The following is a 72089-nucleotide window of genomic DNA, read 5'->3' as shown; positions in this document are numbered from 1 at the left end:
TAGAGGATGAGGAAGTGGTAGAAAAGTATAGGGAGCAGTTCAGCCAATGGCAGACCCTCCAGGATTTGTTTGACTCACGGGCACAGTGGTGGGAGATGGTGAAACAAAGGACAGGACGGTTTTTTAAACAAATTGGAAAAGAAAAAAAGAAAAAAGAAAAAAGACGCATGATGGGGCTGCAAAAAAGACTGCAGAGATATTTTAACCTTTTAAACAGTGGATTGGATTTTACAGAAGAAATTAAAGAAGTAAAGAAAGAAATGTCAGACTTGTCCGAAACTAAGAGCAAAGGTGTCATTCTAAGATGTAAGGAGAGAGAAATTGAAGAAGGGGAAAAGTGTACGAGATATTTTTTTAAAAAGACAATAACACGAGGAGGGTCTATTAATACTTTAAAAACTTTTACAGGGGAGGAGGTAAATACTACAGATCTGATTTTAGGGGAAATTGAATGTTTTTACAATAATTTATACAGCAATAAAGAGGTACACAATGGCATCTTAGAGGAAGTTTTAGGTTTTTTAGACAAAAAGGTAAAGAGTCCAGATGTGCTTTTATCCCAAGATTTTACTCTTTTAGAAATGCACAAAGCATTAAAAGGTTTTAAAAAGGGGAAGTCCCCAGGTATGGATGGACTCCCCTTTGAGTTTTATCTGACTTTCTGGGACATTTTAGCACATGACTTATTGACAGTTTTTAAAGAATTTGAGACTCTTGACAGACTTCCGGACAGCTTTAGAGTAGGGATAGTCACTTTACTACACAAAAAAGGAGACAAGACTGACTTGAGAAACTGGCGACCAATCACCCTTTTAAATTATGATTGCAAACTTTTTAGTAAAATTTTAGCTACACGAATGTCGACTGTTTTAGAGGACGTAATCCACCCGGATCAAGCATGCGCTGTGCCCGGCAGGAAGATCACGGACAGCCTGGTACTGATCAGAGACGCCATCTGTTATGCGAGAGACAGAAACATTCGGCTAGTAGTCCTAAATTTAGATTTCGAAAAAGCCTTTGACCGCGTCTCGCACCAGTACCTGCTTCAGGTACTGGGAAAAATGGGTTTTCCTGGGAGGTTTATAGCCTGGGTGGGATTGCTGTACAACGATCTGTCTAGCAGAATTTTGGTTAATGGGCATTTATCCAAAGCTGTTAAACTCTACAGCGGCGTCCGTCAGGGGTGTCCCTTATCTGCCCTCTTGTATGTGGCTTGTATTGAGCCACTGGCACAAATCTTGAGAAGGGACAAATGGATTAGAGGACTAGACATCCCCGGAACTGGTGGACTGACGGCGACCTGTGTTTTATATATGGATGACGTGACCCTTTTAGCGACTGACCTTGTATCAGTACGAAGAGCAATGGACTTGACTGACTGGTACGGTCGGGCCTCGGGCGCCAAGCTCAATAGGAGTAAGTCCGAGGCCCAGCTCTTCGGGCCGTGGGGTGACGTGGACACAGGGGGACTAGATTTGGATTTTAAAGACAATGATTTGAAAGTTTTAGGTGTAAAATTTGACAGAGAGGGTGGAGGACGGGGAAACTGGACTGACATGTTAGGGAAAGTTAGACAAAGACTGGGCTTTTGGGGACTAAGACAACTGACTTTTGAAGGCAAGATTTTAATTTTTAAAGCTGTGATTTTACCGCTGATTTTACTTGTCTGTTCTGTTTTTAGTCCCCCAAGACGATTCCTGGCCAACCTGGAGAGGGCGGTATTTTATTTCCTGTGGGGGTCCAAATGGGAACGACTAAAGAGGGAGGTCGTCAAAAAGAAAAAAGAGAATGGCGGGAAAGGCCTCCCAGACCCCCACTTGTTTTTAGGCAGCCGCTTTGCCGCCCTCCACATTCAATACGCCCTGACCCCATCCAGAGAACACAAGACTGCAGCCATGACCCGATTCTGGATGGGGTCATACCTAAGAACCCTGAAAATTTTACCCATTGATCTTAAAAGTCCAGTGTCTTTTAATTTGTCAAAAGAGCATGGTTTTATTAAGAAATTTTTAAAGAAAAACCTTTTAGAGACAAATGATGCCACCATTTTAACTAACCACAAGTCTCTTATCTCTCTTGTGCAGGACCGCGAACCGGTGAGTCCGATTCCAGGCCTCACACTAGGTGAGGCCAAAGACGTTTGGAGGAACGCAGCCCACCCAGCTCTCCAGAACAGGCTTAAGGACTTGTCGTGGATGGTGGCTCATGAGATCCTCCCGGTCAGGGCGGTCATGCACTCCAGAGGCATGGCCAAAAACTCCATCTGTCCACGGTCCGGATGTGGTTCCCCGGAGACCGTTTACCATCTGCTCTGGGAGTGCGGCGCTGCGCGGGACCTGTGGGCCAAGACCGGCCCCCTGTTTTTCCCGTGCCTGCCAGCGGGTAGAGCCCAGGTGGACTACAAGCTCGCTATCCTAGGGGTGGGTCAGGGCTTGAAGGAACTGACACCAAAGAAATTTGCCTCGCTCTGGCTCACCCTAAACATCATAAAGGATACCATCTGGGCCACCAGAAACCTGCTGGTGGGGAAACGCGTGACGGTCCCCCTCCACGCGTGCGAGCACAGAATAACATCAACGCTGCAGGGTGGGCCGCACGTCGTTATTCGGATGGGGGGGCCAGGCCGCACAGAAAAGGTCCCGGCCGCCACCGACCCTGGCCGCCCGTAGATGCACCCTCACCACACCGGCTACGGGAACAGCGGGCCAGCGGGCCGGCGGAGAGGGGATCTCCGCTGGGCTCCGGAAGCAGGGAGTTCGGAGCCTGTTCTGGAGACCTGGAGTGAATGGACAATCTTGATAGGGACTCACCCGCGATCCTGTACAAGAGATGCTGTTTTTAGTTGGCATGTTTTTATTGTATTATATCTTTTATTTCTATTTTCATTCTTTTTACTTTTCTTTTAAATCAACATTTTACACGCATGGACTTTTACACGACACACCATCCAATACTGATTTTTAACCCATAATTGTGTCATTTTTTGTTTTAAAGACATGTGTATTGTTTAAAAGAAAAAATGTGGAGATGTAAAGAATGAAAATGTGTCAATAAACTTTTTTCGAAAGAAAAAATCTGTTCTTATCAGTTTAATATCTGATACGTGCCCTACCCGGGCACCATATATTAAATTGATTTTTGGAACTGGGAGTTGGAATAGGGGCTTGCTCCGTCCACTCCACGCATCGACCCGGTATTGCAGTACTTCTGGGAACGGTGCACCCGCCCTTAAAGTGTTCAATGAAAGAAATGTTTTATAGTCTTGAGTGACAGCAGACGTTCATGGAAGTAGCGTGTATGGGTGTCGTAGGTGATCATATACAACACTGGTAAAAGGTAGAAGGGTGGTGTGAAAAAAAAAGAAAAAAAAAGAATAAACTCTGTTCTTTGTCAGTTTAATATCTGATTCGTCCACTCTCCGGGGACTGCGTATTAAATAGATTTCCGGCTCATGGAGCCGGATCCGGAGCATGAAAAAAAAAAAAAAAGGAGGGGGAAAAAAAGAAGACCGTCACTGCACATTTTTGATGTCTCTCTTATCTCTTGGAGTCTTTTACTCGCCGTCGGTGAGGATTGCGAAGAGGGACAGGGTGCCTCTGACTGGAGGCCTGGGAATTCATACTTACCTGGCAGGGGAGACACCATGATCAGGAAGGTGGTTCACCCAGGGCGAGGCTCGGCCATTGCACTCCGGTTGTGCTGACCCCTGCGAATTCCCCAAATGTGGGAATCTCGACTGCATAATTTATGGTAGTGGGGGACTGCGTTCGCGCTCTCCCCTGGACGCACACTGGTTAAAAGAGCAGATTGTTGAAGCTCCACTTATTTATTTTTTTTCTCTCTTCTTCTGATGGTTAATGAAACCTAGAAGGTCCGGAGAATTGAACTGCAGAGGTTGATCGAGAGATAGAAAGCAATCTGCGAAAGTAGGCTTGTTGTTTTGTTTGTTGAACGCTTTGATTGACAGCGGTGGTCCAAAGTTGTTCAGAATGAGGAGTTCTGTCATGTGGTATGAATACCTTGTGCACGTGTCAAAAATCACGTGATACACAGTCGTCTATGGCCGTATTCAAGTTTTTTTCTGCTTACAGCGCCACCAAGTGGCCACATCCCTTTTCACGTGACCACGGGCTGAGCCCGTACACAGGTGTACCGACTTGGGTGTAATTGTCTCTCTGCCGTCGGAGAGTTATAGCCATTTAAGTAAAGCCCGCCTCGCCCACTGCCAACGTTTTGGCGTCCCGTCGCCAACGGGAATCGAAATTCCCACTTTTTTTCCGGTCACTGTTGGCAGTCAGACTCCAGAGAATCTTCCTGCACCGGTTTGGGTCAGATTGGGCAAACGACCCAGGACTACTGTGCAAAAGTAGGTTTTTCAGAAAATCCCAAATACCCGAAAATCTCGCCAGCGCGACCCCCCAATCCGAGGCGTGCGTCTCGTTCGACCCGAGCCAAGGATTCCGGTGATGTAAGACACTTGGGTCTGCGACCGGCGGTTCAGGAGTTACGAGCCATTTGGTGCTTTTGAACGATGTTGATCCAAAATCCCAGGTTGCACTCCAAAGTGTCGTGTTGTGCACTCTGTTGTGACCCATTTTCGGTGAGCTTGTTTGTTGGCGACCTTAGGCCCTCTCGCCGCGGCCCAGGTGGGCGTGGCCTTTGCCGGCTCCCCCGCCTCGGCGTCATTGTGGCATCGCTTCTCGGCCTTTTGGCTAAGATCAAGTGGTCTGGTCAGGTGGCTGAGACAGTGATCGCCTCTTGTAGGAACTTTGGGCTCGTGTGTTGCTTGTTGCACAGAGCCCGCAACCTTCAGGAGGTACATTGACAAGCGGCTTTTAAGTGACGACTCGTTCTCCGAGGAATCTTCTTTTAAGGTAAGCAGGTTTTAATTTATTTATTTATTGTATATTTATTGTTTGGTTTTAGCCGCAGCAGGCTGGTGGTGCCTCCAACATGTCGGCTGCTCGTGCCGGCATGAGGAGGCACCACAGCGTGCGTTTTAAATTTAAAGTAAAAGAGGATGGCACTTTCCCGGCCATGTCCAGACTGGACTTTTCTAGGAAGTGCATCCAACAGATCCTTGGTTTTAAAGTTGTAGACATAAACTGCCTGTTGACTCTGCCCCTGAATCACGGTTTTGATGTAAGCTTTGCTTCGGCTTCCTTGCTAAGCACTTTTTGGACTCGGTTAGAAATGTGTAAAGCCAATTTCTCCATGTTCACTGTGGAAAAACTGACTGATAATTCACTGAAAGTCGTGATTGTCAGGATGTTTAATGAAACAGTAAGTGGAGAGGACATTGCTGTATGGTTGGCAAGATATTGCTCTATTCGTGGACAACCAGTCAAGGTTTTAGATGAAGACGGTATCTGGAGCTGTGCGTGGAGAGTGCCCATTAAACAATGGGCAGATCCCAACAGTTACCATGGCCTGAGTCAAATACCTTCAATGATTGTGTTGGGAGAGAATAGAGGTTACATCCATTACCAAGGGATGCCCAAGCTATGCCGCAAGTGTGGCAAACTTGGACATCTCGCCGAGGCATGCCAAGAAGTAGTGTGTAGGAAGTGCAGAGAAATTGGGCACATTTTTGAGGAGTGCCAAAATGGCAGAAAGTGCAACCTCTGTGGAGAATCATCCCATCTCTACAGAGACTGCCCTAAAAGCTTTGCCAACAAGTTAAAAAGTAACAAAATGGCCGCCCCACATGTCGAACAAACAATTGAGGAGGCTGTCCCTGAGGTTTTGGCGGGAAATTCAAACCCCCAGCCAGCCTCAGGGATTGGACAGGAAGGAGGAAGTGGGGCGGCCACAGGGGCGGAGTCAATCTTGGCAGTTGGTGAGGGGGAGGAAGCCAATCCTCCAATTGAAAAGGAAAAAGAAGAAAATATGGAGGATAAAGAGGAGGATACGGCTTCCTCCCTAGTAACCGTGTCTGAGGATAGTGTGTCGACTAGTGGGAGTGAAACAGTTGGTTCTCTCCCCAATGCTCAAGTGCAGAAAAGAGCTGCGAGATCTCCTCTGGTACATTCAGAGGAGAAAAAGCTGCGGGCAGCGCATCGGCTAGATAGTTCCCCCCTGGAAGATCTAGCCCGTATGTGGCCCGCAGAATCTCCCAATGAAGTGTCTTTTCTGCATTTCAAGCTAAGAACATCGTCGCCAAAGGATTCGCAAGAGGCTCTCTCTGCGAGTCCTGAGGCGTCAAGCACTTTCCCCCCTGATCCCAGTCCTTCTGGGGAAAGGGGAAGGCAAGTGCAACAAGAAATAACATGATTTTAATTATATCTCTGTAGTCACTTGGTTGCTTTTAAATGTCTCACACCTTTTAACCATACTGCTCATGGCTCTCACTATCTCTACAATTAATGTGAGAAGTGTGAAGAGCAATATACGAGCACAGAGTGTGTTATCCCTTTTAAAATCTTTTAAGTCAGATGTGTTTTTATTGCAAGAATGTGGCCTGCCTTTTTTTTAAAATTACAGGAAGTGGGAGGAGATTTGGACCCCAGGACTTTCCATCTGGAGTGGGTCCAATTTTAACAAAAATGACGGTGTTGCTATTTTAATCAAAAATCCCAATGTTTTGGTGAAGGGCAGCACTGTGGTGAGGGATGGGCGGGCAATTTTAGCTAATCTGACTTTTTTAGGTAAGGATTTTAACATTTTAAATGTGTATGGTTTTACGGACAAAAATTATAGGTATGAGCTTTTAGAAGACCTGCAGCCCCACATGCTAGGTAGGGCTCCCCTAGTGGTAGCAGGGGATTTTAATTGTGTTTTATCAAGAAAGGACAGAAAGAGGGTAGGAGAGGATTTTAAGGTCGACAAGACATCGGTTTTATTGCAGGATTTAGTTAGAGATTTTAAATTAGTGGACTGTTTTAAAGCAATGCATCAAAGAGAGGAGGGCTTCACCTGGTTCAGTGGTGACGGCGCCAGAGCCTCTCGAATTGACTATGTTTTTACAAGGGACTGCCCGCCGACCGATGCTACATTGACCCCCCTCTACTTTTCTGATCACATGATGCTCTCCTGCACCCTTTCACTACCCACGGGTGTGACTGTAGGGGGAGGGCTGTGGAAGCTGAACTGCTCCCTTTTAGAGGATGAGGAAGTGGTAGAAAAGTATAGGGAGCAGTTCAGCCAATGGCAGACCCTCCAGGATTTGTTTGACTCACGGGCACAGTGGTGGGAGATGGTGAAACAAAGGACAGGACGGTTTTTTAAACAAATTGGAAAAGAAAAAAAGAAAAAAGAAAAAAGACGCATGATGGGGCTGCAAAAAAGACTGCAGAGATATTTTAACCTTTTAAACAGTGGATTGGATTTTACAGAAGAAATTAAAGAAGTAAAGAAAGAAATGTCAGACTTGTCCGAAACTAAGAGCAAAGGTGTCATTCTAAGATGTAAGGAGAGAGAAATTGAAGAAGGGGAAAAGTGTACGAGATATTTTTTTAAAAAGACAATAACACGAGGAGGGTCTATTAATACTTTAAAAACTTTTACAGGGGAGGAGGTAAATACTACAGATCTGATTTTAGGGGAAATTGAATGTTTTTACAATAATTTATACAGCAATAAAGAGGTACACAATGGCATCTTAGAGGAAGTTTTAGGTTTTTTAGACAAAAAGGTAAAGAGTCCAGATGTGCTTTTATCCCAAGATTTTACTCTTTTAGAAATGCACAAAGCATTAAAAGGTTTTAAAAAGGGGAAGTCCCCAGGTATGGATGGACTCCCCTTTGAGTTTTATCTGACTTTCTGGGACATTTTAGCACATGACTTATTGACAGTTTTTAAAGAATTTGAGACTCTTGACAGACTTCCGGACAGCTTTAGAGTAGGGATAGTCACTTTACTACACAAAAAAGGAGACAAGACTGACTTGAGAAACTGGCGACCAATCACCCTTTTAAATTATGATTGCAAACTTTTTAGTAAAATTTTAGCTACACGAATGTCGACTGTTTTAGAGGACGTAATCCACCCGGATCAAGCATGCGCTGTGCCCGGCAGGAAGATCACGGACAGCCTGGTACTGATCAGAGACGCCATCTGTTATGCGAGAGACAGAAACATTCGGCTAGTAGTCCTAAATTTAGATTTCGAAAAAGCCTTTGACCGCGTCTCGCACCAGTACCTGCTTCAGGTACTGGGAAAAATGGGTTTTCCTGGGAGGTTTATAGCCTGGGTGGGATTGCTGTACAACGATCTGTCTAGCAGAATTTTGGTTAATGGGCATTTATCCAAAGCTGTTAAACTCTACAGCGGCGTCCGTCAGGGGTGTCCCTTATCTGCCCTCTTGTATGTGGCTTGTATTGAGCCACTGGCACAAATCTTGAGAAGGGACAAATGGATTAGAGGACTAGACATCCCCGGAACTGGTGGACTGACGGCGACCTGTGTTTTATATATGGATGACGTGACCCTTTTAGCGACTGACCTTGTATCAGTACGAAGAGCAATGGACTTGACTGACTGGTACGGTCGGGCCTCGGGCGCCAAGCTCAATAGGAGTAAGTCCGAGGCCCAGCTCTTCGGGCCGTGGGGTGACGTGGACACAGGGGGACTAGATTTGGATTTTAAAGACAATGATTTGAAAGTTTTAGGTGTAAAATTTGACAGAGAGGGTGGAGGACGGGGAAACTGGACTGACATGTTAGGGAAAGTTAGACAAAGACTGGGCTTTTGGGGACTAAGACAACTGACTTTTGAAGGCAAGATTTTAATTTTTAAAGCTGTGATTTTACCGCTGATTTTACTTGTCTGTTCTGTTTTTAGTCCCCCAAGACGATTCCTGGCCAACCTGGAGAGGGCGGTATTTTATTTCCTGTGGGGGTCCAAATGGGAACGACTAAAGAGGGAGGTCGTCAAAAAGAAAAAAGAGAATGGCGGGAAAGGCCTCCCAGACCCCCACTTGTTTTTAGGCAGCCGCTTTGCCGCCCTCCACATTCAATACGCCCTGACCCCATCCAGAGAACACAAGACTGCAGCCATGACCCGATTCTGGATGGGGTCATACCTAAGAACCCTGAAAATTTTACCCATTGATCTTAAAAGTCCAGTGTCTTTTAATTTGTCAAAAGAGCATGGTTTTATTAAGAAATTTTTAAAGAAAAACCTTTTAGAGACAAATGATGCCACCATTTTAACTAACCACAAGTCTCTTATCTCTCTTGTGCAGGACCGCGAACCGGTGAGTCCGATTCCAGGCCTCACACTAGGTGAGGCCAAAGACGTTTGGAGGAACGCAGCCCACCCAGCTCTCCAGAACAGGCTTAAGGACTTGTCGTGGATGGTGGCTCATGAGATCCTCCCGGTCAGGGCGGTCATGCACTCCAGAGGCATGGCCAAAAACTCCATCTGTCCACGGTCCGGATGTGGTTCCCCGGAGACCGTTTACCATCTGCTCTGGGAGTGCGGCGCTGCGCGGGACCTGTGGGCCAAGACCGGCCCCCTGTTTTTCCCGTGCCTGCCAGCGGGTAGAGCCCAGGTGGACTACAAGCTCGCTATCCTAGGGGTGGGTCAGGGCTTGAAGGAACTGACACCAAAGAAATTTGCCTCGCTCTGGCTCACCCTAAACATCATAAAGGATACCATCTGGGCCACCAGAAACCTGCTGGTGGGGAAACGCGTGACGGTCCCCCTCCACGCGTGCGAGCACAGAATAACATCAACGCTGCAGGGTGGGCCGCACGTCGTTATTCGGATGGGGGGGCCAGGCCGCACAGAAAAGGTCCCGGCCGCCACCGACCCTGGCCGCCCGTAGATGCACCCTCACCACACCGGCTACGGGAACAGCGGGCCAGCGGGCCGGCGGAGAGGGGATCTCCGCTGGGCTCCGGAAGCAGGGAGTTCGGAGCCTGTTCTGGAGACCTGGAGTGAATGGACAATCTTGATAGGGACTCACCCGCGATCCTGTACAAGAGATGCTGTTTTTAGTTGGCATGTTTTTATTGTATTATATCTTTTATTTCTATTTTCATTCTTTTTACTTTTCTTTTAAATCAACATTTTACACGCATGGACTTTTACACGACACACCATCCAATACTGATTTTTAACCCATAATTGTGTCATTTTTTGTTTTAAAGACATGTGTATTGTTTAAAAGAAAAAATGTGGAGATGTAAAGAATGAAAATGTGTCAATAAACTTTTTTCGAAAGAAAAAATCTGTTCTTATCAGTTTAATATCTGATACGTGCCCTACCCGGGCACCATATATTAAATTGATTTTTGGAACTGGGAGTTGGAATAGGGGCTTGCTCCGTCCACTCCACGCATCGACCCGGTATTGCAGTACTTCTGGGAACGGTGCACCCGCCCTTAAAGTGTTCAATGAAAGAAATGTTTTATAGTCTTGAGTGACAGCAGACGTTCATGGAAGTAGCGTGTATGGGTGTCGTAGGTGATCATATACAACACTGGTAAAAGGTAGAAGGGTGGTGTGAAAAAAAAAGAAAAAAAAAGAATAAACTCTGTTCTTTGTCAGTTTAATATCTGATTCGTCCACTCTCCGGGGACTGCGTATTAAATAGATTTCCGGCTCATGGAGCCGGATCCGGAGCATGAAAAAAAAAAAAAAAGGAGGGGGAAAAAAAGAAGACCGTCACTGCACATTTTTGATGTCTCTCTTATCTCTTGGAGTCTTTTACTCGCCGTCGGTGAGGATTGCGAAGAGGGACAGGGTGCCTCTGACTGGAGGCCTGGGAATTCATACTTACCTGGCAGGGGAGACACCATGATCAGGAAGGTGGTTCACCCAGGGCGAGGCTCGGCCATTGCACTCCGGTTGTGCTGACCCCTGCGAATTCCCCAAATGTGGGAATCTCGACTGCATAATTTATGGTAGTGGGGGACTGCGTTCGCGCTCTCCCCTGGACGCACACTGGTTAAAAGAGCAGATTGTTGAAGCTCCACTTATTTATTTTTTTTCTCTCTTCTTCTGATGGTTAATGAAACCTAGAAGGTCCGGAGAATTGAACTGCAGAGGTTGATCGAGAGATAGAAAGCAATCTGCGAAAGTAGGCTTGTTGTTTTGTTTGTTGAACGCTTTGATTGACAGCGGTGGTCCAAAGTTGTTCAGAATGAGGAGTTCTGTCATGTGGTATGAATACCTTGTGCACGTGTCAAAAATCACGTGATACACAGTCGTCTATGGCCGTATTCAAGTTTTTTTCTGCTTACAGCGCCACCAAGTGGCCACATCCCTTTTCACGTGACCACGGGCTGAGCCCGTACACAGGTGTACCGACTTGGGTGTAATTGTCTCTCTGCCGTCGGAGAGTTATAGCCATTTAAGTAAAGCCCGCCTCGCCCACTGCCAACGTTTTGGCGTCCCGTCGCCAACGGGAATCGAAATTCCCACTTTTTTTCCGGTCACTGTTGGCAGTCAGACTCCAGAGAATCTTCCTGCACCGGTTTGGGTCAGATTGGGCAAACGACCCAGGACTACTGTGCAAAAGTAGGTTTTTCAGAAAATCCCAAATACCCGAAAATCTCGCCAGCGCGACCCCCCAATCCGAGGCGTGCGTCTCGTTCGGCCCGAGCCAAGGATTCCGGTGATGTAAGACACTTGGGTCTGCGACCGGCGGTTCAGGAGTTACGAGCCATTTGGTGCTTTTGAACGATGTTGATCCAAAATCCCAGGTTGCACTCCAAAGTGTCGTGTTGTGCACTCTGTTGTGACCCATTTTCGGTGAGCTTGTTTGTTGGCGACCTTAGGCCCTCTCGCCGCGGCCCAGGTGGGCGTGGCCTTTGCCGGCTCCCCCGCCTCGGCGTCATTGTGGCATCGCTTCTCGGCCTTTTGGCTAAGATCAAGTGGTCTGGCCAGACGCTCTGAGACAGTGATCGCCTCTTGTGGGACCTTGGTCTTGTGTGTGGCTTGTCACACAAGACCTACACCTTCAGGAGGTAGATTGACAAGCGGCTTTTAGTTGACGACTCGTGTCTGCGAGGAATCTCTGTGTTTTAAGGTAAGCAGGTTTTAAGTTGTTTATTTATTTATTTATTGTATTTATTGTTGGGTTTTAGCCGCAGCGTGCTGGTGGTGCCTCCAACATGTCGGCTGCTCGTGCCGGCATGAGGAGTCACCACAGCGTGCGTTTTAATTTTAAGACTAAAGAGGATGGTACTCTCCTGACTATGTCTAGATTGGATTTTTCACGGAAGTACATCCAACAGTTTTTAGGTTTTAAGGTATCTGACATAAACTGTTTGCTGACTCTGCCCCAAAACCGGGGTTTTGATGTAAGTTTTGTATCCGCTTCTCTGCTGAATACTTTCTGGTCTCGTTTTGAAACATGCAAAGCCAATTTCTCCATGTTCACAGTGGAAAAACTGACTGATAATTCACTGAAAGTTGTGATTGTCAGGATGTTTAATGAAACTGTGAGTGGAGAGGATATTGTAGTATGGTTGGCAAGATATTGCTCTATTCGTGGACAACCAGTCAAGGTTTTAGACGAAGACGGTATCTGGAGCTGTGCGTGGAGAGTGCCCATTCAACAATGGGCAGATCCCAACAGCTACCATGGCCTGAGTCAAATTCCATCAATGATTGTGTTGGGGGAAAATAGAGGCTATATCCACTACCAAGGGATGCCCAAGTTATGCCGCAAGTGTGGTAAACTTGGACACCTCGCCGAGGCATGTCAGGAAATAATTTGCAGAAAGTGTAGAGAGACTGGGCACACTTTTGAAGAGTGCCAAAATGGCAGAAAGTGCAACCTCTGTGGAGAATCATCCCATCTCTACAGAGATTGCCCAAAAAGTTTTGCCAACAAACTCAAAGGAAACAAAATGGCCGCCCCACATGCCGAACAAACAAAGGAACAAAAGGAGGAGGCGGCAACCCCTGAGGTTTTGGCGGGAATTTCAAATTCCCAGCCAGCCTCAGGGATTGGTCAAGAAAGAGGAAGTGGGGCGGCCACAGGGGCGGAGTCACAGATTGAAACAGAACAGAGGGAGGAAACCACTCCCAGACAAGACAAAGAAATTGAAACAGAAGATGGAGAGGACGAAACGGTTTCCTCCCTCAACACCGTCTCGGAGGTGAGTATGCCCTCCAGTGGGAGTGAAAGTGACTTTTCACTCCCAAATGCTCAAGTGCAGAAGAGAACTGCGGGATCTCCCCTGTGTATAACAGGAGAGAAAAGACTGAGGGCTACACATCGGCTAGATAGTTCTTCCCCGGAAAATCTAGACCGTGTGTGGCCCTCAGAATCCCCAAATGAAGTTTCCTTTTTGCATTTTAAGCTTAGAACATCGACACCGAAAGAGTCGCAAGAGTCTAGCTCTGTGGCTCCGGAAGTGTCAAGCTCTTGCCCTCCTGAACCCAGTTCCCATGGGAGAAGGGAGAGGCATGAGGAACAGGAAATTTTATGATTTTAAAAAGTTGTAACCTTTGGAAATGTATTTTTTAAGCCTCATGCCTTTCTATTTTATACTGCTCATGGCCCTCACAATCTCGACTATAAATGTGAGAAGTGTGAGGTCCACGTCTCGAGCACAGAGCATTTTTAGCTTCCTAAAATCATGTAATTCAGACATGTTTTTATTACAAGAATGTGCTTTGCCCTTTTTAACCCAGTATAGGAAATGGGAGGAGATGTGGACCTCTGGACCCTCATTATGGAGTGGGTCAAATTTTAACCGAAATGACGGGGTTGCTATACTGATTAAAAATCCAAATATCTTGGTAAAGGGCAGCACAGTGGTGAGGGACGGACGGGCACTTTTAGCAAACATGACTTTTTTAGGAAGGGATTTTAAAGTGTGTAATGTGTATGGTTTTACAGAGAAGAATGAAAGGTATGAGCTTTTAGAGGACTTGCAGCCCCACATGCTGGGGAGGGCTCCTCTGGTAGTAGCAGGGGATTTTAACTGTGTTTTAACTAGAGCAGATAGAAAAAGAACAGGGGATGATTTTAAAGTTGACAAAACATCAGTTTTACTGCAAAGTTTAGTTAGAGATTTTAAACTAGTTGACTGTTTTAAAAGTCTGCATCCAAGAGAGGAGGGCTTCACCTGGATCAGTGGTGATGGCACCAAAGCCTCTCGCATTGACTATATGTTTACACGTGACTGCCCACCTACTGATGCTAGATTGACTCCCCTCTACTTTTCAGATCACGCAATGCTATCCTGCACCCTTTCACTAACCACGGACGTGACAGTAGGCAGAGGGATTTGGAAACTAAACTGCTCCCTGTTACAGGACGAGGAGATAGCCAAAGAATACAGGGAGCAGTTTAGCCAATGGCAGACTCTCCAGGACTTCTTTGACTCACGGGCACTGTGGTGGGAAATGGTGAAGGGTAGGACACAGTTGTTTTTTAGAAAGAAGGGCAAAGAGAAGAAAAAAAAGGAAAAGAGGTGCATTGTGGGGCTGCAAAAAAGGTTACAACGATATTTTAATCTGTTAAATAATGGTCTTGATTTTAGCCAAGAAATAAATGAAATTAAAAGAGAAATGTCTGCTCACGAACAAGAAATAAATAAAGGAGTCATACTTAGAAGCAGAGAACAAGAGTTGGAAGAAGGCGAAAAGTGTACACGGTATTTTTTCAAAAAGGTTTTAGCAAAAGGTGGGGGAATAACAAAATTAATAACAGGTGGGGAAGAAGTGAAAGATACGGAGGGAATTTTAAATGAAGTGGAACTTTTCTTTTCAGAACTTTACAATGAAAAAGTAGTACATGATGATGCAATAAGAGAAATGTTAAGCCTTCTAGAAACAAAAATCAATAAGGAGTGCGCTTTTTTAACACAAGATTTTACAGTTCTTGAGTTGACAGAATGTAGAAAAGGTTTTAAAAAGGGGAAGTCCCCAGGGATGGATGGACTTCCCCTGGAATTTTATGAAACATTCTGGGACATTTTAGCACACAACCTATTGACTGTTTTTAAAGAATTTGACAGACTGGACATACTACCTGACAGTTTTAGATCAGGGATAGTGTCACTCATACACAAGAAAGGTGACAAAGCAGACCTAAAAAATTGGAGACCAATCACTCTTTTAAATGTTGACTGCAAAATTTTTAGTAAACTTTTAGCTAGCCGTATGTCAAGGATTTTAGAGGACGTGATCCACCCAGATCAAGCGTGCGCTGTGCCAGGGAGGAAGATCACCGACAGCCTGATTTTGATAAGAGACGCAATCTGTTTTGCGAGAGACAGAAACAATCGGCTAATAGTTCTAAATTTAGACTTTGAGAAAGCATTTGACCGAGTCTCGCACCAGTACCTGTCTCAGGTATTGGAACAAATGGGGCTACCAGGGAGGTTTTTAAAGTGGGTGGGGATGCTGTACAAAGACATAAACAGCAAAATTCTTGTAAATGGGCACTTGACAAAAGCAGTAACTGTATGCAGTGGCGTCCGTCAAGGGTGTCCGTTATCTCCGCTCTTGTATGTGGCTTGCATCGAACCACTGGCACAGCTCTTGAGAAGGGACCAATGGATCAAAGGACTGAGAATACCAGGCACAAAAGGACTGACAGACTTGAAATGTGTTTTATACATGGATGACGTGACCATTTTAACAACCGACCTTTTATCAATCCAGAGAGCACTTGACCTGACTGACCAATACGGGCGGGCCTCTGGAGCAAAACTAAACAAGAACAAGTCCGAGGCCCAGCTTTTTGGACCATGGGGTGACATAGACACGACAGGACTAGACGTGAATTTTAGGGAAACAGACATCAGGATTTTAGGAGTAAAGTTTGACAAAGAAGGGAGCGGACAAGGAAATTGGACAGAAATGGTAGGGAAAGTAAGACAACGACTGGGCTTTTGGAGACTACGGACGCTGACATTGGAAGGAAAGATTTTAATTTACAAAGCTGTGATCTTACCCTTGTTTTTATTGCTTTCCTCTGTTTTTAGTCCACCAAGGCTCTTCCTCCTGACAGTCGAGAGGGCTGTGTTTTATTTCTTCTGGGGGTCAAAATGGGAGCGCCTGAAACGAGAAGTTGTGAAGAAGAGGAAGGAGAATGGAGGGAAAGGCCTCCCTGACCCCTATCTGTTTTTAGCAAGTAGATTCGCAGCACTGCATTTTAAATACGCAACGAACCCCTCCAGAGAAAACAAAGCAGCAGCAATGGTTAGATTTTGGATGGGGTCGTACCTACGAAGTTTGAAAGTTTTACCTGTTGATCTGACTATCCCAGTGTCTTTTAACCTCCCACAAGAATATTGTTTTATTAAAACCTTTTTAAAAAGACATGTTTTAGAGAATCAAGATGTCACGGTTTTAACTAACCATAAGTCCTTAATCTCTCTTGTGCAGGATCGCGAACCGGTGAGTCCGATTCCAGGCCTCACACTAGGTGAGGCCAAAAACGTTTGGAGGAATGCAGCCCACCCAGCTCTCCAGAACAGGCTTAAGGACTTGTCGTGGATGGTGGCTCATGAGATCCTCCCGGTCAGGGCGGTTATGCACTCCAGAGGCATGGCCAAAAACTCCACCTGCCCACGGTCCGGATGTGGTTTCCCGGAGACCGTGCGGCATCTGCTCTGGGAGTGCGGCGCTGCGCGGGACCTGTGGGCCAAGACCGGCCCCCTGTTTTTCCTGTGCCTGCCAGCGGGTGGGGCCCAGGTGGACTACAAGCTCGCCATCCTGGGGGTGGGTCAGGGCTTGAAGGAGCTGACACCACCAACATTTTCCTCGCTCTGGCTCACCCTAAACGTGATCAAGGATGCCATCTGGGTCACCAGAAACCTGCTGGTGGGGAAACGCGTGACGGTCCCCCTCCACGCGTGCGAGCAGATGATAACAACAACGCTGCAGGGTGGGCCGCACGTCGTCATTCGGATGGGGGGGCCGGGGTCGCACGGAGAAGGTCCCGGCCGCCACCGACCCTGGCCGCCCGTAGATGCACCCTCACCACACCGGCTACGGGAACAGCGGGCCAGCGGGCCGGAGGAGAGGGGATCTCCGCTGGGCACCGGAAGCGGGGAGTCCGGAGCCTGTTCTGGAGACCTGGTGTGAATGGAAATTCTTGATAGGGACTCACCCGCGACCCTGTACAAGAGATGATGTTTTAGTTGGCATGTTTTATTGTTTTACATTTTTTATTTCTATTTATTTTCATCCATTTTACCTTCTTTTAAACCAAGCATTTTTACATACATGGACTTGTACACGACACACCACACAAAGCAGTTTTTTTAAATGTTAAATGTGTCATTTTTTGTTTTAAAGACGTGTATTGTTTAAAAGAAAAAATGTGAAAATGAAATGAAAATGTGACAATAAACTTTTTTCGAAAGAAAAAATCTGTTCTTATCAGTTTAATATCTGATACGTGCCCTACCCGGGCACCATATATTAAATTGATTTTTGGAACTGGGAGTTGGAATAGGGGCTTGCTCCGTCCACTCCACGCATCGACCCGGTATTGCAGTACTTCTGGGAACGGTGCACCCGCCCTTAAAGTGTTCAATGAAAGAAATGTTTTATAGTCTTGAGTGACAGCAGACGTTCATGGAAGTAGCGTGTATGGGTGTCGTAGGTGATCATATACAACACTGGTAAAAGGTAGAAGGGTGGTGTGAAAATAAATTTAAAAAAAGAATAAACTCTGTTCTTTGTCAGTTTAATATCTGATTCGTCCACTCTCCGGGGACTGCGTATTAAATAGATTTCCGGCTCATGGAGCCGGATCCGGAGCATGAAAAAAAAAAAAAAGGAGGGGGAAAAAAAGAAGACCGTCACTGCACATTTTTGATGTCTCTCTTATCTCTTGGAGTCTTTTACTCGCCGTCGGTGAGGATTGCGAAGAGGGACAGGGTGCCTCTGACTGGAGGCCTGGGAAATCATACTTACCTGGCAGGGGAGACACCATGATCAGGAAGGTGGTTCACCCAGGGCGAGGCTCGGCCATTGCACTCCGGTTGTGCTGACCCCTGCGAATTCCCCAAATGTGGGAATCTCGACTGCATAATTTATGGTAGTGGGGGACTGCGTTCGCGCTCTCCCCTGGACGCACACTGGTTAAAAGAGCAGATTGTTGAAGCTCCACTTATTTTTTTTTTTTTCTCTCTTCTTCTGATGGTTAATGAAACCTAGAAGGTCCGGAGAATTTAACTGCAGAGGTTGATCGAGAGATAGAAAGCAATCTGCGAAAGTAGGCTTGTTGTTTTGTTTGTTTGTTTCTTTCATTCTTCAAACAATCTCCAATATTTAACGAACGCTTTGATTGACAGCGGTGGTCCAAAGTTGTTCAGAATGAGGAGTTCTGTCATGTGGTATGAATACCTTGTGCACGTGTCAAAAATCACGTGATACACAGTCGTCTATGGCCGTATTCAAGTTTTTATCTGCTTACAGCGCCACCAAGTGGCCACATCCCTTTTCACGTGACCACGGGCTGAGCCCGTACACAGGTGTACCGACTTGGGTGTAATTGTCTCTCTGCCGTCGGAGAGTTATAGCCATTTAAGTAAAGCCCGCCTCGCCCACTGCCAACGTTTTGGCGTCCCGTCGCCAACGGGAATCGAAATTCCCACTTTTTTTCCGGTCACTGTTGGCAGTCAGACTCCAGAGAATCTTCCTGCACCGGTTTGGGTCAGATTGGGCAAACGACCCAGGACTACTGTGCAAAAGTAGGTTTTTCAGAAAATCCCAAATACCCGAAAATCTCGCCAGCACGACCCCCCAATCCGAGGCGTGCGTCTCGTTCGGCCCGAGCCAAGGATTCCGGTGATGTAAGACACTTGGGTCTGCGACCGGCGGTTCAGGAGTTACGAGCCATTTGGTGCTTTTGAACGATGATGATCCAAAATCCCAGGTTGCACTCCAAAGTGTCGTGTTGTGCACTCTGTTGTGACCCATTTTCGGTGAGCTTGTTTGTTGGCGACCTTAGGCCCTCTCGCCGCGGCCCAGGTGGGCGTGGCCTTTGCCGGCTCCCCCGCCTCGGCGTCATTGTGGCATCGCTTCTCGGCCTTTTGGCTAAGATCAAGTGGTCTGGCCAGACGCTCTGAGACAGTGATCGCCTCTTGTGGGACCTTGGTCTTGTGTGTGGCTTGTCACACAAGACCTACACCTTCAGGAGGTAGATTGACAAGCGGCTTTTAGTTGACGACTCGTGTCTGCGAGGAATCTCTGTGTTTTAAGGTAAGCAGGTTTTAAGTTGTTTATTTATTTATTTATTGTATTTATTGTTGGGTTTTAGCCGCAGCGTGCTGGTGGTGCCTCCAACATGTCGGCTGCTCGTGCCGGCATGAGGAGTCACCACAGCGTGCGTTTTAATTTCAAGACTAAAGAGGATGGTACTCTCCTGACTATGTCTAGATTGGATTTTTCACGGAAGTACATCCAACAGTTTTTAGGTTTTAAGGTATCTGACATAAACTGTTTGCTGACTCTGCCCCAGAACCGGGGTTTTGATGTAAGTTTTGTATCCGCTTCTCTGCTGAATACTTTCTGGTCTCGTTTTGAAACATGCAAAGCCAATTTCTCCATGTTCACAGTGGAAAAACTGACTGATAATTCACTGAAAGTTGTGATTGTCAGGATGTTTAATGAAACTGTGAGTGGAGAGGATATTGTAGTATGGTTGGCAAGATATTGCTCTATTCGTGGACAACCAGTCAAGGTTTTAGACGAAGACGGTATCTGGAGCTGTGCGTGGAGAGTGCCCATTCAACAATGGGCAGATCCCAACAGCTACCATGGCCTGAGTCAAATTCCATCAATGATTGTGTTGGGGGAAAATAGAGGCTATATCCACTACCAAGGGATGCCCAAGTTATGCCGCAAGTGTGGTAAACTTGGACACCTCGCCGAGGCATGTCAGGAAATAATTTGCAGAAAGTGTAGAGAGACTGGGCACACTTTTGAAGAGTGCCAAAATGGCAGAAAGTGCAACCTCTGTGGAGAATCATCCCATCTCTACAGAGATTGCCCAAAAAGTTTTGCCAACAAACTCAAAGGAAACAAAATGGCCGCCCCACATGCCGAACAAACAAAGGAACAAAAGGAGGAGGCGGCAACCCCTGAGGTTTTGGCGGGAATTTCAAATTCCCAGCCAGCCTCAGGGATTGGTCAAGAAAGAGGAAGTGGGGCGGCCACAGGGGCGGAGTCACAGATTGAAACAGAACAGAGGGAGGAAACCACTCCCAGACAAGACAAAGAAATTGAAACAGAAGATGGAGAGGACGAAACGGTTTCCTCCCTCAACACCGTCTCGGAGGTGAGTATGCCCTCCAGTGGGAGTGAAAGTGACTTTTCACTCCCAAATGCTCAAGTGCAGAAGAGAACTGCGGGATCTCCCCTGTGTATAACAGGAGAGAAAAGACTGAGGGCTACACATCGGCTAGATAGTTCTTCCCCGGAAAATCTAGACCGTGTGTGGCCCTCAGAATCCCCAAATGAAGTTTCCTTTTTGCATTTTAAGCTTAGAACATCGACACCGAAAGAGTCGCAAGAGTCTAGCTCTGTGGCTCCGGAAGTGTCAAGCTCTTGCCCTCCTGAACCCAGTTCCCATGGGAGAAGGGAGAGGCATGAGGAACAGGAAATTTTATGATTTTAAAAAGTTGTAACCTTTGGAAATGTATTTTTTAAGCCTCATGCCTTTCTATTTTATACTGCTCATGGCCCTCACAATCTCGACTATAAATGTGAGAAGTGTGAGGTCCACGTCTCGAGCACAGAGCATTTTTAGCTTCCTAAAATCATGTAATTCAGACATGTTTTTATTACAAGAATGTGCTTTGCCCTTTTTAACCCAGTATAGGAAATGGGAGGAGATGTGGACCTCTGGACCCTCATTATGGAGTGGGTCAAATTTTAACCGAAATGACGGGGTTGCTATACTGATTAAAAATCCAAATATCTTGGTAAAGGGCAGCACAGTGGTGAGGGACGGACGGGCACTTTTAGCAAACATGACTTTTTTAGGAAGGGATTTTAAAGTGTGTAATGTGTATGGTTTTACAGAGAAGAATGAAAGGTATGAGCTTTTAGAGGACTTGCAGCCCCACATGCTGGGGAGGGCTCCTCTGGTAGTAGCAGGGGATTTTAACTGTGTTTTAACTAGAGCAGATAGAAAAAGAACAGGGGATGATTTTAAAGTTGACAAAACATCAGTTTTACTGCAAAGTTTAGTTAGAGATTTTAAACTAGTTGACTGTTTTAAAAGTCTGCATCCAAGAGAGGAGGGCTTCACCTGGATCAGTGGTGATGGCACCAAAGCCTCTCGCATTGACTATATGTTTACACGTGACTGCCCACCTACTGATGCTAGATTGACTCCCCTCTACTTTTCAGATCACGCAATGCTATCCTGCACCCTTTCACTAACCACGGACGTGACAGTAGGCAGAGGGATTTGGAAACTAAACTGCTCCCTGTTACAGGACGAGGAGATAGCCAAAGAATACAGGGAGCAGTTTAGCCAATGGCAGACTCTCCAGGACTTCTTTGACTCACGGGCACTGTGGTGGGAAATGGTGAAGGGTAGGACACAGTTGTTTTTTAGAAAGAAGGGCAAAGAGAAGAAAAAAAAGGAAAAGAGGTGCATTGTGGGGCTGCAAAAAAGGTTACAACGATATTTTAATCTGTTAAATAATGGTCTTGATTTTAGCCAAGAAATAAATGAAATTAAAAGAGAAATGTCTGCTCACGAACAAGAAATAAATAAAGGAGTCATACTTAGAAGCAGAGAACAAGAGTTGGAAGAAGGCGAAAAGTGTACACGGTATTTTTTCAAAAAGGTTTTAGCAAAAGGTGGGGGAATAACAAAATTAATAACAGGTGGGGAAGAAGTGAAAGATACGGAGGGAATTTTAAATGAAGTGGAACTTTTCTTTTCAGAACTTTACAATGAAAAAGTAGTACATGATGATGCAATAAGAGAAATGTTAAGCCTTCTAGAAACAAAAATCAATAAGGAGTGCGCTTTTTTAACACAAGATTTTACAGTTCTTGAGTTGACAGAATGTAGAAAAGGTTTTAAAAAGGGGAAGTCCCCAGGGATGGATGGACTTCCCCTGGAATTTTATGAAACATTCTGGGACATTTTAGCACACAACCTATTGACTGTTTTTAAAGAATTTGACAGACTGGACATACTACCTGACAGTTTTAGATCAGGGATAGTGTCACTCATACACAAGAAAGGTGACAAAGCAGACCTAAAAAATTGGAGACCAATCACTCTTTTAAATGTTGACTGCAAAATTTTTAGTAAACTTTTAGCTAGCCGTATGTCAAGGATTTTAGAGGACGTGATCCACCCAGATCAAGCGTGCGCTGTGCCAGGGAGGAAGATCACCGACAGCCTGATTTTGATAAGAGACGCAATCTGTTTTGCGAGAGACAGAAACAATCGGCTAATAGTTCTAAATTTAGACTTTGAGAAAGCATTTGACCGAGTCTCGCACCAGTACCTGTCTCAGGTATTGGAACAAATGGGGCTACCAGGGAGGTTTTTAAAGTGGGTGGGGATGCTGTACAAAGACATAAACAGCAAAATTCTTGTAAATGGGCACTTGACAAAAGCAGTAACTGTATGCAGTGGCGTCCGTCAAGGGTGTCCGTTATCTCCGCTCTTGTATGTGGCTTGCATCGAACCACTGGCACAGCTCTTGAGAAGGGACCAATGGATCAAAGGACTGAGAATACCAGGCACAAAAGGACTGACAGACTTGAAATGTGTTTTATACATGGATGACGTGACCATTTTAACAACCGACCTTTTATCAATCCAGAGAGCACTTGACCTGACTGACCAATACGGGCGGGCCTCTGGAGCAAAACTAAACAAGAACAAGTCCGAGGCCCAGCTTTTTGGACCATGGGGTGACATAGACACGACAGGACTAGACGTGAATTTTAGGGAAACAGACATCAGGATTTTAGGAGTAAAGTTTGACAAAGAAGGGAGCGGACAAGGAAATTGGACAGAAATGGTAGGGAAAGTAAGACAACGACTGGGCTTTTGGAGACTACGGACGCTGACATTGGAAGGAAAGATTTTAATTTACAAAGCTGTGATCTTACCCTTGTTTTTATTGCTTTCCTCTGTTTTTAGTCCACCAAGGCTCTTCCTCCTGACAGTCGAGAGGGCTGTGTTTTATTTCTTCTGGGGGTCAAAATGGGAGCGCCTGAAACGAGAAGTTGTGAAGAAGAGGAAGGAGAATGGAGGGAAAGGCCTCCCTGACCCCTATCTGTTTTTAGCAAGTAGATTCGCAGCACTGCATTTTAAATACGCAACGAACCCCTCCAGAGAAAACAAAGCAGCAGCAATGGTTAGATTTTGGATGGGGTCGTACCTACGAAGTTTGAAAGTTTTACCTGTTGATCTGACTATCCCAGTGTCTTTTAACCTCCCACAAGAATATTGTTTTATTAAAACCTTTTTAAAAAGACATGTTTTAGAGAATCAAGATGTCACGGTTTTAACTAACCATAAGTCCTTAATCTCTCTTGTGCAGGATCGCGAACCGGTGAGTCCGATTCCAGGCCTCACACTAGGTGAGGCCAAAAACGTTTGGAGGAATGCAGCCCACCCAGCTCTCCAGAACAGGCTTAAGGACTTGTCGTGGATGGTGGCTCATGAGATCCTCCCGGTCAGGGCGGTTATGCACTCCAGAGGCATGGCCAAAAACTCCACCTGCCCACGGTCCGGATGTGGTTTCCCGGAGACCGTGCGGCATCTGCTCTGGGAGTGCGGCGCTGCGCGGGACCTGTGGGCCAAGACCGGCCCCCTGTTTTTCCTGTGCCTGCCAGCGGGTGGGGCCCAGGTGGACTACAAGCTCGCCATCCTGGGGGTGGGTCAGGGCTTGAAGGAGCTGACACCACCAACATTTTCCTCGCTCTGGCTCACCCTAAACGTGATCAAGGATGCCATCTGGGTCACCAGAAACCTGCTGGTGGGGAAACGCGTGGAGGGGGACCGTCAGATGATAACAACAACGCTGCAGGGTGGGCCGCACGTCGTCATTCGGATGGGGGGGCCGGGGTCGCACGGAGAAGGTCCCGGCCGCCACCGACCCTGGCCGCCCGTAGATGCACCCTCACCACACCGGCTACGGGAACAGCGGGCCAGCGGGCCGGAGGAGAGGGGATCTCCGCTGGGCACCGGAAGCGGGGAGTCCGGAGCCTGTTCTGGAGACCTGGTGTGAATGGAAATTCTTGATAGGGACTCAACCGCGACCCTGTACAAGAGATGATGTTTTAGTTGGCATGTTTTATTGTTTTACATTTTTTATTTCTATTTATTTTCATCCATTTTACCTTCTTTTAAACCAAGCATTTTTACATACATGGACTTGTACACGACACACCACACAAAGCAGTTTTTTTAAATGTTAAATGTGTCATTTTTTGTTTTAAAGACGTGTATTGTTTAAAAGAAAAAATGTGAAAATGAAATGAAAATGTGACAATAAACTTTTTTCGAAAGAAAAAATCTGTTCTTATCAGTTTAATATCTGATACGTGCCCTACCCGGGCACCATATATTAAATTGATTTTTGGAACTGGGAGTTGGAATAGGGGCTTGCTCCGTCCACTCCACGCATCGACCCGGTATTGCAGTACTTCTGGGAACGGTGCACCCGCCCTTAAAGTGTTCAATGAAAGAAATGTTTTATAGTCTTGAGTGACAGCAGACGTTCATGGAAGTAGCGTGTATGGGTGTCGTAGGTGATCATATACAACACTGGTAAAAGGTAGAAGGGTGGTGTGAAAATAAATTAAAAAAAAGAATAAACTCTGTTCTTTGTCAGTTTAATATCTGATTCGTCCACTCTCCGGGGACTGCGTATTAAATAGATTTCCGGCTCATGGAGCCGGATCCGGAGCATGAAAAAAAAAAAAAAGGAGGGGGAAAAAAAGAAGACCGTCACTGCACATTTTTGATGTCTCTCTTATCTCTTGGAGTCTTTTACTCGCCGTCGGTGAGGATTGCGAAGAGGGACAGGGTGCCTCTGACTGGAGGCCTGGGAAATCATACTTACCTGGCAGGGGAGACACCATGATCAGGAAGGTGGTTCACCCAGGGCGAGGCTCGGCCATTGCACTCCGGTTGTGCTGACCCCTGCGAATTCCCCAAATGTGGGAATCTCGACTGCATAATTTATGGTAGTGGGGGACTGCGTTCGCGCTCTCCCCTGGACGCACACTGGTTAAAAGAGCAGATTGTTGAAGCTCCACTTATTTTTATTTTTTTCTCTCTTCTTCTGATGGTTAATGAAACCTAGAAGGTCCGGAGAATTTAACTGCAGAGGTTGATCGAGAGATAGAAAGCAATCTGCGAAAGTAGGCTTGTTGTTTTGTTTGTTTGTTTCTTTCATTCTTCAAACAATCTCCAATATTTAACGAACGCTTTGATTGACAGCGGTGGTCCAAAGTTGTTCAGAATGAGGAGTTCTGTCATGTGGTATGAATACCTTGTGCACGTGTCAAAAATCACGTGATACACAGTCGTCTATGGCCGTATTCAAGTTTTTTTCTGCTTACAGCGCCACCAAGTGGCCACATCCCTTTTCACGTGACCACGGGCTGAGCCCGTACACAGGTGTACCGACTTGGGTGTAATTGTCTCTCTGCCGTCGGAGAGTTATAGCCATTTAAGTAAAGCCCGCCTCGCCCACTGCCAACGTTTTGGCGTCCCGTCGCCAACGGGAATCGAAATTCCCACTTTTTTTCCGGTCACTGTTGGCAGTCAGACTCCAGAGAATCTTCCTGCACCGGTTTGGGTCAGATTGGGCAAACGACCCAGGACTACTGTGCAAAAGTAGGTTTTTCAGAAAATCCCAAATACCCGAAAATCTCGCCGCGCGACCCCCCAATCCGAGGCGTGCGTCTCGTTCGGCCCGAGCCAAGGATTCCGGTGATGTAAGACACTTGGGTCTGCGACCGGCGGTTCAGGAGTTACGAGCCATTTGGTGCTTTTGAACGATGTTGATCCAAAATCCCAGGTTGCACTCCAAAGTGTCGTGTTGTGCACTCTGTTGTGACCCATTTTCGGTGAGCTTGTTTGTTGGCGACCTTAGGCCCTCTCGCCGCGGCCCAGGTGGGCGTGGCCTTTGCCGGCTCCCCCGCCTCGGCGTCATTGTGGCATCGCTTCTCGGCCTTTTGGCTAAGATCAAGTGTAGTATCTGTTCTTATCAGTTTAATATCTGATACGTGCCCTACCCGGGCACCATATATTAAATTGATTTTTGGAACTGGGAGTTGGAATAGGGGCTTGCTCCGTCCACTCCACGCATCGACCCGGTATTGCAGTACTTCTGGGAACGGTGCACCCGCCCTTAAAGTGTTCAATGAAAGAAATGTTTTATAGTCTTGAGTGACAGCAGACGTTCATGGAAGTAGCGTGTATGGGTGTCGTAGGTGATCATATACAACACTGGTAAAAGGTAGAAGGGTGGTGTGAAAATAAATTTAAAAAAAGAATAAACTCTGTTCTTTGTCAGTTTAATATCTGATTCGTCCACTCTCCGGGGACTGCGTATTAAATAGATTTCCGGCTCATGGAGCCGGATCCGGAGCATGAAAAAAAAAAAAAAAGGAGGGGGAAAAAAAGAAGACCGTCACTGCACATTTTTGATGTCTCTCTTATCTCTTGGAGTCTTTTACTCGCCGTCGGTGAGGATTGCGAAGAGGGACAGGGTGCCTCTGACTGGAGGCCTGGGAAATCATACTTACCTGGCAGGGGAGACACCATGATCAGGAAGGTGGTTCACCCAGGGCGAGGCTCGGCCATTGCACTCCGGTTGTGCTGACCCCTGCGAATTCCCCAAATGTGGGAATCTCGACTGCATAATTTATGGTAGTGGGGGACTGCGTTCGCGCTCTCCCCTGGACGCACACTGGTTAAAAGAGCAGATTGTTGAAGCTCCACTTATTTTTTTTTTTTTCTCTCTTCTTCTGATGGTTAATGAAACCTAGAAGGTCCGGAGAATTTAACTGCAGAGGTTGATCGAGAGATAGAAAGCAATCTGCGAAAGTAGGCTTGTTGTTTTGTTTGTTTGTTTCTTTCATTCTTCAAACAATCTCCAATATTTAACGAACGCTTTGATTGACAGCGGTGGTCCAAAGTTGTTCAGAATGAGGAGTTCTGTCATGTGGTATGAATACCTTGTGCACGTGTCAAAAATCACGTGATACACAGTCGTCTATGGCCGTATTCAAGTTTTTTTCTGCTTACAGCGCCACCAAGTGGCCACATCCCTTTTCACGTGACCACGGGCTGAGCCCGTACACAGGTGTACCGACTTGGGTGTAATTGTCTCTCTGCCGTCGGAGAGTTATAGCCATTTAAGTAAAGCCCGCCTCGCCCACTGCCAACGTTTTGGCGTCCCGTCGCCAACGGGAATCGAAATTCCCACTTTTTTTCCGGTCACTGTTGGCAGTCAGACTCCAGAGAATCTTCCTGCACCGGTTTGGGTCAGATTGGGCAAACGACCCAGGACTACTGTGCAAAAGTAGGTTTTTCAGAAAATCCCAAATACCCGAAAATCTCGCCGCGCGACCCCCCAATCCGAGGCGTGCGTCTCGTTCGGCCCGAGCCAAGGATTCCGGTGATGTAAGACACTTGGGTCTGCGACCGGCGGTTCAGGAGTTACGAGCCATTTGGTGCTTTTGAACGATGATGATCCAAAATCCCAGGTTGCACTCCAAAGTGTCGTGTTGTGCACTCTGTTGTGACCCATTTTCGGTGAGCTTGTTTGTTGGCGACCTTAGGCCCTCTCGCCGCGGCCCAGGTGGGCGTGGCCTTTGCCGGCTCCCCCGCCTCGGCGTCATTGTGGCATCGCTTCTCGGCCTTTTGGCTAAGATCAAGTGGTCTGGCCAGACGCTCTGAGACAGTGATCGCCTCTTGTGGGACCTTGGTCTTGTGTGTGGCTTGTCACACAAGACCTACACCTTCAGGAGGTAGATTGACAAGCGGCTTTTAGTTGACGACTCGTGTCTGCGAGGAATCTCTGTGTTTTAAGGTAAGCAGGTTTTAAGTTGTTTATTTATTTATTTATTGTATTTATTGTTGGGTTTTAGCCGCAGCGTGCTGGTGGTGCCTCCAACATGTCGGCTGCTCGTGCCGGCATGAGGAGTCACCACAGCGTGCGTTTTAATTTCAAGACTAAAGAGGATGGTACTCTCCTGACTATGTCTAGATTGGATTTTTCACGGAAGTACATCCAACAGTTTTTAGGTTTTAAGGTATCTGACATAAACTGTTTGCTGACTCTGCCCCAGAACCGGGGTTTTGATGTAAGTTTTGTATCCGCTTCTCTGCTGAATACTTTCTGGTCTCGTTTTGAAACATGCAAAGCCAATTTCTCCATGTTCACAGTGGAAAAACTGACTGATAATTCACTGAAAGTTGTGATTGTCAGGATGTTTAATGAAACTGTGAGTGGAGAGGATATTGTAGTATGGTTGGCAAGATATTGCTCTATTCGTGGACAACCAGTCAAGGTTTTAGACGAAGACGGTATCTGGAGCTGTGCGTGGAGAGTGCCCATTCAACAATGGGCAGATCCCAACAGCTACCATGGCCTGAGTCAAATTCCATCAATGATTGTGTTGGGGGAAAATAGAGGCTATATCCACTACCAAGGGATGCCCAAGTTATGCCGCAAGTGTGGTAAACTTGGACACCTCGCCGAGGCATGTCAGGAAATAATTTGCAGAAAGTGTAGAGAGACTGGGCACACTTTTGAAGAGTGCCAAAATGGCAGAAAGTGCAACCTCTGTGGAGAATCATCCCATCTCTACAGAGATTGCCCAAAAAGTTTTGCCAACAAACTCAAAGGAAACAAAATGGCCGCCCCACATGCCGAACAAACAAAGGAACAAAAGGAGGAGGCGGCAACCCCTGAGGTTTTGGCGGGAATTTCAAATTCCCAGCCAGCCTCAGGGATTGGTCAAGAAAGAGGAAGTGGGGCGGCCACAGGGGCGGAGTCACAGATTGAAACAGAACAGAGGGAGGAAACCACTCCCAGACAAGACAAAGAAATTGAAACAGAAGATGGAGAGGACGAAACGGTTTCCTCCCTCAACACCGTCTCGGAGGTGAGTATGCCCTCCAGTGGGAGTGAAAGTGACTTTTCACTCCCAAATGCTCAAGTGCAGAAGAGAACTGCGGGATCTCCCCTGTGTATAACAGGAGAGAAAAGACTGAGGGCTACACATCGGCTAGATAGTTCTTCCCCGGAAAATCTAGACCGTGTGTGGCCCTCCGAATCCCCAAATGAAGTTTCCTTTTTGCATTTTAAGCTTAGAACATCGACACCGAAAGAGTCGCAAGAGTCTAGCTCTGTGGCTCCGGAAGTGTCAAGCTCTTGCCCTCCTGAACCCAGTTCCCATGGGAGAAGGGAGAGGCATGAGGAACAGGAAATTTTATGATTTTAAAAAGTTGTAACCTTTGGAAATGTATTTTTTAAGCCTCATGCCTTTCTATTTTATACTGCTCATGGCCCTCACAATCTCGACTATAAATGTGAGAAGTGTGAGGTCCACGTCTCGAGCACAGAGCATTTTTAGCTTCCTAAAATCATGTAATTCAGACATGTTTTTATTACAAGAATGTGCTTTGCCCTTTTTAACCCAGTATAGGAAATGGGAGGAGATGTGGACCTCTGGACCCTCATTATGGAGTGGGTCAAATTTTAACCGAAATGACGGGGTTGCTATACTGATTAAAAATCCAAATATCTTGGTAAAGGGCAGCACAGTGGTGAGGGACGGACGGGCACTTTTAGCAAACATGACTTTTTTAGGAAGGGATTTTAAAGTGTGTAATGTGTATGGTTTTACAGAGAAGAATGAAAGGTATGAGCTTTTAGAGGACTTGCAGCCCCACATGCTGGGGAGGGCTCCTCTGGTAGTAGCAGGGGATTTTAACTGTGTTTTAACTAGAGCAGATAGAAAAAGAACAGGGGATGATTTTAAAGTTGACAAAACATCAGTTTTACTGCAAAGTTTAGTTAGAGATTTTAAACTAGTTGACTGTTTTAAAAGTCTGCATCCAAGAGAGGAGGGCTTCACCTGGATCAGTGGTGATGGCACCAAAGCCTCTCGCATTGACTATATGTTTACACGTGACTGCCCACCTACTGATGCTAGATTGACTCCCCTCTACTTTTCAGATCACGCAATGCTATCCTGCACCCTTTCACTAACCACGGACGTGACAGTAGGCAGAGGGATTTGGAAACTAAACTGCTCCCTGTTACAGGACGAGGAGATAGCCAAAGAATACAGGGAGCAGTTTAGCCAATGGCAGACTCTCCAGGACTTCTTTGACTCACGGGCACTGTGGTGGGAAATGGTGAAGGGTAGGACACAGTTGTTTTTTAGAAAGAAGGGCAAAGAGAAGAAAAAAAAGGAAAAGAGGTGCATTGTGGGGCTGCAAAAAAGGTTACAACGATATTTTAATCTGTTAAATAATGGTCTTGATTTTAGCCAAGAAATAAATGAAATTAAAAGAGAAATGTCTGCTCACGAACAAGAAATAAATAAAGGAGTCATACTTAGAAGCAGAGAACAAGAGTTGGAAGAAGGCGAAAAGTGTACACGGTATTTTTTCAAAAAGGTTTTAGCAAAAGGTGGGGGAATAACAAAATTAATAACAGGTGGGGAAGAAGTGAAAGATACGGAGGGAATTTTAAATGAAGTGGAACTTTTCTTTTCAGAACTTTACAATGAAAAAGTAGTACATGATGATGCAATAAGAGAAATGTTAAGCCTTCTAGAAACAAAAATCAATAAGGAGTGCGCTTTTTTAACACAAGATTTTACAGTTCTTGAGTTGACAGAATGTAGAAAAGGTTTTAAAAAGGGGAAGTCCCCAGGGATGGATGGACTTCCCCTGGAATTTTATGAAACATTCTGGGACATTTTAGCACACAACCTATTGACTGTTTTTAAAGAATTTGACAGACTGGACATACTACCTGACAGTTTTAGATCAGGGATAGTGTCACTCATACACAAGAAAGGTGACAAAGCAGACCTAAAAAATTGGAGACCAATCACTCTTTTAAATGTTGACTGCAAAATTTTTAGTAAACTTTTAGCTAGCCGTATGTCAAGGATTTTAGAGGACGTGATCCACCCAGATCAAGCGTGCGCTGTGCCAGGGAGGAAGATCACCGACAGCCTGATTTTGATAAGAGACGCAATCTGTTTTGCGAGAGACAGAAACAATCGGCTAATAGTTCTAAATTTAGACTTTGAGAAAGCATTTGACCGAGTCTCGCACCAGTACCTGTCTCAGGTATTGGAACAAATGGGGCTACCAGGGAGGTTTTTAAAGTGGGTGGGGATGCTGTACAAAGACATAAACAGCAAAATTCTTGTAAATGGGCACTTGACAAAAGCAGTAACTGTATGCAGTGGCGTCCGTCAAGGGTGTCCGTTATCTCCGCTCTTGTATGTGGCTTGCATCGAACCACTGGCACAGCTCTTGAGAAGGGACCAATGGATCAAAGGACTGAGAATACCAGGCACAAAAGGACTGACAGACTTGAAATGTGTTTTATACATGGATGACGTGACCATTTTAACAACCGACCTTTTATCAATCCAGAGAGCACTTGACCTGACTGACCAATACGGGCGGGCCTCTGGAGCAAAACTAAACAAGAACAAGTCCGAGGCCCAGCTTTTTGGACCATGGGGTGACATAGACACGACAGGACTAGACGTGAATTTTAGGGAAACAGACATCAGGATTTTAGGAGTAAAGTTTGACAAAGAAGGGAGCGGACAAGGAAATTGGACAGAAATGGTAGGGAAAGTAAGACAACGACTGGGCTTTTGGAGACTACGGACGCTGACATTGGAAGGAAAGATTTTAATTTACAAAGCTGTGATCTTACCCTTGTTTTTATTGCTTTCCTCTGTTTTTAGTCCACCAAGGCTCTTCCTCCTGACAGTCGAGAGGGCTGTGTTTTATTTCTTCTGGGGGTCAAAATGGGAGCGCCTGAAACGAGAAGTTGTGAAGAAGAGGAAGGAGAATGGAGGGAAAGGCCTCCCTGACCCCTATCTGTTTTTAGCAAGTAGATTCGCAGCACTGCATTTTAAATACGCAACGAACCCCTCCAGAGAAAACAAAGCAGCAGCAATGGTTAGATTTTGGATGGGGTCGTACCTACGAAGTTTGAAAGTTTTACCTGTTGATCTGACTATCCCAGTGTCTTTTAACCTCCCACAAGAATATTGTTTTATTAAAACCTTTTTAAAAAGACATGTTTTAGAGAATCAAGATGTCACGGTTTTAACTAACCATAAGTCCTTAATCTCTCTTGTGCAGGATCGCGAACCGGTGAGTCCGATTCCAGGCCTCACACTAGGTGAGGCCAAAAACGTTTGGAGGAATGCAGCCCACCCAGCTCTCCAGAACAGGCTTAAGGACTTGTCGTGGATGGTGGCTCATGAGATCCTCCCGGTCAGGGCGGTTATGCACTCCAGAGGCATGGCCAAAAACTCCACCTGCCCACGGTCCGGATGTGGTTTCCCGGAGACCGTGCGGCATCTGCTCTGGGAGTGCGGCGCTGCGCGGGACCTGTGGGCCAAGACCGGCCCCCTGTTTTTCCTGTGCCTGCCAGCGGGTGGGGCCCAGGTGGACTACAAGCTCGCCATCCTGGGGGTGGGTCAGGGCTTGAAGGAGCTGACACCACCAACATTTTCCTCGCTCTGGCTCACCCTAAACGTGATCAAGGATGCCATCTGGGTCACCAGAAACCTGCTGGTGGGGAAACGCGTGGAGGGGGACCGTCAGATGATAACAACAACGCTGCAGGGTGGGCCGCACGTCGTCATTCGGATGGGGGGGCCGGGGTCGCACGGAGAAGGTCCCGGCCGCCACCGACCCTGGCCGCCCGTAGATGCACCCTCACCACACCGGCTACGGGAACAGCGGGCCAGCGGGCCGGAGGAGAGGGGATCTCCGCTGGGCACCGGAAGCGGGGAGTCCGGAGCCTGTTCTGGAGACCTGGTGTGAATGGAAATTCTTGATAGGGACTCAACCGCGACCCTGTACAAGAGATGATGTTTTAGTTGGCATGTTTTATTGTTTTACATTTTTTATTTCTATTTATTTTCATCCATTTTACCTTCTTTTAAACCAAGCATTTTTACATACATGGACTTGTACACGACACACCACACAAAGCAGTTTTTTTAAATGTTAAATGTGTCATTTTTTGTTTTAAAGACGTGTATTGTTTAAAAGAAAAAATGTGAAAATGAAATGAAAATGTGACAATAAACTTTTTTCGAAAGAAAAAATCTGTTCTTATCAGTTTAATATCTGATACGTGCCCTACCCGGGCACCATATATTAAATTGATTTTTGGAACTGGGAGTTGGAATAGGGGCTTGCTCCGTCCACTCCACGCATCGACCCGGTATTGCAGTACTTCTGGGAACGGTGCACCCGCCCTTAAAGTGTTCAATGAAAGAAATGTTTTATAGTCTTGAGTGACAGCAGACGTTCATGGAAGTAGCGTGTATGGGTGTCGTAGGTGATCATATACAACACTGGTAAAAGGTAGAAGGGTGGTGTGAAAATAAATTAAAAAAAAGAATAAACTCTGTTCTTTGTCAGTTTAATATCTGATTCGTCCACTCTCCGGGGACTGCGTATTAAATAGATTTCCGGCTCATGGAGCCGGATCCGGAGCATGAAAAAAAAAAAAAAGGAGGGGGAAAAAAAGAAGACCGTCACTGCACATTTTTGATGTCTCTCTTATCTCTTGGAGTCTTTTACTCGCCGTCGGTGAGGATTGCGAAGAGGGACAGGGTGCCTCTGACTGGAGGCCTGGGAAATCATACTTACCTGGCAGGGGAGACACCATGATCAGGAAGGTGGTTCACCCAGGGCGAGGCTCGGCCATTGCACTCCGGTTGTGCTGACCCCTGCGAATTCCCCAAATGTGGGAATCTCGACTGCATAATTTATGGTAGTGGGGGACTGCGTTCGCGCTCTCCCCTGGACGCACACTGGTTAAAAGAGCAGATTGTTGAAGCTCCACTTATTTTTATTTTTTTCTCTCTTCTTCTGATGGTTAATGAAACCTAGAAGGTCCGGAGAATTTAACTGCAGAGGTTGATCGAGAGATAGAAAGCAATCTGCGAAAGTAGGCTTGTTGTTTTGTTTGTTTGTTTCTTTCATTCTTCAAACAATCTCCAATATTTAACGAACGCTTTGATTGACAGCGGTGGTCCAAAGTTGTTCAGAATGAGGAGTTCTGTCATGTGGTATGAATACCTTGTGCACGTGTCAAAAATCACGTGATACACAGTCGTCTATGGCCGTATTCAAGTTTTTTTCTGCTTACAGCGCCACCAAGTGGCCACATCCCTTTTCACGTGACCACGGGCTGAGCCCGTACACAGGTGTACCGACTTGGGTGTAATTGTCTCTCTGCCGTCGGAGAGTTATAGCCATTTAAGTAAAGCCCGCCTCGCCCACTGCCAACGTTTTGGCGTCCCGTCGCCAACGGGAATCGAAATTCCCACTTTTTTTCCGGTCACTGTTGGCAGTCAGACTCCAGAGAATCTTCCTGCACCGGTTTGGGTCAGATTGGGCAAACGACCCAGGACTACTGTGCAAAAGTAGGTTTTTCAGAAAATCCCAAATACCCGAAAATCTCGCCGGCGCGACCCCCCAATCCGAGGCGTGCGTCTCGTTCGGCCCGAGCCAAGGATTCCGGTGATGTAAGACACTTGGGTCTGCGACCGGCGGTTCAGGAGTTACGAGCCATTTGGTGCTTTTGAACGATGTTGATCCAAAATCCCAGGTTGCACTCCAAAGTGTCGTGTTGTGCACTCTGTTGTGACCCATTTTCGGTGAGCTTGTTTGTTGGCGACCTTAGGCCCTCTCGCCGCGGCCCAGGTGGGCGTGGCCTTTGCCGGCTCCCCCGCCTCGGCGTCATTGTGGCATCGCTTCTCGGCCTTTTGGCTAAGATCAAGTGTAGTATCTGTTCTTATCAGTTTAATATCTGATACGTGCCCTACCCGGGCACCATATATTAAATTGATTTTTGGAACTGGGAGTTGGAATAGGGGCTTGCTCCGTCCACTCCACGCATCGACCCGGTATTGCAGTACTTCTGGGAACGGTGCACCCGCCCTTAAAGTGTTCAATGAAAGAAATGTTTTATAGTCTTGAGTGACAGCAGACGTTCATGGAAGTAGCGTGTATGGGTGTCGTAGGTGATCATATACAACACTGGTAAAAGGTAGAAGGGTGGTGTGAAAATAAATTTAAAAAAAGAATAAACTCTGTTCTTTGTCAGTTTAATATCTGATTCGTCCACTCTCCGGGGACTGCGTATTAAATAGATTTCCGGCTCATGGAGCCGGATCCGGAGCATGAAAAAAAAAAAAAAAGGAGGGGGAAAAAAAGAAGACCGTCACTGCACATTTTTGATGTCTCTCTTATCTCTTGGAGTCTTTTACTCGCCGTCGGTGAGGATTGCGAAGAGGGACAGGGTGCCTCTGACTGGAGGCCTGGGAAATCATACTTACCTGGCAGGGGAGACACCATGATCAGGAAGGTGGTTCACCCAGGGCGAGGCTCGGCCATTGCACTCCGGTTGTGCTGACCCCTGCGAATTCCCCAAATGTGGGAATCTCGACTGCATAATTTATGGTAGTGGGGGACTGCGTTCGCGCTCTCCCCTGGACGCACACTGGTTAAAAGAGCAGATTGTTGAAGCTCCACTTATTTTTTTTTTTTTCTCTCTTCTTCTGATGGTTAATGAAATCTAGAAGGTCCGGAGAATTTAACTGCAGAGGTTGATCGAGAGATAGAAAGCAATCTGCGAAAGTAGGCTTGTTGTTTTGTTTGTTTGTTTCTTTCATTCTTCAAACAATCTCCAATATTTAACGAACGCTTTGATTGACAGCGGTGGTCCAAAGTTGTTCAGAATGAGGAGTTCTGTCATGTGGTATGAATACCTTGTGCACGTGTCAAAAATCACGTGATACACAGTCGTCTATGGCCGTATTCAAGTTTTTTTCTGCTTACAGCGCCACCAAGTGGCCACATCCCTTTTCACGTGACCACGGGCTGAGCCCGTACACAGGTGTACCGACTTGGGTGTAATTGTCTCTCTGCCGTCGGAGAGTTATAGCCATTTAAGTAAAGCCCGCCTCGCCCACTGCCAACGTTTTGGCGTCCCGTCGCCAACGGGAATCGAAATTCCCACTTTTTTTCCGGTCACTGTTGGCAGTCAGACTCCAGAGAATCTTCCTGCACCGGTTTGGGTCAGATTGGGCAAACGACCCAGGACTACTGTGCAAAAGTAGGTTTTTCAGAAAATCCCAAATACCCGAAAATCTCGCCGCGCGACCCCCCAATCCGAGGCGTGCGTCTCGTTCGGCCCGAGCCAAGGATTCCGGTGATGTAAGACACTTGGGTCTGCGACCGGCGGTTCAGGAGTTACGAGCCATTTGGTGCTTTTGAACGATGATGATCCAAAATCCCAGGTTGCACTCCAAAGTGTCGTGTTGTGCACTCTGTTGTGACCCATTTTCGGTGAGCTTGTTTGTTGGCGACCTTAGGCCCTCTCGCCGCGGCCCAGGTGGGCGTGGCCTTTGCCGGCTCCCCCGCCTCGGCGTCATTGTGGCATCGCTTCTCGGCCTTTTGGCTAAGATCAAGTGGTCTGGCCAGACGCTCTGAGACAGTGATCGCCTCTTGTGGGACCTTGGTCTTGTGTGTGGCTTGTCACACAAGACCTACACCTTCAGGAGGTAGATTGACAAGCGGCTTTTAGTTGACGACTCGTGTCTGCGAGGAATCTCTGTGTTTTAAGGTAAGCAGGTTTTAAGTTGTTTATTTATTTATTTATTGTATTTATTGTTGGGTTTTAGCCGCAGCGTGCTGGTGGTGCCTCCAACATGTCGGCTGCTCGTGCCGGCATGAGGAGTCACCACAGCGTGCGTTTTAATTTCAAGACTAAAGAGGATGGTACTCTCCTGACTATGTCTAGATTGGATTTTTCACGGAAGTACATCCAACAGTTTTTAGGTTTTAAGGTATCTGACATAAACTGTTTGCTGACTCTGCCCCAGAACCGGGGTTTTGATGTAAGTTTTGTATCCGCTTCTCTGCTGAATACTTTCTGGTCTCGTTTTGAAACATGCAAAGCCAATTTCTCCATGTTCACAGTGGAAAAACTGACTGATAATTCACTGAAAGTTGTGATTGTCAGGATGTTTAATGAAACTGTGAGTGGAGAGGATATTGTAGTATGGTTGGCAAGATATTGCTCTATTCGTGGACAACCAGTCAAGGTTTTAGACGAAGACGGTATCTGGAGCTGTGCGTGGAGAGTGCCCATTCAACAATGGGCAGATCCCAACAGCTACCATGGCCTGAGTCAAATTCCATCAATGATTGTGTTGGGGGAAAATAGAGGCTATATCCACTACCAAGGGATGCCCAAGTTATGCCGCAAGTGTGGTAAACTTGGACACCTCGCCGAGGCATGTCAGGAAATAATTTGCAGAAAGTGTAGAGAGACTGGGCACACTTTTGAAGAGTGCCAAAATGGCAGAAAGTGCAACCTCTGTGGAGAATCATCCCATCTCTACAGAGATTGCCCAAAAAGTTTTGCCAACAAACTCAAAGGAAACAAAATGGCCGCCCCACATGCCGAACAAACAAAGGAACAAAAGGAGGAGGCGGCAACCCCTGAGGTTTTGGCGGGAATTTCAAATTCCCAGCCAGCCTCAGGGATTGGTCAAGAAAGAGGAAGTGGGGCGGCCACAGGGGCGGAGTCACAGATTGAAACAGAACAGAGGGAGGAAACCACTCCCAGACAAGACAAAGAAATTGAAACAGAAGATGGAGAGGACGAAACGGTTTCCTCCCTCAACACCGTCTCGGAGGTGAGTATGCCCTCCAGTGGGAGTGAAAGTGACTTTTCACTCCCAAATGCTCAAGTGCAGAAGAGAACTGCGGGATCTCCCCTGTGTATAACAGGAGAGAAAAGACTGAGGGCTACACATCGGCTAGATAGTTCTTCCCCGGAAAATCTAGACCGTGTGTGGCCCTCCGAATCCCCAAATGAAGTTTCCTTTTTGCATTTTAAGCTTAGAACATCGACACCGAAAGAGTCGCAAGAGTCTAGCTCTGTGGCTCCGGAAGTGTCAAGCTCTTGCCCTCCTGAACCCAGTTCCCATGGGAGAAGGGAGAGGCATGAGGAACAGGAAATTTTATGATTTTAAAAAGTTGTAACCTTTGGAAATGTATTTTTTAAGCCTCATGCCTTTCTATTTTATACTGCTCATGGCCCTCACAATCTCGACTATAAATGTGAGAAGTGTGAGGTCCACGTCTCGAGCACAGAGCATTTTTAGCTTCCTAAAATCATGTAATTCAGACATGTTTTTATTACAAGAATGTGCTTTGCCCTTTTTAACCCAGTATAGGAAATGGGAGGAGATGTGGACCTCTGGACCCTCATTATGGAGTGGGTCAAATTTTAACCGAAATGACGGGGTTGCTATACTGATTAAAAATCCAAATATCTTGGTAAAGGGCAGCACAGTGGTGAGGGACGGACGGGCACTTTTAGCAAACATGACTTTTTTAGGAAGGGATTTTAAAGTGTGTAATGTGTATGGTTTTACAGAGAAGAATGAAAGGTATGAGCTTTTAGAGGACTTGCAGCCCCACATGCTGGGGAGGGCTCCTCTGGTAGTAGCAGGGGATTTTAACTGTGTTTTAACTAGAGCAGATAGAAAAAGAACAGGGGATGATTTTAAAGTTGACAAAACATCAGTTTTACTGCAAAGTTTAGTTAGAGATTTTAAACTAGTTGACTGTTTTAAAAGTCTGCATCCAAGAGAGGAGGGCTTCACCTGGATCAGTGGTGATGGCACCAAAGCCTCTCGCATTGACTATATGTTTACACGTGACTGCCCACCTACTGATGCTAGATTGACTCCCCTCTACTTTTCAGATCACGCAATGCTATCCTGCACCCTTTCACTAACCACGGACGTGACAGTAGGCAGAGGGATTTGGAAACTAAACTGCTCCCTGTTACAGGACGAGGAGATAGCCAAAGAATACAGGGAGCAGTTTAGCCAATGGCAGACTCTCCAGGACTTCTTTGACTCACGGGCACTGTGGTGGGAAATGGTGAAGGGTAGGACACAGTTGTTTTTTAGAAAGAAGGGCAAAGAGAAGAAAAAAAAGGAAAAGAGGTGCATTGTGGGGCTGCAAAAAAGGTTACAACGATATTTTAATCTGTTAAATAATGGTCTTGATTTTAGCCAAGAAATAAATGAAATTAAAAGAGAAATGTCTGCTCACGAACAAGAAATAAATAAAGGAGTCATACTTAGAAGCAGAGAACAAGAGTTGGAAGAAGGCGAAAAGTGTACACGGTATTTTTTCAAAAAGGTTTTAGCAAAAGGTGGGGGAATAACAAAATTAATAACAGGTGGGGAAGAAGTGAAAGATACGGAGGGAATTTTAAATGAAGTGGAACTTTTCTTTTCAGAACTTTACAATGAAAAAGTAGTACATGATGATGCAATAAGAGAAATGTTAAGCCTTCTAGAAACAAAAATCAATAAGGAGTGCGCTTTTTTAACACAAGATTTTACAGTTCTTGAGTTGACAGAATGTAGAAAAGGTTTTAAAAAGGGGAAGTCCCCAGGGATGGATGGACTTCCCCTGGAATTTTATGAAACATTCTGGGACATTTTAGCACACAACCTATTGACTGTTTTTAAAGAATTTGACAGACTGGACATACTACCTGACAGTTTTAGATCAGGGATAGTGTCACTCATACACAAGAAAGGTGACAAAGCAGACCTAAAAAATTGGAGACCAATCACTCTTTTAAATGTTGACTGCAAAATTTTTAGTAAACTTTTAGCTAGCCGTATGTCAAGGATTTTAGAGGACGTGATCCACCCAGATCAAGCGTGCGCTGTGCCAGGGAGGAAGATCACCGACAGCCTGATTTTGATAAGAGACGCAATCTGTTTTGCGAGAGACAGAAACAATCGGCTAATAGTTCTAAATTTAGACTTTGAGAAAGCATTTGACCGAGTCTCGCACCAGTACCTGTCTCAGGTATTGGAACAAATGGGGCTACCAGGGAGGTTTTTAAAGTGGGTGGGGATGCTGTACAAAGACATAAACAGCAAAATTCTTGTAAATGGGCACTTGACAAAAGCAGTAACTGTATGCAGTGGCGTCCGTCAAGGGTGTCCGTTATCTCCGCTCTTGTATGTGGCTTGCATCGAACCACTGGCACAGCTCTTGAGAAGGGACCAATGGATCAAAGGACTGAGAATACCAGGCACAAAAGGACTGACAGACTTGAAATGTGTTTTATACATGGATGACGTGACCATTTTAACAACCGACCTTTTATCAATCCAGAGAGCACTTGACCTGACTGACCAATACGGGCGGGCCTCTGGAGCAAAACTAAACAAGAACAAGTCCGAGGCCCAGCTTTTTGGACCATGGGGTGACATAGACATGACAGGACTAGACGTGAATTTTAGGGAAACAGACATCAGGATTTTAGGAGTAAAGTTTGACAAAGAAGGGAGCGGACAAGGAAATTGGACAGAAATGGTAGGGAAAGTAAGACAACGACTGGGCTTTTGGAGACTACGGACGCTGACATTGGAAGGAAAGATTTTAATTTACAAAGCTGTGATCTTACCCTTGTTTTTATTGCTTTCCTCTGTTTTTAGTCCACCAAGGCTCTTCCTCCTGACAGTCGAGAGGGCTGTGTTTTATTTCTTCTGGGGGTCAAAATGGGAGCGCCTGAAACGAGAAGTTGTGAAGAAGAGGAAGGAGAATGGAGGGAAAGGCCTCCCTGACCCCTATCTGTTTTTAGCAAGTAGATTCGCAGCACTGCATTTTAAATACGCAACGAACCCCTCCAGAGAAAACAAAGCAGCAGCAATGGTTAGATTTTGGATGGGGTCGTACCTACGAAGTTTGAAAGTTTTACCTGTTGATCTGACTATCCCAGTGTCTTTTAACCTCCCACAAGAATATTGTTTTATTAAAACCTTTTTAAAAAGACATGTTTTAGAGAATCAAGATGTCACGGTTTTAACTAACCATAAGTCCTTAATCTCTCTTGTGCAGGATCGCGAACCGGTGAGTCCGATTCCAGGCCTCACACTAGGTGAGGCCAAAAACGTTTGGAGGAATGCAGCCCACCCAGCTCTCCAGAACAGGCTTAAGGACTTGTCGTGGATGGTGGCTCATGAGATCCTCCCGGTCAGGGCGGTTATGCACTCCAGAGGCATGGCCAAAAACTCCACCTGCCCACGGTCCGGATGTGGTTTCCCGGAGACCGTGCGGCATCTGCTCTGGGAGTGCGGCGCTGCGCGGGACCTGTGGGCCAAGACCGGCCCCCTGTTTTTCCTGTGCCTGCCAGCGGGTGGGGCCCAGGTGGACTACAAGCTCGCCATCCTGGGGGTGGGTCAGGGCTTTAAGGAGCTGACACCACCAACATTTTCCTCGCTCTGGCTCACCCTAAACGTGATCAAGGATGCCATCTGGGTCACCAGAAACCTGCTGGTGGGGAAACGCGTGACGGTCAATGTCAATGTCAATGTCAATGTCAAATTTATTTATATAGCACCATTTATCCCAACCGAGGTTGTCCAATGTGCTGCACATATTGTAATAGACAATTGCACAAAACATATAAGCAATAAAAACATTGTAATAAAACAAACATTTCAATACCACTTCCTCACTAAGTATATGCTAATTCAAAAAGATGCGTTTTTAGCATAGTTTTAAAAACAGATAAGGATGATACAGAGCGAATACACAGAGGTAAAGCATTCCATAATCTGGGGGCAGCTACTGAAAAAGCCCGGTCGCCTCTGCACCTCAGCTTTGACTTTGGGATACATAGCAATTTCTGGTTAGATGACCGGAGAGAATGAACAGGACGATACTCAGTAAGTAATTCCGAAAGATACGGAGGGGCCAGACCATTTAATGATTTAAACACCAAAAGAATAATTTTGAAATTTACTCTGTAACGCACGGGCAACCAGTGCAAAGAACGTAAAACTGGTGTAATGTGCTCCCGTTTTTTAGTCCTGGTTAAGAGTCTAGCAGCTGCATTTTGAACTATTTGTAACCGGGATAAAGCTGACTGGCTAATCCCAAAATATAGTGAGTTACAGTAATCCAGTCTCGCCGTAATGAAAGCATGGATCAATTGTTCAAAATTTGTACTCGTCAAAATGGGTTTAACTTTAGCTAGTAGTCTAAGCTGAAAGAAACATGATCTAACCACAGTATTGATGTGTTTGTCAAATTTCAGCTTTTCATCAAAAATAACCCCTAAATTTTTAACCCAAGGTTTTACAGAGGAAGATAACTCACCAAAATGTATTTTTGGTGTACTAACAGAGTCTGAAGGACCGAATACTATTATCTCAGTTTTACTCTCATTAAAATTAAGAAAATTTAAAGACAGCCAGGCTTTCACATCAGCCAAACAAGTCATGAGTGCTTCTAAGCCATTGGAACTCTTTTTTAAGGGCAAATATATTTGAGTGTCATCTGCATAGCAGTGAAATGACAGACCATGCTTCCTAAAAATAGAACCCAATGGCAGCATATACAAAGAAAAAAGAATTGGAGCTAAGATGGAACCCTGAGGTACACCACATGCTAAAGGAGCTGACTCAGATGAGTGTTCACCCATATTAACATTAAAACGTCTATTTAAAAGATATGAATTGAACCATTTAAGAGCGCTTCCTCCACGGTCCCCCTCCACGCGTGCGAGCAGATGATAACAACAACGCTGCAGGGTGGGCCGCACGTCGTCATTCGGATGGGGGGGCCGGGGTCGCACGGAGAAGGTCCCGGCCGCCACCGACCCTGGCCGCCCGTAGATGCACCCTCACCACACCGGCTACGGGAACAGCGGGCCAGCGGGCCGGAGGAGAGGGGATCTCCGCTGGGCACCGGAAGCGGGGAGTCCGGAGCCTGTTCTGGAGACCTGGTGTGAATGGAAATTCTTGATAGGGACTCACCCGCGACCCTGTACAAGAGATGATGTTTTAGTTGGCATGTTTTATTGTTTTACATTTTTTATTTCTATTTATTTTCATCCATTTTACCTTCTTTTAAACCAAGCATTTTTACATACATGGACTTGTACACGACACACCACACAAAGCAGTTTTTTTAAATGTTAAATGTGTCATTTTTTGTTTTAAAGACGTGTATTGTTTAAAAGAAAAAATGTGAAAATGAAATGAAAATGTGACAATAAACTTTTTTCGAAAGAAAAAATCTGTTCTTATCAGTTTAATATCTGATACGTGCCCTACCCGGGCACCATATATTAAATTGATTTTTGGAACTGGGAGTTGGAATAGGGGCTTGCTCCGTCCACTCCACGCATCGACCCGGTATTGCAGTACTTCTGGGAACGGTGCACCCGCCCTTAAAGTGTTCAATGAAAGAAATGTTTTATAGTCTTGAGTGACAGCAGACGTTCATGGAAGTAGCGTGTATGGGTGTCGTAGGTGATCATATACAACACTGGTAAAAGGTAGAAGGGTGGTGTGAAAAAAAAGAAAAAAAAAGAATAAACTCTGTTCTTTGTCAGTTTAATATCTGATTCGTCCACTCTCCGGGGACTGCGTATTAAATAGATTTCCGGCTCATGGAGCCGGATCCGGAGCATGAAAAAAAAAAAAAAAGGAGGGGGAAAAAAAGAAGACCGTCACTGCACATTTTTGATGTCTCTCTTATCTCTTGGAGTCTTTTACTCGCCGTCGGTGAGGATTGCGAAGAGGGACAGGGTGCCTCTGACTGGAGGCCTGGGAAATCATACTTACCTGGCAGGGGAGACACCATGATCAGGAAGGTGGTTCACCCAGGGCGAGGCTCGGCCATTGCACTCCGGTTGTGCTGACCCCTGCGAATTCCCCAAATGTGGGAATCTCGACTGCATAATTTATGGTAGTGGGGGACTGCGTTCGCGCTCTCCCCTGGACGCACACTGGTTAAAAGAGCAGATTGTTGAAGCTCCACTTACTTATTTTTTTTTCTCTCTTCTTCTGATGGTTAATGAAACCTAGAAGGTCCGGAGAATTTAACTGCAGAGGTTGATCGAGAGATAGAAAGCAATCTGCGAAAGTAGGCTTGTTGTTTTGTTTGTTTGTTTCTTTCATTCTTCAAACAATCTCCAATATTTAACGAACGCTTTGATTGACAGCGGTGGTCCAAAGTTGTTCAGAATGAGGAGTTCTGTCATGTGGTATGAATACCTTGTGCACGTGTCAAAAATCACGTGATACACAGTCGTCTATGGCCGTATTCAAGTTTTTTTCTGCTTACAGCGCCACCAAGTGGCCACATCCCTTTTCACGTGACCACGGGCTGAGCCCGTACACAGGTGTACCGACTTGGGTGTAATTGTCTCTCTGCCGTCGGAGAGTTATAGCCATTTAAGTAAAGCCCGCCTCGCCCACTGCCAACGTTTTGGCGTCCCGTCGCCAACGGGAATCGAAATTCCCACTTTTTTTCCGGTCACTGTTGGCAGTCAGACTCCAGAGAATCTTCCTGCACCGGTTTGGGTCAGATTGGGCAAACGACCCAGGACTACTGTGCAAAAGTAGGTTTTTCAGAAAATCCCAAATACCCGAAAATCTCGCCGCGCGACCCCCCAATCCGAGGCGTGCGTCTCGTTCGGCCCGAGCCAAGGATTCCGGTGATGTAAGACACTTGGGTCTGCGACCGGCGGTTCAGGAGTTACGAGCCATTTGGTGCTTTTGAACGATGATGATCCAAAATCCCAGGTTGCACTCCAAAGTGTCGTGTTGTGCACTCTGTTGTGACCCATTTTCGGTGAGCTTGTTTGTTGGCGACCTTAGGCCCTCTCGCCGCGGCCCAGGTGGGCGTGGCCTTTGCCGGCTCCCCCGCCTCGGCGTCATTGTGGCATCGCTTCTCGGCCTTTTGGCTAAGATCAAGTGGTCTGGCCAGACGCTCTGAGACAGTGATCGCCTCTTGTGGGACCTTGGTCTTGTGTGTGGCTTGTCACACAAGACCTACACCTTCAGGAGGTAGATTGACAAGCGGCTTTTAGTTGACGACTCGTGTCTGCGAGGAATCTCTGTGTTTTAAGGTAAGCAGGTTTTAAGTTGTTTATTTATTTATTTATTGTATTTATTGTTGGGTTTTAGCCGCAGCGTGCTGGTGGTGCCTCCAACATGTCGGCTGCTCGTGCCGGCATGAGGAGTCACCACAGCGTGCGTTTTAATTTCAAGACTAAAGAGGATGGTACTCTCCTGACTATGTCTAGATTGGATTTTTCACGGAAGTACATCCAACAGTTTTTAGGTTTTAAGGTATCTGACATAAACTGTTTGCTGACTCTGCCCCAGAACCGGGGTTTTGATGTAAGTTTTGTATCCGCTTCTCTGCTGAATACTTTCTGGTCTCGTTTTGAAACATGCAAAGCCAATTTCTCCATGTTCACAGTGGAAAAACTGACTGATAATTCACTGAAAGTTGTGATTGTCAGGATGTTTAATGAAACTGTGAGTGGAGAGGATATTGTAGTATGGTTGGCAAGATATTGCTCTATTCGTGGACAACCAGTCAAGGTTTTAGACGAAGACGGTATCTGGAGCTGTGCGTGGAGAGTGCCCATTCAACAATGGGCAGATCCCAACAGCTACCATGGCCTGAGTCAAATTCCATCAATGATTGTGTTGGGGGAAAATAGAGGCTATATCCACTACCAAGGGATGCCCAAGTTATGCCGCAAGTGTGGTAAACTTGGACACCTCGCCGAGGCATGTCAGGAAATAATTTGCAGAAAGTGTAGAGAGACTGGGCACACTTTTGAAGAGTGCCAAAATGGCAGAAAGTGCAACCTCTGTGGAGAATCATCCCATCTCTACAGAGATTGCCCAAAAAGTTTTGCCAACAAACTCAAAGGAAACAAAATGGCCGCCCCACATGCCGAACAAACAAAGGAACAAAAGGAGGAGGCGGCAACCCCTGAGGTTTTGGCGGGAATTTCAAATTCCCAGCCAGCCTCAGGGATTGGTCAAGAAAGAGGAAGTGGGGCGGCCACAGGGGCGGAGTCACAGATTGAAACAGAACAGAGGGAGGAAACCACTCCCAGACAAGACAAAGAAATTGAAACAGAAGATGGAGAAGACGAAACGGTTTCCTCCCTCAACACCGTCTCGGAGGTGAGTATGCCCTCCAGTGGGAGTGAAAGTGACTTTTCACTCCCAAATGCTCAAGTGCAGAAGAGAACTGCGGGATCTCCCCTGTGTATAACAGGAGAGAAAAGACTGAGGGCTACACATCGGCTAGATAGTTCTTCCCCGGAAAATCTAGACCGTGTGTGGCCCTCAGAATCCCCAAATGAAGTTTCCTTTTTGCATTTTAAGCTTAGAACATCGACACCGAAAGAGTCGCAAGAGTCTAGCTCTGTGGCTCCGGAAGTGTCAAGCTCTTGCCCTCCTGAACCCAGTTCCCATGGGAGAAGGGAGAGGCATGAGGAACAGGAAATTTTATGATTTTAAAAAGTTGTAACCTTTGGAAATGTATTTTTTAAGCCTCATGCCTTTCTATTTTATACTGCTCATGGCCCTCACAATCTCGACTATAAATGTGAGAAGTGTGAGGTCCACGTCTCGAGCACAGAGCATTTTTAGCTTCCTAAAATCATGTAATTCAGACATGTTTTTATTACAAGAATGTGCTTTGCCCTTTTTAACCCAGTATAGGAAATGGGAGGAGATGTGGACCTCTGGACCCTCATTATGGAGTGGGTCAAATTTTAACCGAAATGACGGGGTTGCTATACTGATTAAAAATCCAAATATCTTGGTAAAGGGCAGCACAGTGGTGAGGGACGGACGGGCACTTTTAGCAAACATGACTTTTTTAGGAAGGGATTTTAAAGTGTGTAATGTGTATGGTTTTACAGAGAAGAATGAAAGGTATGAGCTTTTAGAGGACTTGCAGCCCCACATGCTGGGGAGGGCTCCTCTGGTAGTAGCAGGGGATTTTAACTGTGTTTTAACTAGAGCAGATAGAAAAAGAACAGGGGATGATTTTAAAGTTGACAAAACATCAGTTTTACTGCAAAGTTTAGTTAGAGATTTTAAACTAGTTGACTGTTTTAAAAGTCTGCATCCAAGAGAGGAGGGCTTCACCTGGATCAGTGGTGATGGCACCAAAGCCTCTCGCATTGACTATATGTTTACACGTGACTGCCCACCTACTGATGCTAGATTGACTCCCCTCTACTTTTCAGATCACGCAATGCTATCCTGCACCCTTTCACTAACCACGGACGTGACAGTAGGCAGAGGGATTTGGAAACTAAACTGCTCCCTGTTACAGGACGAGGAGATAGCCAAAGAATACAGGGAGCAGTTTAGCCAATGGCAGACTCTCCAGGACTTCTTTGACTCACGGGCACTGTGGTGGGAAATGGTGAAGGGTAGGACACAGTTGTTTTTTAGAAAGAAGGGCAAAGAGAAGAAAAAAAAGGAAAAGAGGTGCATTGTGGGGCTGCAAAAAAGGTTACAACGATATTTTAATCTGTTAAATAATGGTCTTGATTTTAGCCAAGAAATAAATGAAATTAAAAGAGAAATGTCTGCTCACGAACAAGAAATAAATAAAGGAGTCATACTTAGAAGCAGAGAACAAGAGTTGGAAGAAGGCGAAAAGTGTACACGGTATTTTTTCAAAAAGGTTTTAGCAAAAGGTGGGGGAATAACAAAATTAATAACAGGTGGGGAAGAAGTGAAAGATACGGAGGGAATTTTAAATGAAGTGGAACTTTTCTTTTCAGAACTTTACAATGAAAAAGTAGTACATGATGATGCAATAAGAGAAATGTTAAGCCTTCTAGAAACAAAAATCAATAAGGAGTGCGCTTTTTTAACACAAGATTTTACAGTTCTTGAGTTGACAGAATGTAGAAAAGGTTTTAAAAAGGGGAAGTCCCCAGGGATGGATGGACTTCCCCTGGAATTTTATGAAACATTCTGGGACATTTTAGCACACAACCTATTGACTGTTTTTAAAGAATTTGACAGACTGGACATACTACCTGACAGTTTTAGATCAGGGATAGTGTCACTCATACACAAGAAAGGTGACAAAGCAGACCTAAAAAATTGGAGACCAATCACTCTTTTAAATGTTGACTGCAAAATTTTTAGTAAACTTTTAGCTAGCCGTATGTCAAGGATTTTAGAGGACGTGATCCACCCAGATCAAGCGTGCGCTGTGCCAGGGAGGAAGATCACCGACAGCCTGATTTTGATAAGAGACGCAATCTGTTTTGCGAGAGACAGAAACAATCGGCTAATAGTTCTAAATTTAGACTTTGAGAAAGCATTTGACCGAGTCTCGCACCAGTACCTGTCTCAGGTATTGGAACAAATGGGGCTACCAGGGAGGTTTTTAAAGTGGGTGGGGATGCTGTACAAAGACATAAACAGCAAAATTCTTGTAAATGGGCACTTGACAAAAGCAGTAACTGTATGCAGTGGCGTCCGTCAAGGGTGTCCGTTATCTCCGCTCTTGTATGTGGCTTGCATCGAACCACTGGCACAGCTCTTGAGAAGGGACCAATGGATCAAAGGACTGAGAATACCAGGCACAAAAGGACTGACAGACTTGAAATGTGTTTTATACATGGATGACGTGACCATTTTAACAACCGACCTTTTATCAATCCAGAGAGCACTTGACCTGACTGACCAATACGGGCGGGCCTCTGGAGCAAAACTAAACAAGAACAAGTCCGAGGCCCAGCTTTTTGGACCATGGGGTGACATAGACACGACAGGACTAGACGTGAATTTTAGGGAAACAGACATCAGGATTTTAGGAGTAAAGTTTGACAAAGAAGGGAGCGGACAAGGAAATTGGACAGAAATGGTAGGGAAAGTAAGACAACGACTGGGCTTTTGGAGACTACGGACGCTGACATTGGAAGGAAAGATTTTAATTTACAAAGCTGTGATCTTACCCTTGTTTTTATTGCTTTCCTCTGTTTTTAGTCCACCAAGGCTCTTCCTCCTGACAGTCGAGAGGGCTGTGTTTTATTTCTTCTGGGGGTCAAAATGGGAGCGCCTGAAACGAGAAGTTGTGAAGAAGAGGAAGGAGAATGGAGGGAAAGGCCTCCCTGACCCCTATCTGTTTTTAGCAAGTAGATTCGCAGCACTGCATTTTAAATACGCAACGAACCCCTCCAGAGAAAACAAAGCAGCAGCAATGGTTAGATTTTGGATGGGGTCGTACCTACGAAGTTTGAAAGTTTTACCTGTTGATCTGACTATCCCAGTGTCTTTTAACCTCCCACAAGAATATTGTTTTATTAAAACCTTTTTAAAAAGACATGTTTTAGAGAATCAAGATGTCACGGTTTTAACTAACCATAAGTCCTTAATCTCTCTTGTGCAGGATCGCGAACCGGTGAGTCCGATTCCAGGCCTCACACTAGGTGAGGCCAAAAACGTTTGGAGGAATGCAGCCCACCCAGCTCTCCAGAACAGGCTTAAGGACTTGTCGTGGATGGTGGCTCATGAGATCCTCCCGGTCAGGGCGGTTATGCACTCCAGAGGCATGGCCAAAAACTCCACCTGCCCACGGTCCGGATGTGGTTTCCCGGAGACCGTGCGGCATCTGCTCTGGGAGTGCGGCGCTGCGCGGGACCTGTGGGCCAAGACCGGCCCCCTGTTTTTCCTGTGCCTGCCAGCGGGTGGGGCCCAGGTGGACTACAAGCTCGCCATCCTGGGGGTGGGTCAGGGCTTGAAGGAGCTGACACCACCAACATTTTCCTCGCTCTGGCTCACCCTAAACGTGATCAAGGATGCCATCTGGGTCACCAGAAACCTGCTGGTGGGGAAACGCGTGACGGTCCCCCTCCACGCGTGCGAGCAGATGATAACAACAACGCTGCAGGGTGGGCCGCACGTCGTCATTCGGATGGGGGGGCCGGGGTCGCACGGAGAAGGTCCCGGCCGCCACCGACCCTGGCCGCCCGTAGATGCACCCTCACCACACCGGCTACGGGAACAGCGGGCCAGCGGGCCGGAGGAGAGGGGATCTCCGCTGGGCACCGGAAGCGGGGAGTCCGGAGCCTGTTCTGGAGACCTGGTGTGAATGGAAATTCTTGATAGGGACTCACCCGCGACCCTGTACAAGAGATGATGTTTTAGTTGGCATGTTTTATTGTTTTACATTTTTTATTTCTATTTATTTTCATCCATTTTACCTTCTTTTAAACCAAGCATTTTTACATACATGGACTTGTACACGACACACCACACAAAGCAGTTTTTTTAAATGTTAAATGTGTCATTTTTTGTTTTAAAGACGTGTATTGTTTAAAAGAAAAAATGTGAAAATGAAATGAAAATGTGACAATAAACTTTTTTCGAAAGAAAAAATCTGTTCTTATCAGTTTAATATCTGATACGTGCCCTACCCGGGCACCATATATTAAATTGATTTTTGGAACTGGGAGTTGGAATAGGGGCTTGCTCCGTCCACTCCACGCATCGACCCGGTATTGCAGTACTTCTGGGAACGGTGCACCCGCCCTTAAAGTGTTCAATGAAAGAAATGTTTTATAGTCTTGAGTGACAGCAGACGTTCATGGAAGTAGCGTGTATGGGTGTCGTAGGTGATCATATACAACACTGGTAAAAGGTAGAAGGGTGGTGTGAAAATAAATTTAAAAAAAGAATAAACTCTGTTCTTTGTCAGTTTAATATCTGATTCGTCCACTCTCCGGGGACTGCGTATTAAATAGATTTCCGGCTCATGGAGCCGGATCCGGAGCATGAAAAAAAAAAAAAAGGAGGGGGAAAAAAAGAAGACCGTCACTGCACATTTTTGATGTCTCTCTTATCTCTTGGAGTCTTTTACTCGCCGTCGGTGAGGATTGCGAAGAGGGACAGGGTGCCTCTGACTGGAGGCCTGGGAAATCATACTTACCTGGCAGGGGAGACACCATGATCAGGAAGGTGGTTCACCCAGGGCGAGGCTCGGCCATTGCACTCCGGTTGTGCTGACCCCTGCGAATTCCCCAAATGTGGGAATCTCGACTGCATAATTTATGGTAGTGGGGGACTGCGTTCGCGCTCTCCCCTGGACGCACACTGGTTAAAAGAGCAGATTGTTGAAGCTCCACTTATTTTTTTTTTTTTCTCTCTTCTTCTGATGGTTAATGAAACCTAGAAGGTCCGGAGAATTTAACTGCAGAGGTTGATCGAGAGATAGAAAGCAATCTGCGAAAGTAGGCTTGTTGTTTTGTTTGTTTGTTTCTTTCATTCTTCAAACAATCTCCAATATTTAACGAACGCTTTGATTGACAGCGGTGGTCCAAAGTTGTTCAGAATGAGGAGTTCTGTCATGTGGTATGAATACCTTGTGCACGTGTCAAAAATCACGTGATACACAGTCGTCTATGGCCGTATTCAAGTTTTTTTCTGCTTACAGCGCCACCAAGTGGCCACATCCCTTTTCACGTGACCACGGGCTGAGCCCGTACACAGGTGTACCGACTTGGGTGTAATTGTCTCTCTGCCGTCGGAGAGTTATAGCCATTTAAGTAAAGCCCGCCTCGCCCACTGCCAACGTTTTGGCGTCCCGTCGCCAACGGGAATCGAAATTCCCACTTTTTTTCCGGTCACTGTTGGCAGTCAGACTCCAGAGAATCTTCCTGCACCGGTTTGGGTCAGATTGGGCAAACGACCCAGGACTACTGTGCAAAAGTAGGTTTTTCAGAAAATCCCAAATACCCGAAAATCTCGCCGCGCGACCCCCCAATCCGAGGCGTGCGTCTCGTTCGGCCCGAGCCAAGGATTCCGGTGATGTAAGACACTTGGGTCTGCGACCGGCGGTTCAGGAGTTACGAGCCATTTGGTGCTTTTGAACGATGATGATCCAAAATCCCAGGTTGCACTCCAAAGTGTCGTGTTGTGCACTCTGTTGTGACCCATTTTCGGTGAGCTTGTTTGTTGGCGACCTTAGGCCCTCTCGCCGCGGCCCAGGTGGGCGTGGCCTTTGCCGGCTCCCCCGCCTCGGCGTCATTGTGGCATCGCTTCTCGGCCTTTTGGCTAAGATCAAGTGGTCTGGCCAGACGCTCTGAGACAGTGATCGCCTCTTGTGGGACCTTGGTCTTGTGTGTGGCTTGTCACACAAGACCTACACCTTCAGGAGGTAGATTGACAAGCGGCTTTTAGTTGACGACTCGTGTCTGCGAGGAATCTCTGTGTTTTAAGGTAAGCAGGTTTTAAGTTGTTTATTTATTTATTTATTGTATTTATTGTTGGGTTTTAGCCGCAGCGTGCTGGTGGTGCCTCCAACATGTCGGCTGCTCGTGCCGGCATGAGGAGTCACCACAGCGTGCGTTTTAATTTCAAGACTAAAGAGGATGGTACTCTCCTGACTATGTCTAGATTGGATTTTTCACGGAAGTACATCCAACAGTTTTTAGGTTTTAAGGTATCTGACATAAACTGTTTGCTGACTCTGCCCCAGAACCGGGGTTTTGATGTAAGTTTTGTATCCGCTTCTCTGCTGAATACTTTCTGGTCTCGTTTTGAAACATGCAAAGCCAATTTCTCCATGTTCACAGTGGAAAAACTGACTGATAATTCACTGAAAGTTGTGATTGTCAGGATGTTTAATGAAACTGTGAGTGGAGAGGATATTGTAGTATGGTTGGCAAGATATTGCTCTATTCGTGGACAACCAGTCAAGGTTTTAGACGAAGACGGTATCTGGAGCTGTGCGTGGAGAGTGCCCATTCAACAATGGGCAGATCCCAACAGCTACCATGGCCTGAGTCAAATTCCATCAATGATTGTGTTGGGGGAAAATAGAGGCTATATCCACTACCAAGGGATGCCCAAGTTATGCCGCAAGTGTGGTAAACTTGGACACCTCGCCGAGGCATGTCAGGAAATAATTTGCAGAAAGTGTAGAGAGACTGGGCACACTTTTGAAGAGTGCCAAAATGGCAGAAAGTGCAACCTCTGTGGAGAATCATCCCATCTCTACAGAGATTGCCCAAAAAGTTTTGCCAACAAACTCAAAGGAAACAAAATGGCCGCCCCACATGCCGAACAAACAAAGGAACAAAAGGAGGAGGCGGCAACCCCTGAGGTTTTGGCGGGAATTTCAAATTCCCAGCCAGCCTCAGGGATTGGTCAAGAAAGAGGAAGTGGGGCGGCCACAGGGGCGGAGTCACAGATTGAAACAGAACAGAGGGAGGAAACCACTCCCAGACAAGACAAAGAAATTGAAACAGAAGATGGAGAAGACGAAACGGTTTCCTCCCTCAACACCGTCTCGGAGGTGAGTATGCCCTCCAGTGGGAGTGAAAGTGACTTTTCACTCCCAAATGCTCAAGTGCAGAAGAGAACTGCGGGATCTCCCCTGTGTATAACAGGAGAGAAAAGACTGAGGGCTACACATCGGCTAGATAGTTCTTCCCCGGAAAATCTAGACCGTGTGTGGCCCTCAGAATCCCCAAATGAAGTTTCCTTTTTGCATTTTAAGCTTAGAACATCGACACCGAAAGAGTCGCAAGAGTCTAGCTCTGTGGCTCCGGAAGTGTCAAGCTCTTGCCCTCCTGAACCCAGTTCCCATGGGAGAAGGGAGAGGCATGAGGAACAGGAAATTTTATGATTTTAAAAAGTTGTAACCTTTGGAAATGTATTTTTTAAGCCTCATGCCTTTCTATTTTATACTGCTCATGGCCCTCACAATCTCGACTATAAATGTGAGAAGTGTGAGGTCCACGTCTCGAGCACAGAGCATTTTTAGCTTCCTAAAATCATGTAATTCAGACATGTTTTTATTACAAGAATGTGCTTTGCCCTTTTTAACCCAGTATAGGAAATGGGAGGAGATGTGGACCTCTGGACCCTCATTATGGAGTGGGTCAAATTTTAACCGAAATGACGGGGTTGCTATACTGATTAAAAATCCAAATATCTTGGTAAAGGGCAGCACAGTGGTGAGGGACGGACGGGCACTTTTAGCAAACATGACTTTTTTAGGAAGGGATTTTAAAGTGTGTAATGTGTATGGTTTTACAGAGAAGAATGAAAGGTATGAGCTTTTAGAGGACTTGCAGCCCCACATGCTGGGGAGGGCTCCTCTGGTAGTAGCAGGGGATTTTAACTGTGTTTTAACTAGAGCAGATAGAAAAAGAACAGGGGATGATTTTAAAGTTGACAAAACATCAGTTTTACTGCAAAGTTTAGTTAGAGATTTTAAACTAGTTGACTGTTTTAAAAGTCTGCATCCAAGAGAGGAGGGCTTCACCTGGATCAGTGGTGATGGCACCAAAGCCTCTCGCATTGACTATATGTTTACACGTGACTGCCCACCTACTGATGCTAGATTGACTCCCCTCTACTTTTCAGATCACGCAATGCTATCCTGCACCCTTTCACTAACCACGGACGTGACAGTAGGCAGAGGGATTTGGAAACTAAACTGCTCCCTGTTACAGGACGAGGAGATAGCCAAAGAATACAGGGAGCAGTTTAGCCAATGGCAGACTCTCCAGGACTTCTTTGACTCACGGGCACTGTGGTGGGAAATGGTGAAGGGTAGGACACAGTTGTTTTTTAGAAAGAAGGGCAAAGAGAAGAAAAAAAAGGAAAAGAGGTGCATTGTGGGGCTGCAAAAAAGGTTACAACGATATTTTAATCTGTTAAATAATGGTCTTGATTTTAGCCAAGAAATAAATGAAATTAAAAGAGAAATGTCTGCTCACGAACAAGAAATAAATAAAGGAGTCATACTTAGAAGCAGAGAACAAGAGTTGGAAGAAGGCGAAAAGTGTACACGGTATTTTTTCAAAAAGGTTTTAGCAAAAGGTGGGGGAATAACAAAATTAATAACAGGTGGGGAAGAAGTGAAAGATACGGAGGGAATTTTAAATGAAGTGGAACTTTTCTTTTCAGAACTTTACAATGAAAAAGTAGTACATGATGATGCAATAAGAGAAATGTTAAGCCTTCTAGAAACAAAAATCAATAAGGAGTGCGCTTTTTTAACACAAGATTTTACAGTTCTTGAGTTGACAGAATGTAGAAAAGGTTTTAAAAAGGGGAAGTCCCCAGGGATGGATGGACTTCCCCTGGAATTTTATGAAACATTCTGGGACATTTTAGCACACAACCTATTGACTGTTTTTAAAGAATTTGACAGACTGGACATACTACCTGACAGTTTTAGATCAGGGATAGTGTCACTCATACACAAGAAAGGTGACAAAGCAGACCTAAAAAATTGGAGACCAATCACTCTTTTAAATGTTGACTGCAAAATTTTTAGTAAACTTTTAGCTAGCCGTATGTCAAGGATTTTAGAGGACGTGATCCACCCAGATCAAGCGTGCGCTGTGCCAGGGAGGAAGATCACCGACAGCCTGATTTTGATAAGAGACGCAATCTGTTTTGCGAGAGACAGAAACAATCGGCTAATAGTTCTAAATTTAGACTTTGAGAAAGCATTTGACCGAGTCTCGCACCAGTACCTGTCTCAGGTATTGGAACAAATGGGGCTACCAGGGAGGTTTTTAAAGTGGGTGGGGATGCTGTACAAAGACATAAACAGCAAAATTCTTGTAAATGGGCACTTGACAAAAGCAGTAACTGTATGCAGTGGCGTCCGTCAAGGGTGTCCGTTATCTCCGCTCTTGTATGTGGCTTGCATCGAACCACTGGCACAGCTCTTGAGAAGGGACCAATGGATCAAAGGACTGAGAATACCAGGCACAAAAGGACTGACAGACTTGAAATGTGTTTTATACATGGATGACGTGACCATTTTAACAACCGACCTTTTATCAATCCAGAGAGCACTTGACCTGACTGACCAATACGGGCGGGCCTCTGGAGCAAAACTAAACAAGAACAAGTCCGAGGCCCAGCTTTTTGGACCATGGGGTGACATAGACACGACAGGACTAGACGTGAATTTTAGGGAAACAGACATCAGGATTTTAGGAGTAAAGTTTGACAAAGAAGGGAGCGGACAAGGAAATTGGACAGAAATGGTAGGGAAAGTAAGACAACGACTGGGCTTTTGGAGACTACGGACGCTGACATTGGAAGGAAAGATTTTAATTTACAAAGCTGTGATCTTACCCTTGTTTTTATTGCTTTCCTCTGTTTTTAGTCCACCAAGGCTCTTCCTCCTGACAGTCGAGAGGGCTGTGTTTTATTTCTTCTGGGGGTCAAAATGGGAGCGCCTGAAACGAGAAGTTGTGAAGAAGAGGAAGGAGAATGGAGGGAAAGGCCTCCCTGACCCCTATCTGTTTTTAGCAAGTAGATTCGCAGCACTGCATTTTAAATACGCAACGAACCCCTCCAGAGAAAACAAAGCAGCAGCAATGGTTAGATTTTGGATGGGGTCGTACCTACGAAGTTTGAAAGTTTTACCTGTTGATCTGACTATCCCAGTGTCTTTTAACCTCCCACAAGAATATTGTTTTATTAAAACCTTTTTAAAAAGACATGTTTTAGAGAATCAAGATGTCACGGTTTTAACTAACCATAAGTCCTTAATCTCTCTTGTGCAGGATCGCGAACCGGTGAGTCCGATTCCAGGCCTCACACTAGGTGAGGCCAAAAACGTTTGGAGGAATGCAGCCCACCCAGCTCTCCAGAACAGGCTTAAGGACTTGTCGTGGATGGTGGCTCATGAGATCCTCCCGGTCAGGGCGGTTATGCACTCCAGAGGCATGGCCAAAAACTCCACCTGCCCACGGTCCGGATGTGGTTTCCCGGAGACCGTGCGGCATCTGCTCTGGGAGTGCGGCGCTGCGCGGGACCTGTGGGCCAAGACCGGCCCCCTGTTTTTCCTGTGCCTGCCAGCGGGTGGGGCCCAGGTGGACTACAAGCTCGCCATCCTGGGGGTGGGTCAGGGCTTGAAGGAGCTGACACCACCAACATTTTCCTCGCTCTGGCTCACCCTAAACGTGATCAAGGATGCCATCTGGGTCACCAGAAACCTGCTGGTGGGGAAACGCGTGACGGTCCCCCTCCACGCGTGCGAGCAGATGATAACAACAACGCTGCAGGGTGGGCCGCACGTCGTCATTCGGATGGGGGGGCCGGGGTCGCACGGAGAAGGTCCCGGCCGCCACCGACCCTGGCCGCCCGTAGATGCACCCTCACCACACCGGCTACGGGAACAGCGGGCCAGCGGGCCGGAGGAGAGGGGATCTCCGCTGGGCACCGGAAGCGGGGAGTCCGGAGCCTGTTCTGGAGACCTGGTGTGAATGGAAATTCTTGATAGGGACTCACCCGCGACCCTGTACAAGAGATGATGTTTTAGTTGGCATGTTTTATTGTTTTACATTTTTTATTTCTATTTATTTTCATCCATTTTACCTTCTTTTAAACCAAGCATTTTTACATACATGGACTTGTACACGACACACCACACAAAGCAGTTTTTTTAAATGTTAAATGTGTCATTTTTTGTTTTAAAGACGTGTATTGTTTAAAAGAAAAAATGTGAAAATGAAATGAAAATGTGACAATAAACTTTTTTCGAAAGAAAAAATCTGTTCTTATCAGTTTAATATCTGATACGTGCCCTACCCGGGCACCATATATTAAATTGATTTTTGGAACTGGGAGTTGGAATAGGGGCTTGCTCCGTCCACTCCACGCATCGACCCGGTATTGCAGTACTTCTGGGAACGGTGCACCCGCCCTTAAAGTGTTCAATGAAAGAAATGTTTTATAGTCTTGAGTGACAGCAGACGTTCATGGAAGTAGCGTGTATGGGTGTCGTAGGTGATCATATACAACACTGGTAAAAGGTAGAAGGGTGGTGTGAAAATAAATTTAAAAAAAGAATAAACTCTGTTCTTTGTCAGTTTAATATCTGATTCGTCCACTCTCCGGGGACTGCGTATTAAATAGATTTCCGGCTCATGGAGCCGGATCCGGAGCATGAAAAAAAAAAAAAAGGAGGGGGAAAAAAAGAAGACCGTCACTGCACATTTTTGATGTCTCTCTTATCTCTTGGAGTCTTTTACTCGCCGTCGGTGAGGATTGCGAAGAGGGACAGGGTGCCTCTGACTGGAGGCCTGGGAAATCATACTTACCTGGCAGGGGAGACACCATGATCAGGAAGGTGGTTCACCCAGGGCGAGGCTCGGCCATTGCACTCCGGTTGTGCTGACCCCTGCGAATTCCCCAAATGTGGGAATCTCGACTGCATAATTTATGGTAGTGGGGGACTGCGTTCGCGCTCTCCCCTGGACGCACACTGGTTAAAAGAGCAGATTGTTGAAGCTCCACTTATTTTATTTTTTTTCTCTCTTCTTCTGATGGTTAATGAAACCTAGAAGGTCCGGAGAATTTAACTGCAGAGGTTGATCGAGAGATAGAAAGCAATCTGCGAAAGTAGGCTTGTTGTTTTGTTTGTTTGTTTCTTTCATTCTTCAAACAATCTCCAATATTTAACGAACGCTTTGATTGACAGCGGTGGTCCAAAGTTGTTCAGAATGAGGAGTTCTGTCATGTGGTATGAATACCTTGTGCACGTGTCAAAAATCACGTGATACACAGTCGTCTATGGCCGTATTCAAGTTTTTTTCTGCTTACAGCGCCACCAAGTGGCCACATCCCTTTTCACGTGACCACGGGCTGAGCCCGTACACAGGTGTACCGACTTGGGTGTAATTGTCTCTCTGCCGTCGGAGAGTTATAGCCATTTAAGTAAAGCCCGCCTCGCCCACTGCCAACGTTTTGGCGTCCCGTCGCCAACGGGAATCGAAATTCCCACTTTTTTTCCGGTCACTGTTGGCAGTCAGACTCCAGAGAATCTTCCTGCACCGGTTTGGGTCAGATTGGGCAAACGACCCAGGACTACTGTGCAAAAGTAGGTTTTTCAGAAAATCCCAAATACCCGAAAATCTCGCCGCGCGACCCCCCAATCCGAGGCGTGCGTCTCGTTCGGCCCGAGCCAAGGATTCCGGTGATGTAAGACACTTGGGTCTGCGACCGGCGGTTCAGGAGTTACGAGCCATTTGGTGCTTTTGAACGATGATGATCCAAAATCCCAGGTTGCACTCCAAAGTGTCGTGTTGTGCACTCTGTTGTGACCCATTTTCGGTGAGCTTGTTTGTTGGCGACCTTAGGCCCTCTCGCCGCGGCCCAGGTGGGCGTGGCCTTTGCCGGCTCCCCCGCCTCGGCGTCATTGTGGCATCGCTTCTCGGCCTTTTGGCTAAGATCAAGTGGTCTGGCCAGACGCTCTGAGACAGTGATCGCCTCTTGTGGGACCTTGGTCTTGTGTGTGGCTTGTCACACAAGACCTACACCTTCAGGAGGTAGATTGACAAGCGGCTTTTAGTTGACGACTCGTGTCTGCGAGGAATCTCTGTGTTTTAAGGTAAGCAGGTTTTAAGTTGTTTATTTATTTATTTATTGTATTTATTGTTGGGTTTTAGCCGCAGCGTGCTGGTGGTGCCTCCAACATGTCGGCTGCTCGTGCCGGCATGAGGAGTCACCACAGCGTGCGTTTTAATTTCAAGACTAAAGAGGATGGTACTCTCCTGACTATGTCTAGATTGGATTTTTCACGGAAGTACATCCAACAGTTTTTAGGTTTTAAGGTATCTGACATAAACTGTTTGCTGACTCTGCCCCAGAACCGGGGTTTTGATGTAAGTTTTGTATCCGCTTCTCTGCTGAATACTTTCTGGTCTCGTTTTGAAACATGCAAAGCCAATTTCTCCATGTTCACAGTGGAAAAACTGACTGATAATTCACTGAAAGTTGTGATTGTCAGGATGTTTAATGAAACTGTGAGTGGAGAGGATATTGTAGTATGGTTGGCAAGATATTGCTCTATTCGTGGACAACCAGTCAAGGTTTTAGACGAAGACGGTATCTGGAGCTGTGCGTGGAGAGTGCCCATTCAACAATGGGCAGATCCCAACAGCTACCATGGCCTGAGTCAAATTCCATCAATGATTGTGTTGGGGGAAAATAGAGGCTATATCCACTACCAAGGGATGCCCAAGTTATGCCGCAAGTGTGGTAAACTTGGACACCTCGCCGAGGCATGTCAGGAAATAATTTGCAGAAAGTGTAGAGAGACTGGGCACACTTTTGAAGAGTGCCAAAATGGCAGAAAGTGCAACCTCTGTGGAGAATCATCCCATCTCTACAGAGATTGCCCAAAAAGTTTTGCCAACAAACTCAAAGGAAACAAAATGGCCGCCCCACATGCCGAACAAACAAAGGAACAAAAGGAGGAGGCGGCAACCCCTGAGGTTTTGGCGGGAATTTCAAATTCCCAGCCAGCCTCAGGGATTGGTCAAGAAAGAGGAAGTGGGGCGGCCACAGGGGCGGAGTCACAGATTGAAACAGAACAGAGGGAGGAAACCACTCCCAGACAAGACAAAGAAATTGAAACAGAAGATGGAGAGGACGAAACGGTTTCCTCCCTCAACACCGTCTCGGAGGTGAGTATGCCCTCCAGTGGGAGTGAAAGTGACTTTTCACTCCCAAATGCTCAAGTGCAGAAGAGAACTGCGGGATCTCCCCTGTGTATAACAGGAGAGAAAAGACTGAGGGCTACACATCGGCTAGATAGTTCTTCCCCGGAAAATCTAGACCGTGTGTGGCCCTCAGAATCCCCAAATGAAGTTTCCTTTTTGCATTTTAAGCTTAGAACATCGACACCGAAAGAGTCGCAAGAGTCTAGCTCTGTGGCTCCGGAAGTGTCAAGCTCTTGCCCTCCTGAACCCAGTTCCCATGGGAGAAGGGAGAGGCATGAGGAACAGGAAATTTTATGATTTTAAAAAGTTGTAACCTTTGGAAATGTATTTTTTAAGCCTCATGCCTTTCTATTTTATACTGCTCATGGCCCTCACAATCTCGACTATAAATGTGAGAAGTGTGAGGTCCACGTCTCGAGCACAGAGCATTTTTAGCTTCCTAAAATCATGTAATTCAGACATGTTTTTATTACAAGAATGTGCTTTGCCCTTTTTAACCCAGTATAGGAAATGGGAGGAGATGTGGACCTCTGGACCCTCATTATGGAGTGGGTCAAATTTTAACCGAAATGACGGGGTTGCTATACTGATTAAAAATCCAAATATCTTGGTAAAGGGCAGCACAGTGGTGAGGGACGGACGGGCACTTTTAGCAAACATGACTTTTTTAGGAAGGGATTTTAAAGTGTGTAATGTGTATGGTTTTACAGAGAAGAATGAAAGGTATGAGCTTTTAGAGGACTTGCAGCCCCACATGCTGGGGAGGGCTCCTCTGGTAGTAGCAGGGGATTTTAACTGTGTTTTAACTAGAGCAGATAGAAAAAGAACAGGGGATGATTTTAAAGTTGACAAAACATCAGTTTTACTGCAAAGTTTAGTTAGAGATTTTAAACTAGTTGACTGTTTTAAAAGTCTGCATCCAAGAGAGGAGGGCTTCACCTGGATCAGTGGTGATGGCACCAAAGCCTCTCGCATTGACTATATGTTTACACGTGACTGCCCACCTACTGATGCTAGATTGACTCCCCTCTACTTTTCAGATCACGCAATGCTATCCTGCACCCTTTCACTAACCACGGACGTGACAGTAGGCAGAGGGATTTGGAAACTAAACTGCTCCCTGTTACAGGACGAGGAGATAGCCAAAGAATACAGGGAGCAGTTTAGCCAATGGCAGACTCTCCAGGACTTCTTTGACTCACGGGCACTGTGGTGGGAAATGGTGAAGGGTAGGACACAGTTGTTTTTTAGAAAGAAGGGCAAAGAGAAGAAAAAAAAGGAAAAGAGGTGCATTGTGGGGCTGCAAAAAAGGTTACAACGATATTTTAATCTGTTAAATAATGGTCTTGATTTTAGCCAAGAAATAAATGAAATTAAAAGAGAAATGTCTGCTCACGAACAAGAAATAAATAAAGGAGTCATACTTAGAAGCAGAGAACAAGAGTTGGAAGAAGGCGAAAAGTGTACACGGTATTTTTTCAAAAAGGTTTTAGCAAAAGGTGGGGGAATAACAAAATTAATAACAGGTGGGGAAGAAGTGAAAGATACGGAGGGAATTTTAAATGAAGTGGAACTTTTCTTTTCAGAACTTTACAATGAAAAAGTAGTACATGATGATGCAATAAGAGAAATGTTAAGCCTTCTAGAAACAAAAATCAATAAGGAGTGCGCTTTTTTAACACAAGATTTTACAGTTCTTGAGTTGACAGAATGTAGAAAAGGTTTTAAAAAGGGGAAGTCCCCAGGGATGGATGGACTTCCCCTGGAATTTTATGAAACATTCTGGGACATTTTAGCACACAACCTATTGACTGTTTTTAAAGAATTTGACAGACTGGACATACTACCTGACAGTTTTAGATCAGGGATAGTGTCACTCATACACAAGAAAGGTGACAAAGCAGACCTAAAAAATTGGAGACCAATCACTCTTTTAAATGTTGACTGCAAAATTTTTAGTAAACTTTTAGCTAGCCGTATGTCAAGGATTTTAGAGGACGTGATCCACCCAGATCAAGCGTGCGCTGTGCCAGGGAGGAAGATCACCGACAGCCTGATTTTGATAAGAGACGCAATCTGTTTTGCGAGAGACAGAAACAATCGGCTAATAGTTCTAAATTTAGACTTTGAGAAAGCATTTGACCGAGTCTCGCACCAGTACCTGTCTCAGGTATTGGAACAAATGGGGCTACCAGGGAGGTTTTTAAAGTGGGTGGGGATGCTGTACAAAGACATAAACAGCAAAATTCTTGTAAATGGGCACTTGACAAAAGCAGTAACTGTATGCAGTGGCGTCCGTCAAGGGTGTCCGTTATCTCCGCTCTTGTATGTGGCTTGCATCGAACCACTGGCACAGCTCTTGAGAAGGGACCAATGGATCAAAGGACTGAGAATACCAGGCACAAAAGGACTGACAGACTTGAAATGTGTTTTATACATGGATGACGTGACCATTTTAACAACCGACCTTTTATCAATCCAGAGAGCACTTGACCTGACTGACCAATACGGGCGGGCCTCTGGAGCAAAACTAAACAAGAACAAGTCCGAGGCCCAGCTTTTTGGACCATGGGGTGACATAGACACGACAGGACTAGACGTGAATTTTAGGGAAACAGACATCAGGATTTTAGGAGTAAAGTTTGACAAAGAAGGGAGCGGACAAGGAAATTGGACAGAAATGGTAGGGAAAGTAAGACAACGACTGGGCTTTTGGAGACTACGGACGCTGACATTGGAAGGAAAGATTTTAATTTACAAAGCTGTGATCTTACCCTTGTTTTTATTGCTTTCCTCTGTTTTTAGTCCACCAAGGCTCTTCCTCCTGACAGTCGAGAGGGCTGTGTTTTATTTCTTCTGGGGGTCAAAATGGGAGCGCCTGAAACGAGAAGTTGTGAAGAAGAGGAAGGAGAATGGAGGGAAAGGCCTCCCTGACCCCTATCTGTTTTTAGCAAGTAGATTCGCAGCACTGCATTTTAAATACGCAACGAACCCCTCCAGAGAAAACAAAGCAGCAGCAATGGTTAGATTTTGGATGGGGTCGTACCTACGAAGTTTGAAAGTTTTACCTGTTGATCTGACTATCCCAGTGTCTTTTAACCTCCCACAAGAATATTGTTTTATTAAAACCTTTTTAAAAAGACATGTTTTAGAGAATCAAGATGTCACGGTTTTAACTAACCATAAGTCCTTAATCTCTCTTGTGCAGGATCGCGAACCGGTGAGTCCGATTCCAGGCCTCACACTAGGTGAGGCCAAAAACGTTTGGAGGAATGCAGCCCACCCAGCTCTCCAGAACAGGCTTAAGGACTTGTCGTGGATGGTGGCTCATGAGATCCTCCCGGTCAGGGCGGTTATGCACTCCAGAGGCATGGCCAAAAACTCCACCTGCCCACGGTCCGGATGTGGTTTCCCGGAGACCGTGCGGCATCTGCTCTGGGAGTGCGGCGCTGCGCGGGACCTGTGGGCCAAGACCGGCCCCCTGTTTTTCCTGTGCCTGCCAGCGGGTGGGGCCCAGGTGGACTACAAGCTCGCCATCCTGGGGGTGGGTCAGGGCTTGAAGGAGCTGACACCACCAACATTTTCCTCGCTCTGGCTCACCCTAAACGTGATCAAGGATGCCATCTGGGTCACCAGAAACCTGCTGGTGGGGAAACGCGTGACGGTCCCCCTCCACGCGTGCGAGCAGATGATAACAACAACGCTGCAGGGTGGGCCGCACGTCGTCATTCGGATGGGGGGGCCGGGGTCGCACGGAGAAGGTCCCGGCCGCCACCGACCCTGGCCGCCCGTAGATGCACCCTCACCACACCGGCTACGGGAACAGCGGGCCAGCGGGCCGGAGGAGAGGGGATCTCCGCTGGGCACCGGAAGCGGGGAGTCCGGAGCCTGTTCTGGAGACCTGGTGTGAATGGAAATTCTTGATAGGGACTCACCCGCGACCCTGTACAAGAGATGATGTTTTAGTTGGCATGTTTTATTGTTTTACATTTTTTATTTCTATTTATTTTCATCCATTTTACCTTCTTTTAAACCAAGCATTTTTACATACATGGACTTGTACACGACACACCACACAAAGCAGTTTTTTTAAATGTTAAATGTGTCATTTTTTGTTTTAAAGACGTGTATTGTTTAAAAGAAAAAATGTGAAAATGAAATGAAAATGTGACAATAAACTTTTTTCGAAAGAAAAAATCTGTTCTTATCAGTTTAATATCTGATACGTGCCCTACCCGGGCACCATATATTAAATTGATTTTTGGAACTGGGAGTTGGAATAGGGGCTTGCTCCGTCCACTCCACGCATCGACCCGGTATTGCAGTACTTCTGGGAACGGTGCACCCGCCCTTAAAGTGTTCAATGAAAGAAATGTTTTATAGTCTTGAGTGACAGCAGACGTTCATGGAAGTAGCGTGTATGGGTGTCGTAGGTGATCATATACAACACTGGTAAAAGGTAGAAGGGTGGTGTGAAAATAAATTAAAAAAAAGAATAAACTCTGTTCTTTGTCAGTTTAATATCTGATTCGTCCACTCTCCGGGGACTGCGTATTAAATAGATTTCCGGCTCATGGAGCCGGATCCGGAGCATGAAAAAAAAAAAAAAAGGAGGGGGAAAAAAAGAAGACCGTCACTGCACATTTTTGATGTCTCTCTTATCTCTTGGAGTCTTTTACTCGCCGTCGGTGAGGATTGCGAAGAGGGACAGGGTGCCTCTGACTGGAGGCCTGGGAAATCATACTTACCTGGCAGGGGAGACACCATGATCAGGAAGGTGGTTCACCCAGGGCGAGGCTCGGCCATTGCACTCCGGTTGTGCTGACCCCTGCGAATTCCCCAAATGTGGGAATCTCGACTGCATAATTTATGGTAGTGGGGGACTGCGTTCGCGCTCTCCCCTGGACGCACACTGGTTAAAAGAGCAGATTGTTGAAGCTCCACTTATTTATTTTTTTTTCTCTCTTCTTCTGATGGTTAATGAAACCTAGAAGGTCCGGAGAATTTAACTGCAGAGGTTGATCGAGAGATAGAAAGCAATCTGCGAAAGTAGGCTTGTTGTTTTGTTTGTTTGTTTCTTTCATTCTTCAAACAATCTCCAATATTTAACGAACGCTTTGATTGACAGCGGTGGTCCAAAGTTGTTCAGAATGAGGAGTTCTGTCATGTGGTATGAATACCTTGTGCACGTGTCAAAAATCACGTGATACACAGTCGTCTATGGCCGTATTCAAGTTTTTTTCTGCTTACAGCGCCACCAAGTGGCCACATCCCTTTTCACGTGACCACGGGCTGAGCCCGTACACAGGTGTACCGACTTGGGTGTAATTGTCTCTCTGCCGTCGGAGAGTTATAGCCATTTAAGTAAAGCCCGCCTCGCCCACTGCCAACGTTTTGGCGTCCCGTCGCCAACGGGAATCGAAATTCCCACTTTTTTTCCGGTCACTGTTGGCAGTCAGACTCCAGAGAATCTTCCTGCACCGGTTTGGGTCAGATTGGGCAAACGACCCAGGACTACTGTGCAAAAGTAGGTTTTTCAGAAAATCCCAAATACCCGAAAATCTCGCCGGCGCGACCCCCCAATCCGAGGCGTGCGTCTCGTTCGGCCCGAGCCAAGGATTCCGGTGATGTAAGACACTTGGGTCTGCGACCGGCGGTTCAGGAGTTACGAGCCATTTGGTGCTTTTGAACGATGTTGATCCAAAATCCCAGGTTGCACTCCAAAGTGTCGTGTTGTGCACTCTGTTGTGACCCATTTTCGGTGAGCTTGTTTGTTGGCGACCTTAGGCCCTCTCGCCGCGGCCCAGGTGGGCGTGGCCTTTGCCGGCTCCCCCGCCTCGGCGTCATTGTGGCATCGCTTCTCGGCCTTTTGGCTAAGATCAAGTGGTCTGGCCAGACGCTCTGAGACAGTGATCGCCTCTTGTGGGACCTTGGTCTTGTGTGTGGCTTGTCACACAAGACCTACACCTTCAGGAGGTAGATTGACAAGCGGCTTTTAGTTGACGACTCGTGTCTGCGAGGAATCTCTGTGTTTTAAGGTAAGCAGGTTTTAAGTTGTTTATTTATTTATTTATTGTATTTATTGTTGGGTTTTAGCCGCAGCGTGCTGGTGGTGCCTCCAACATGTCGGCTGCTCGTGCCGGCATGAGGAGTCACCACAGCGTGCGTTTTAATTTCAAGACTAAAGAGGATGGTACTCTCCTGACTATGTCTAGATTGGATTTTTCACGGAAGTACATCCAACAGTTTTTAGGTTTTAAGGTATCTGACATAAACTGTTTGCTGACTCTGCCCCAGAACCGGGGTTTTGATGTAAGTTTTGTATCCGCTTCTCTGCTGAATACTTTCTGGTCTCGTTTTGAAACATGCAAAGCCAATTTCTCCATGTTCACAGTGGAAAAACTGACTGATAATTCACTGAAAGTTGTGATTGTCAGGATGTTTAATGAAACTGTGAGTGGAGAGGATATTGTAGTATGGTTGGCAAGATATTGCTCTATTCGTGGACAACCAGTCAAGGTTTTAGACGAAGACGGTATCTGGAGCTGTGCGTGGAGAGTGCCCATTCAACAATGGGCAGATCCCAACAGCTACCATGGCCTGAGTCAAATTCCATCAATGATTGTGTTGGGGGAAAATAGAGGCTATATCCACTACCAAGGGATGCCCAAGTTATGCCGCAAGTGTGGTAAACTTGGACACCTCGCCGAGGCATGTCAGGAAATAATTTGCAGAAAGTGTAGAGAGACTGGGCACACTTTTGAAGAGTGCCAAAATGGCAGAAAGTGCAACCTCTGTGGAGAATCATCCCATCTCTACAGAGATTGCCCAAAAAGTTTTGCCAACAAACTCAAAGGAAACAAAATGGCCGCCCCACATGCCGAACAAACAAAGGAACAAAAGGAGGAGGCGGCAACCCCTGAGGTTTTGGCGGGAATTTCAAATTCCCAGCCAGCCTCAGGGATTGGTCAAGAAAGAGGAAGTGGGGCGGCCACAGGGGCGGAGTCACAGATTGAAACAGAACAGAGGGAGGAAACCACTCCCAGACAAGACAAAGAAATTGAAACAGAAGATGGAGAGGACGAAACGGTTTCCTCCCTCAACACCGTCTCGGAGGTGAGTATGCCCTCCAGTGGGAGTGAAAGTGACTTTTCACTCCCAAATGCTCAAGTGCAGAAGAGAACTGCGGGATCTCCCCTGTGTATAACAGGAGAGAAAAGACTGAGGGCTACACATCGGCTAGATAGTTCTTCCCCGGAAAATCTAGACCGTGTGTGGCCCTCAGAATCCCCAAATGAAGTTTCCTTTTTGCATTTTAAGCTTAGAACATCGACACCGAAAGAGTCGCAAGAGTCTAGCTCTGTGGCTCCGGAAGTGTCAAGCTCTTGCCCTCCTGAACCCAGTTCCCATGGGAGAAGGGAGAGGCATGAGGAACAGGAAATTTTATGATTTTAAAAAGTTGTAACCTTTGGAAATGTATTTTTTAAGCCTCATGCCTTTCTATTTTATACTGCTCATGGCCCTCACAATCTCGACTATAAATGTGAGAAGTGTGAGGTCCACGTCTCGAGCACAGAGCATTTTTAGCTTCCTAAAATCATGTAATTCAGACATGTTTTTATTACAAGAATGTGCTTTGCCCTTTTTAACCCAGTATAGGAAATGGGAGGAGATGTGGACCTCTGGACCCTCATTATGGAGTGGGTCAAATTTTAACCGAAATGACGGGGTTGCTATACTGATTAAAAATCCAAATATCTTGGTAAAGGGCAGCACAGTGGTGAGGGACGGACGGGCACTTTTAGCAAACATGACTTTTTTAGGAAGGGATTTTAAAGTGTGTAATGTGTATGGTTTTACAGAGAAGAATGAAAGGTATGAGCTTTTAGAGGACTTGCAGCCCCACATGCTGGGGAGGGCTCCTCTGGTAGTAGCAGGGGATTTTAACTGTGTTTTAACTAGAGCAGATAGAAAAAGAACAGGGGATGATTTTAAAGTTGACAAAACATCAGTTTTACTGCAAAGTTTAGTTAGAGATTTTAAACTAGTTGACTGTTTTAAAAGTCTGCATCCAAGAGAGGAGGGCTTCACCTGGATCAGTGGTGATGGCACCAAAGCCTCTCGCATTGACTATATGTTTACACGTGACTGCCCACCTACTGATGCTAGATTGACTCCCCTCTACTTTTCAGATCACGCAATGCTATCCTGCACCCTTTCACTAACCACGGACGTGACAGTAGGCAGAGGGATTTGGAAACTAAACTGCTCCCTGTTACAGGACGAGGAGATAGCCAAAGAATACAGGGAGCAGTTTAGCCAATGGCAGACTCTCCAGGACTTCTTTGACTCACGGGCACTGTGGTGGGAAATGGTGAAGGGTAGGACACAGTTGTTTTTTAGAAAGAAGGGCAAAGAGAAGAAAAAAAAGGAAAAGAGGTGCATTGTGGGGCTGCAAAAAAGGTTACAACGATATTTTAATCTGTTAAATAATGGTCTTGATTTTAGCCAAGAAATAAATGAAATTAAAAGAGAAATGTCTGCTCACGAACAAGAAATAAATAAAGGAGTCATACTTAGAAGCAGAGAACAAGAGTTGGAAGAAGGCGAAAAGTGTACACGGTATTTTTTCAAAAAGGTTTTAGCAAAAGGTGGGGGAATAACAAAATTAATAACAGGTGGGGAAGAAGTGAAAGATACGGAGGGAATTTTAAATGAAGTGGAACTTTTCTTTTCAGAACTTTACAATGAAAAAGTAGTACATGATGATGCAATAAGAGAAATGTTAAGCCTTCTAGAAACAAAAATCAATAAGGAGTGCGCTTTTTTAACACAAGATTTTACAGTTCTTGAGTTGACAGAATGTAGAAAAGGTTTTAAAAAGGGGAAGTCCCCAGGGATGGATGGACTTCCCCTGGAATTTTATGAAACATTCTGGGACATTTTAGCACACAACCTATTGACTGTTTTTAAAGAATTTGACAGACTGGACATACTACCTGACAGTTTTAGATCAGGGATAGTGTCACTCATACACAAGAAAGGTGACAAAGCAGACCTAAAAAATTGGAGACCAATCACTCTTTTAAATGTTGACTGCAAAATTTTTAGTAAACTTTTAGCTAGCCGTATGTCAAGGATTTTAGAGGACGTGATCCACCCAGATCAAGCGTGCGCTGTGCCAGGGAGGAAGATCACCGACAGCCTGATTTTGATAAGAGACGCAATCTGTTTTGCGAGAGACAGAAACAATCGGCTAATAGTTCTAAATTTAGACTTTGAGAAAGCATTTGACCGAGTCTCGCACCAGTACCTGTCTCAGGTATTGGAACAAATGGGGCTACCAGGGAGGTTTTTAAAGTGGGTGGGGATGCTGTACAAAGACATAAACAGCAAAATTCTTGTAAATGGGCACTTGACAAAAGCAGTAACTGTATGCAGTGGCGTCCGTCAAGGGTGTCCGTTATCTCCGCTCTTGTATGTGGCTTGCATCGAACCACTGGCACAGCTCTTGAGAAGGGACCAATGGATCAAAGGACTGAGAATACCAGGCACAAAAGGACTGACAGACTTGAAATGTGTTTTATACATGGATGACGTGACCATTTTAACAACCGACCTTTTATCAATCCAGAGAGCACTTGACCTGACTGACCAATACGGGCGGGCCTCTGGAGCAAAACTAAACAAGAACAAGTCCGAGGCCCAGCTTTTTGGACCATGGGGTGACATAGACACGACAGGACTAGACGTGAATTTTAGGGAAACAGACATCAGGATTTTAGGAGTAAAGTTTGACAAAGAAGGGAGCGGACAAGGAAATTGGACAGAAATGGTAGGGAAAGTAAGACAACGACTGGGCTTTTGGAGACTACGGACGCTGACATTGGAAGGAAAGATTTTAATTTACAAAGCTGTGATCTTACCCTTGTTTTTATTGCTTTCCTCTGTTTTTAGTCCACCAAGGCTCTTCCTCCTGACAGTCGAGAGGGCTGTGTTTTATTTCTTCTGGGGGTCAAAATGGGAGCGCCTGAAACGAGAAGTTGTGAAGAAGAGGAAGGAGAATGGAGGGAAAGGCCTCCCTGACCCCTATCTGTTTTTAGCAAGTAGATTCGCAGCACTGCATTTTAAATACGCAACGAACCCCTCCAGAGAAAACAAAGCAGCAGCAATGGTTAGATTTTGGATGGGGTCGTACCTACGAAGTTTGAAAGTTTTACCTGTTGATCTGACTATCCCAGTGTCTTTTAACCTCCCACAAGAATATTGTTTTATTAAAACCTTTTTAAAAAGACATGTTTTAGAGAATCAAGATGTCACGGTTTTAACTAACCATAAGTCCTTAATCTCTCTTGTGCAGGATCGCGAACCGGTGAGTCCGATTCCAGGCCTCACACTAGGTGAGGCCAAAAACGTTTGGAGGAATGCAGCCCACCCAGCTCTCCAGAACAGGCTTAAGGACTTGTCGTGGATGGTGGCTCATGAGATCCTCCCGGTCAGGGCGGTTATGCACTCCAGAGGCATGGCCAAAAACTCCACCTGCCCACGGTCCGGATGTGGTTTCCCGGAGACCGTGCGGCATCTGCTCTGGGAGTGCGGCGCTGCGCGGGACCTGTGGGCCAAGACCGGCCCCCTGTTTTTCCTGTGCCTGCCAGCGGGTGGGGCCCAGGTGGACTACAAGCTCGCCATCCTGGGGGTGGGTCAGGGCTTGAAGGAGCTGACACCACCAACATTTTCCTCGCTCTGGCTCACCCTAAACGTGATCAAGGATGCCATCTGGGTCACCAGAAACCTGCTGGTGGGGAAACGCGTGACGGTCCCCCTCCACGCGTGCGAGCAGATGATAACAACAACGCTGCAGGGTGGGCCGCACGTCGTCATTCGGATGGGGGGGCCGGGGTCGCACGGAGAAGGTCCCGGCCGCCACCGACCCTGGCCGCCCGTAGATGCACCCTCACCACACCGGCTACGGGAACAGCGGGCCAGCGGGCCGGAGGAGAGGGGATCTCCGCTGGGCACCGGAAGCGGGGAGTCCGGAGCCTGTTCTGGAGACCTGGTGTGAATGGAAATTCTTGATAGGGACTCACCCGCGACCCTGTACAAGAGATGATGTTTTAGTTGGCATGTTTTATTGTTTTACATTTTTTATTTCTATTTATTTTCATCCATTTTACCTTCTTTTAAACCAAGCATTTTTACATACATGGACTTGTACACGACACACCACACAAAGCAGTTTTTTTAAATGTTAAATGTGTCATTTTTTGTTTTAAAGACGTGTATTGTTTAAAAGAAAAAATGTGAAAATGAAATGAAAATGTGACAATAAACTTTTTTCGAAAGAAAAAATCTGTTCTTATCAGTTTAATATCTGATACGTGCCCTACCCGGGCACCATATATTAAATTGATTTTTGGAACTGGGAGTTGGAATAGGGGCTTGCTCCGTCCACTCCACGCATCGACCCGGTATTGCAGTACTTCTGGGAACGGTGCACCCGCCCTTAAAGTGTTCAATGAAAGAAATGTTTTATAGTCT

The sequence above is a fragment of the Squalius cephalus genome, assembly GCF_949319135.1.
Source record: "Squalius cephalus genome assembly, chromosome: 18".
NCBI classification, from domain to species: domain Eukaryota; kingdom Metazoa; phylum Chordata; class Actinopteri; order Cypriniformes; family Leuciscidae; genus Squalius; species Squalius cephalus.
The sequence above is the reverse complement of the archived record's forward strand: the minus strand, read 5'-3'. Positions refer to the sequence as shown.